The following is a 57,500-nucleotide window of genomic DNA, read 5'->3' as shown; positions in this document are numbered from 1 at the left end:
ATGTTACAATCACACAGTACAATAGTTAGCCAATTTTAACCAAGAGGAACTGAACGCGTAACGACCTAAAGTGACTACCAAGTAAGGTTACGCCAATGGTTACGCAAGAAATCATGAAATCAATATATAGAAATAAAGAAATAAGATTCATTTTCCATTCAATAAAATTCATACGCTAAAAATTAAGTAGTTTCAAGAACAGTATCATGTGAATAAGTAATAATTTTTCAGTATTTTTCCTTAGTGTGTGTGTGTGTGTGTGTGTGTGTGTGTGTGTGTGTGCGTGTGTGTGTAGAGAGATTCCCTGGGATATGAATAATTGCTTCCGGGGATCCTCAAAGGCGTAAAGGTTAGGAATCACTGACCTACGTGGCGCAGTGGTAGGGGTGGACGACTGCTGACCATGAGAGCCAGAGTTCAAATCCAGGGTTGGCCACGTAACGGGTCCCTGGCGGACACTGTGTGGGTGTTGGCCTGCGTGTGTACCATTATCACTACACTGCAGCCCTTCCTTTGTCTGTATATGTAAATGTTATAATAATAATAATAATAAAAAAAAATGCTTGCCCTTCCGTCACGTGAATCCCCCTACCCTAATCTACCCATATCATCTACCCACCTACCCTAATCTACTCACCTGCCCTAATCTACCTTTCCCTTCCAGCTTCTGCACCTACCCTAATCTACCCACCTATCCTAAGCTAATCTACCCACCTAATCTAATCTACCCACCTGCCCTAATCTACCTTGCCCTTCCAGCCTGTGCACCTACCCTAATCTACCCATATAATCTACCCACCTACCCTAATCTAATCTACCCTGCCCTTCCAGCCTATGCACCCATCTACCCTGCGTCTCCTCCTCGCCGATCAATTGGGACAAGATCAAGTTAAATGAGGAACAGGAGCTGACTGTACAACGAGTGGACGATCTGCTTAATGAGTTCTTGAAGCAGGTGAGAGAGAGAGAGAGAGAGAGAGAGAGAGAGAGAGAGTGTTTCTACCCGTCTTTATGCCATGTGTGTGTGTGTGTGTGTGTGTGTGTGTTTCTATCTGTCTGTATGCCAATTGTGTGTGTGTGTGTGTTGCTACCTATCTATGCCGTGTGTGCGTGTGTGTATGTGTGTGTGTGTGTGTGTGTGTTGCTACCTGTCTATGTCGTGTGTGTGTGTGTGTGTGTGTGTGTGTGTGTGTGTGTGTGTGTGTGTGTGTGTGTGTTTCTACCTATACGTATCTTTTCATCTACTTCCATCTACTTTATCTGTATGAGTCACTTGTTATCTGTATGACGTTCATCTTTTATCTCTCTGTATCTGCAACTTTATCTATCTTTAAAAAAAAATATTATCTAAATCCGGGTGTTATTTTATCTATCTACCTTTCTCTCTCTTTTATCAAACTATCTTTTTATTACCTTATTTATCTACATTAATTTTCTCTCTCCTTTATCAAACTATCTTTTTATTACCTTATTTATCTACATTAATTTTCTCTCTCCTTTATCAAACTATCTTCTATTACTTTATCTATCTATATTTCTCTCTCCTTTATCAAATTATCTTTTTATTACCTTATTTATCTATATTAATTTTCTCTCTCCTTTATCAAACTATCTTTTTATTACTTTATCTATCTATATTTCTCTCTCCTTTATTGAACTATCTTTTTACTGATGCGCAACCTCATCTATCCAACCCATCCGAAATTCTATCTATCTATCCATCTATCTATAGCCAGATGTCTTACTCACGGAAAGGGTGGCCACAAATAAATCGCCTCCACGTCACCCTGCTATCAAGGTGCCCTGCCTCATACTCATTATCCCTCTCTCTCATATACCTAACTACCCCATACGTTAATCTTCTCAGTCTAACCCTAACACCTAACCCCCCCTCTCCACCTCGCTCATGCACTCTCCCAGTCAGTCTCTCATCTCAAGACTTACAATTTAATCTAACTAAACATATTATTATTCCCTTCAGCTTAACCTAATCCACTCTCTCTCTCTCTCTCTCTCTCACACACACACACAGTCTACCTCTTGATGAAAATGTGCTGTGGTATGTTTCTAATGCATGACAGAGAGAGAGAGAGAGAGAGAGAGAGAGAGCATGGAATACCTCTCAACAAACTGCCACATGTTTATTCACTAATCATTCAAACTTTTAAAGTTCTCCACTCCATTCCACACAAAACCGATGATAATTTTACATGCAAAAAGGAATGAATTAAATCATAAATATTGTACATTAAAACAAAAAAAATCAGTTTCATAATTCTACAAGCCATTTAACATTTAACTCCATAATTTTAAGAGAAAAAGGCTAAATTTAGTTGAAAAAATAACTATACTGTATATACAAAAATAATATACACATCATGATTTCTCACGCTAAAGATTATTACCTACAATACCAGCTGGCTAAATAAATGAAAAAATACATCAATGAATCTGAAGAAATAATTACCTGTATATTATCTATCTATCTATAGCCCGACGCCCTAATCCCGCAGAGGGTGGCCGACCTATATATTAAATTCTGCTAAATAACGAAATTTAAAGACTAAATTCACTAAAGAACTAAATTTAAAATGATTAAATGCACCTGAAATGGACAAATACAGTAAGACCTCATTATAGTGGACTACCTGGGGCCCAAACCATTCTGAAAAACGCGACGTTCTGGTATAGCTACATCTGAACTTCCCCCTCCTAACCCGGACTATTTCCAACACATCAGACATTAGTCCAGATCGCATGAATGGTTTTTAAACTGTTTTGACTACCACTGTGATAGGAAGTGTTATGAGGAACACACTGAGGTGGTTTGGCCATGTGGAGAGGATGGAGGGTGAAAGACTGACGAAGAGAGTGTATGTGAGTGTGGTGGAGGGGGGAAGAGGGAGGGGGAGGCCGAGGATGAGATGGAGGGATGGGGTGGAGAGGTACGGTATATGAGACAGGGGGGTGTGAGTTGGGAGCAGGGCAGTGAAATGGCAGGGGACAGGGCGACTTGGAGGCGATTTGTTTGTGGCCACCCCAAACGGGATTGAGGCATCTGGCAATAGATAGATAGATAGACTACCATTGCGTTACTGTACTGCATTATAATTTCCACTACATTAATCAAATGGTAAAATATATATAATAATACTGTACTGTACGCTAATAAACAGGTCTTTTATTTACCTTATTGTGGTGAATACAGCTGAGGTGGTCAGGCAGTCCGGACTGCTTCCGGCTTTATTGGACTTTTTCCGATATATAGGTATTTAGTCCGGTAGCTTCTCAAGTCCGATAAAAGCGAATTCCGGTCTACTGAAGTCTGTTCTATCGAGGTTTTACTGTAAATTAATCAGACAATAACACATTTACTACAATAACAACTAACTGGCTAAAAAAAGGATAAGTTTGCTGGAAGGTACTTGATCCAAAGACATTAAATTTGGCTTGAAAAATATAGGTACCATAACTAAAATGCCAACGGCCATACCACGTTGAGTACACCGCTTCCCGTCCGATCAGCGAAGTTAAGCAACGTTGGGTCTGGTTAGTACTTGGATGGGTGACCGCCTGGGAACACCAGATGCTGTTGGCTCGTTCTCCCTACGTGTCAAGTGGGGTTGGTGGAGGATTAGTGCCCCTCCCTGTAAAACAATTAACTCTAAGCCCTTGGCCACCCCGTTTGGGATACATGGCGTCTGGCAATGAATGAATGGATGAATAACTAAAATGACGATATTCTTATCTCTTTGCTTTACAGTCAAAGAAATATGTCTACTAGATTAAAAATTCAGTGGCAAAGCAAAAATAAATTGGCAAATACATCTACCAAAATAACAACTCAGTAAAGAAAGATATATCTGCTTAACAAGACATCCTAAACAATATTAACTTAACTTTAAAGAAATAAGTGTAAGTTAAATGTCTAAATTCACACACAAAAGTTACCCTGATATAAACAAAATCAGTTGAATAATAATGTGAAAAATAAATTTGGGGGAATAAATTAACCAAAAGAATAAATAACCTAGCTAAAACTATAACTAAAAATCATAAAATATTTGAAAAAGTGGAACAGACTCACCTTTATAAAGAAGTGAAGGAATGTCGTGGGGTGGATGCGGCTGAGAAAATTAGGAGAAATCCACTGAGGTGGTTTGGACATGTGGAGAGAATGGAGAATGAAAGACTGACTAAGTGGGTGTATGTAGGTGAAGTGGAGGGAGGAAGAGGGAGGGGGAGGGCCGAGGATGGGGTAAAGGGATGGAGTTGAGAGGTGCATCAGGGAGGGGGGAGTTAGTTGGGGGGAGGGCAGTCAAATGGTGGGTGACAGAGCGATTTGGAGGCATTTTGTCTGAGGCCACCCCTTTGAGGGATTGGGGCGTCAGCTATAGATTGATAGATAGATAGATAAATTCATCTAAAAAACAACCTGGCCGCACTATGGGGTGGTACTACTACTCTGCGGCCAGGTTGTGTTAGGAAGAATACTGCCACCGTATTCCCTGCGTGTCGTAAAAGGCGACTAAAAGGGGCGGGGTGAGGGGACTAGGGACCCCCTCCTCTGTTTTTTAGTTCCTAAAAAGAGACAGGCCAGAGAAAGGGATGGGGGATGGAGTTATCCTCATACCCTGAAGATTGGGTCTATGAATGTGCGTGGATGTAGTACAATTGAGGCTAAAAGGGAGGAGATTGGGAGAATGTTTGCGAGAAGAAAGTTGGATGTGTTAGCTTTGAGTGAAACGAAGATGAAAGGGAAGGGGGAATCTATGTTTGGAAGTGTGAATGGAAGATTGTCAGGTGTTGATAGAGGAAGGGCAAGAGAAGGTGTGGCCTTGTTAGTGAGTCCGGAAGTACAGCAGTGTGTGATTGAATGGAAGGAGGTGTCATCAAGACTGATGTGGGTGAAAGCGAAATTTGAACGTGAGTTGTGGGTGTTTGTGAATGCATATGGGCCTGGTAGTGAAAGGGATGAACAAGAGAGGGAGTCTTTCTGGAATGATGTTGATGAGTGTCTGCAGAGTTTTGGAGCGAATGTGAATGTGGTAATGATGGGAGATCTGAATGCTAGAGTGGGAAATGTAGCAGTTGAAGGCGTAGTTGGTATGCATGGTGTGCCTGGAAGAAATGAAAATGGGGAACGAATGATAGCGATGTGTGTTGAGCGAGAGATGGTGATTGGGAATACGCTGTTTGAGAAGAAAGATATTTATAAGTATACATGGGTGAGACAGGAGGGTGGAAGGGTTGTTGATAGAGCCTTGATGGACTATGTGGTTGTGTCTAGGAATGTAATAGGAAGATTGTTGGATGTGAGAGTTCTGAGAGGGGAGGGTGGAGGTATGTCTGATCACTACTTGGTGGAGGGAAAGTTAAGAGTAGGTAAGAGATGGGTGAGAGCTAGGAGGGTTAGGTGTGGCAGGGAGGTTTTGAAAGTGAGTGAGTTGGATAAGAGAGAGAAAAAGATAGAGTATCAGGAGAAATTGAAAGATGAGTGGGAACGCAGTGAAAGATCGGGAAAATGGCAGCGTGGAGGAGGAATGGCAGTTGTTTAAGAGTGCTGTGGTGGGGCATGCAGAAGAGGTGTGTGGTGTGAGACGTGTGGGTGGTGGTGTAAGAAAAAGAAGTGAATGGTGGTGCGAGGAAGTAAGTATGGCCGTGGCTGAGAAGAGACGTGCATATGAAGTGTGGCTGCAGAGGAAGGATGAGATGTCATATGAAAGGTATAAGGAAAAGAGGAATAGAGCGAGAAGGGCTGTGCGTGATGCTAAAGTGGCAGCAGATGAGAGGTGGGGTAGGCAGCTGACAGAGAATTTTCAACAGAATAAGAAAATGTTTTGGAAGGAAGTGAAAAGGGTGCGAAAGGGAGAGTCTGGGAAGGAAGAACGAGTAAAAGCAGAGGATGGAAGGATGTTAATTGAGATGGATGCAGTAAGGAAGAGATGGGCAGAGTATTTTGAAAGATTGTTAAATGTAGAGGAGGAAAGGGTGGCTGAGATTGTGGCAGATAGAAGGGTGCAAGGAATAAATGTGTTGGGAGAGTTGAATGATTCTTTGATCACGAAGGAGGAAGTGGAGAAGGCAGTAAAGGAGATGAAAACAGGAAAGCTGCAGGTATGGATGGGTGTGCTGTGGAATGCCTGAAGGGTGGTGGAGTGACTATTGTTGACTGGTTAGTAAGATTATTGAATGTGTGCTTTGAGAAAGGTATGGTGCCAATTGACTGGGCAAGTGCTTGTGTGGTCCCGTTGTATAAAGGCAAGGGTGATAAGTATGAATGTACTAGCTTTTAGGGGTATAAGTCTGTTGAGTGTTGTAGGTAAAGTGTATGGTAGAGTGTTAATTATGAGAGTTAGAGAGGGTACAGAGGGAGTGATTAGTGATGAGCAGTGTGGCTTCAGGAGAGGGAGGGGATGCGTTGATCAGGTGTTTGCTGTGAGACAAGTGTGTGAAAAGTATTTAGCGAAAGGCAAGGATGTGTTTTGGGCATTTATGGATTTAGAGAAAGTGTATGATAGAATTGATAGGGAGGCTTTGTGGACTGTTTTAAGATTGTATGGACTTGATGGTAGGTTGCTAAAAGGGGTGAAAAGTTTTTATGTAAATAGTAGAGCGTGTGTAAGAGTGGGAAATTCTGTGAGTGATTGGTTTCCCGTGTTAGTGGGGCTGCGACAGGGATGTGTGATGTCGCCTTGGTTGTTTAATATTTACATGGATGGTGTTGTAAGGGAGGTGAATGCAAGAGTTTTAGGTGGTCTGAGTCTGGTAAATGTTGATGGAGGAGAGTGGAATCTGAAGCAGCTGCTGTTTGCAGATGATACTGCACTGGTGACTGATTCAGAGGAGAGATTGAGACAGTTGGTAGAGGAGTTTGGAAGGGTGTGTGAAAGGAGGAAATTGAAAGTAAATGAGAATAAGAGTAAAGTGATGAAGTGTACGAGGGTGATAGATGGTAGGGGGATGAATATAGTTTTGAATGGTGAGATGCTTGAGGAGGTAGATTGTTTTAAATATCTAGGGTCACATGTTGCTGTGGATGGAAGAATAGATGCAGAAGTGAAGTTTAGAATAAATGAAGTAGGAAAGGTGCTGGGAGGAATGATAAAAGTGTTTAAATGTCGTTCGCTTAGAATGGATGTAAAGAGAAGGCTGTATGAGGGTGTTGTGGTACCGACTGCGTTATATGGGGCTGAAACATGGAATATGAGTGTAGCAGAGAGGAAAAGTTTGAATGTAATGGAGATGAGATGTCTGAGGAGTATGTGTGGAGTGACGCGTATGGATCGAGTGCGAAATGATGAAGTGCGAAGGAGAACTGGAGTTGTTCGGGAGATGGCTGGTAGAGTTGAGCAGAGGGTGTTGCAATGGTTTGGGCATATGGAGAGAATGGATAATGAGCGATTGGTGAAAAAGATAACTAGATCTGATGTGAGAGGTGTAAGACTGAGAGGAAGACCACGAATAGGATGGATGGACAGTGTGAAGAGAGCGCTGGATGCGAGAGGGATGTCCGTTGAGCAAGGAAGAGTGGCTGTGCGTGACAGAAATAAATGGAGAGAAATTGTGAATGAATAAGTGATGACGCAGCCCTGAGGGGATATTCTCCCGCATTTGGTCTGATCAGCTAGTCAGGTCAGGTGCGGGTAAGGGGATGGGTCTGTTATGATGTGGCAGGGGTAAACCAGTTCAGCTGTCGGGCCCTGCTGTGGATGTCACTGCTTGCATTGCGCAGTTGACCCTTGTGCGGTGTGATGCGGTGAGGATCTGTCCGTTCTCCCCTTTGGGGCTAAGATGCGAATGAATGTGTTTGAATGGATGAGTAAATGGAGAGTGAGTCGTCCTGTCTCGGCTACCTCCCTTTCCTTGGGGGAAGCAGCCTAGGTATATAGATAGATAGATCTATCTATTGCCAGACGCCTCAGTCCCGTTTGGGGTGGCCACAAACAAATCGCCTCCAAGTCGCCCTGTCCCCCGCCATTTCATTGCCCTGCTCCCAACTCACACACCCCTCTCTCATATACCTCTCCACCACCATCCCTCCATCTCATCCTCGGCCTCCCCCTCCCTCTTCCCCCCTCCACTTCACTCACATACACTCTCTTCGTCAAATTAGATGAACAATAATTCTAACAATAAAAAATTTTTCCCTGAAAATAAATCTGAAATAACAAAAAAGCTCAAAAAATGGGTGAAAAATACTTACTGCTGAAAAATAAAAAAATATAGTTTAATAATGAAGTTGATAGGCAAAAAGTGACCAAATTAGTTCACAATTATTCAAACAATGCAGCTTTTTCAAACAGATACACACACACACACAATTTAAGTGGTGTGAGAAATTAGCAAGAGATTCACACACAAACAATTTAATGTGGTGAAAAATTAACCTAAAACTCATATTAAATTTTAACTTTCCTCACTTGAAGGATACCAAAGAGCAAGATAAAATTTAGCATCTCAAAAACTGTTACTCTAAGAAATTAAGAAATGGTCATGGGAGGCATACTCTAAAAAAACAATGCAATTTCTTCTGTTCTGGGACATGAATCAAAGGAGAAAATAGGACTCTTGGTATAATCTCCCCCTCTTGTGCCACAGGTGATGCTAGATTACAAGCAACTCTAGTGCTAGGCAGAGGGGTTGGCAATCAAATCATCCCCATGTCATTTTCTCCTCCACCATACCACACATTACTACTTCTGAAAATAGATGCAAACTGGCAAATAAGTTTTTAAAAGTAACCTCTGCTACATACTGATTCTGTCCCAGGTAGCCTACACTTAACAACCTTGACATAATTGCTAATGGCACCGACATGAATGAACGAGGTCATGTACAGGCAGGTCGTTATTCAAGCATCTGCTATACAGAAATCCGATACGTCAATGTGAAAATTAGACCCGTAATCAATGACGTGGACAGGGTCAGTTAACCGAACGCTATTTTCCCCACAAGTTATGTACTGTACTGTCATACGAATTTCATTAACCATTTTTTCCAATCTGATATATGAGTATCCACTATCCGACCAGTCCACCATTAACACATTCCACTCGTATAATGGGACCTGCCTGCATTACGATAGTTGAAATGGCCACGTAATAGTGATGCATGAACATTTGAAATTTTTGTTAGACCTCCCCTTCACACAGACACTGTCCCAGGTGCACGTGTGGCCAACTGTACATCAAAAACAGGAGCAAGGAATTTCAGCTCCTCGCCCCCGTCCCTTTTAGTCGCCTCTTACGACACGCAGGGAATACGTGGATAGTATTCTTTCTCCCCTAGCCCCAGGGATAACTAAAACGGCTAGAGTTGGTTAGCTTTCACCTGACAAAACTGAAACACGACAACTAGAACTGCAGAATCAATAGATGTTGGTCATGTGATAGGTGGTGAAGAGGGATGCCTTCATGTACCACTAAAATATTCTCACCTAACAAGTACCCAGGCCTTGTAAGTCTTTATACTTGTGGGTTTAATAATTTCAATATAATTTCAGCTGGAGAAGATGTTCCGGGAGAAACACCCAGACTTTCCAGGATTTAATATGACTGAGTACAATTCCACTGATGACTTACAGCAAGACCTCTACTCCACCTACCACAGCCTCAGCCAGAGACCAAACGCTGCCACAGACGTCACAGAATATGGTACTGCAAGTCGTTCCTCATTTTTCTTTTCTTTCTATAGCCTAAATCCACGGCCTTGTCTTATTATTAACCCAAACAGAGTAGCTTCAAACAAATCGCCTCCTTCTCTCCCTGTCCTCTGCAATCAGGCTACCCTCTCTCCAATTCGTCCCTTCATTTATACACTGCTTTTTATTTCCTGGTGCTACATACATATAGCTCCAATATCAATTAAGCTGATTTTCCAGTTACTCAGGTCCTCCTTGCCTTCACCTTTTTTCAACAAACTTCTTCAGTAGTCAGTCCATATTAAAGCTGAGGAAAATTCTATCTATCTATTGCCAGACGCCTCAATCCCCTTCGGGGTGGCCGCAAACAAATCGCCTCCACGTCGCCCTGTCCCCCAACATTTCACTGTCCTGCTCCCAACTCACACCCCCCTCTCTCATATACCTCTCCACCCCGTCCCTCCATCTCATCCTCGGCCTTCCCCTCCCTCTGAGGAAAACTGCTTATTTAAATTCAATTGCTTTCTGTTAAAAGACAGTATGTAATTTTCCTCCAAGTTTACAGTATCAGCTGACTGGAGAAAGACAAGAAAAAAATCCTACACATTGTAACTGCTTACTGAGAGGCTTCTACAAGTTTGCATCAACCTGGTATGGAGTGTGTGCATTTTATATCTATCTACACACACACACACACACACAAATTTTCTGTCCATACTTCAATAATAGACCAAAACTTGTATCATCATCATCATCATCATCAAATTTTGAAATAAATATGCTTTCACCCTGTGAGTATAATTCTTCCATTTAAAAAGCTCGAGTATAATTCTTCCATTTAAAAAGATCACAACACCCCAGTAATACAGCTAGAGAAAGATACTGTAATTGATATTTTGTAGCACATAACTACATTATACTACTTTAAAGATACAAAAAGTGTGTAAATTATAGTCAAATAATTCCCAATATGGTCAAAAATGCATTCATGGATTAACTGGCCAATACGTTTTTAATCTGACTTGGCCCAAAATTGCTCTCTCCCCTTGTTCTGAAACTGCCATCTCTCAATTTTGAAATTTGAACTGCGACATCTGATTGACACTATGGTTACTGAGAGGCACTTGTTGCAAAAAATAGTGCCAAGGAAAGGATGTTTCTTTTTTGGTAACTTGACCTAAAACTGCCATCTCTCCATCTTAAATTTGAAGTGTTGTGAAAAAGTGCCATGGAAAGAATGCAAAGCTGTAGGAATATCTTTTTTTCTGCCAGTGACCTATGTGAAGCAAGTTGAAAAAGAGCAAAAATTTGAAGTTAGACTAAAAACAGCATAATAATGAGGATTTCTTGTTCACAGATGAGGCAACAGAGAGTAATGGTGTAGGTGGGATAACAGGGGAGGCAACAGTGGACAACAGTAAGGGAAGGGAGGAAGGCACAACATACAACAGTGAAGACGGGACACCGGTGGGAACAGGAGAAAAACATCCAGGATACAACAGTGAAAGTGGACAGGCACAAGGAAATCCAATATACAGCAGTGGAAATCAAGCAACTGGACAGACAGGGAAGAACAGCGACGGCATAACATTGGAGGAAACAATGAAGAACGGTGAACCAGTGCTGAAGGACACTAACAGTAATGGTGGTTATGGGGGTGGTGGCTATCAAGGAGCTATCGTGTTCCCCGATTCCTAAACACAAAAAGCACTGTATCCTCTTTGCTTCAACTTGACCTAAAACTGCCATCTCTTTATTTTGACTGCTGAGTTTTAGGAATAGTGTACTGTATATTGATGGTACAATATGATACTTGTAACAAAGAAACCGTATGGAAAGAATGTAGAGCCACAGCAATGTTCTTTCTGACAAAGGGCTGTGTGAAATTAGCTGCAAAAGGATGAAATTTGGGCCAAGTTAAAATAAAAGAGGATTTGGACAGGTGCGGAAACTTCACACCCCTACTGGGATTTCACCGGTCAATGAGAGAGAGAGAGAGAGAGAGGGAATCCTTATGCTGACCCAAATTCATCTCAACACTGGAATACTTCAGTTCTCATGCTGACCCCGATTCACTATGTAATGCATATATATCTTTTTCAAATAAATTCATCTGTTCCTACTTTTTTATATTTTTCAAACTTATTCCTACTTTTATGTATTATTTCTTACAAGTTATAGATTAGGGAAACTATACTGTATTAGTGTTACTGAAGGCCATACCTCACCCCACCAATGCAAAGTTTAAAGCTGGTACTTGCCATGTGGAGAGGATGAAGAGTGAGAGACTAATGAGGAAAGTGTATGTAAGTGAGGTGGAGGGGAGGAGAGGGAGGGGGAGGCCAAGGATGAGATGAAGGGATGGAGTGGAGAGGTATATGAGAGGGGGGATGTGAGCTGGGAGCAGGGCAGTGAAATGGCAGGGGACAGGGCAACATGGAGGATATTTGTCTGTGGCCACCCCTTACTGGATTAAGGCCCCTGGCAATAGATAGATAAATTTGGTAGTTGCAAAATAAAAATAAAGGCATTTCCATACTCAACAGGCTAAACTATTCCTACACAAGTCACTGTTTTATCATTCTTTCATCCATTCAGGCTTAAGTATTTAACTATACATTTCCCTAAGGTACATGAAACTGAAAATATAAGCACATAATTGTACTTAAGTGGTTAATGGATAGTTTCTAAGTTCACACACACACACACACACACAAATCTAGGCTCTTCACAAATCAAAAAAATCTAGGCTCTTCACACACACACTCACACAAGTCTGACAGTACCAATAACCATGTCTCTGTCCTGAACTGGTTAACATACACCCACTACACAATTATTCAATACTTGTGGTGTAGTGACACAATATGACACATGGACCAAGGATCCTGAACTACCAACAGTACCAAATGAACATGGTTTCCCTTTTAAAAACCATATCAAAGCTCAACACACTCAGGGGTAACAAATAATTTTCATAAGAGGGTAGAAACTGCTTCTGATTTTCATGTTATGAGATGTGCCCTAAGTTGAATAAAATTATCTGTGATCATCTGCCTTTCATTTCGTTTTGTATGTGAAAGGCCACTGAAACACTACTACCATTGCCAAATAAGGGTATAATGAATACTGCAGAGTGCAGTATTCAAGTGATAATTTTTGTGTGATATTCTGAAACATGTGACTTGGAAATCATGTCTGGCAAGGATGCTACACTGTACTCCTAGTGGAAAGATTGGAAAGTGCTACTGAAAGGTGCAGGGGCAAGCCTGACAGGGTAAGGTTTTTAACATTTATCCGTAAAACAAATAACTCAAAGACAAATGGCCACCCCTTACCAGATTATGGCGTCTGGCAATAGATAGATAGACAGATAGATATGTGGTCAAGGACACCCCCCCCCTCAACCCCACTGAAACCGTGTTACAGGATATCGACCTCACTATATAATAAATCATTATGCAATAATTTTCACTTAACCCTATTGTACAGTGAGTCATGATTGTATTTCTAACTCTTTCACTACCAAGACTTCTCCCCTAATCAAACTAAAATCATTTTGAGGGCAGCAAGAATGCACCACACTTGAGAGACTAATGGAGATTCTAACCCCTTAAATTAATGGTAGGTGGGGATGCCTATCAGCCAATTACTAGATGCAGTGCTGCCTTCTTCTTCTTTCATAACTACCATTCTTTTTCCACGTCTATCCTCCTCTTCCTATTTCTCCCATCCTTCTGGTTACTATTACAGTAACCCCTTAACTATGAAAAGGTCCCATAAACTGAGCAAGTCACAGGAACCGGAAAGTAAATACAGGTACAGTACCATTAATTTCCTCATAGTGTGACAATGCTATACTGCTTTTATTTTAACCTGGCCTAAAATTGCCATCTCTCCATCCTGAATGAGTTATAAAAACGTGTTAACAGTAAAATATGATGCTAGTAATGGAGTGCTATGGAAAGGATTCAGAGCCTAGTATTGTTTTTTTTCCTCCATTAACATACTGGAGAGGTATATGAGAGACGGGGGTGTGAGTTGGGAGCAGGGCAGTGAAATGGCGGGGGACAGGGCGACTTGGAGGCGATTTGTTTGCGGCCACCCCAAACGGGATTGAGGCGTCTGGCAATAGATAGACAGATAGAACATACTGTACATGAAATATGCTCCAAAGGGATGAAAATCTGGGCTACGTTAAGGTAAAAAGAGTACATTTTGTTATATTCCACAGAGGGAGCCACAGACACCAAGAATATCTTATTAAAAGTGAGAGTAAGATGTGTAGATGGATACAAGTAGACTCAATGTAAAAGGGTGAAATTCTGGGCCAAGTTAGTGTCAAACAGCTAGAGTTTTCATTTACAGTACTAGACTATACTGTATTCATATTCTGTCAATCATGTATTTGAACACCCAGCTGGAGGTAACCTTTAGATTTATCAGACTTTCGGCTTTATCGAACCCAGCTTTCCCTCGGTTAGTTCGATATAAACAGGGATTACTGCATGGTATTTTGACCTGATGCCACAGTTTCAATAGTCCCACATTTATTTATCTATAGCCAGATGCTGTCTTCCATCATCAGTCTGCCCACTCTTCACTTCACAACCCCTCATTTGTATACCTCTCCACCCCATCCTTCTCGCTTCCTCTAGTATTAGTTTTTCACTAACATTTCTCCAGGGGCTTGAATGTTTCAGGCTGGGTGTATTTTAGTTTCTCCTACTAACAGGCTTTTTCTTCCTCTTTGAACCCCCTCATGTAGGAAATTGGGTTTGGGTGATCATATTGTTTAAAAAGGCTCCAACATGCTTGTACATTGTTTGCCTTGGTCACCTAATGCCAGCTCTCCATGTTGCACAGTCTCTGGCAGCCTCCATATTCAGTCCCATATCTCCAGTGTCACTCTTTATGACCTTCCCAGGTAGTCTTCGGTCTGCCTTTCACAAACCTACTCCGAGCATTCACACTTCCCACCTTCCACATCCAACTCCCATGTTATAAAAACCAAACAAAAATCTTATTCCACCTAACTTGTAGTAAGTTTAACCTCTTATGCTACACTGACAATTCTATTCAACTTAGGAAAGGGTATCTGGTAATTGAGGGGATTAATTTATGCACTAGGCAACCTGTGTAATGTGACAAGTCTTTAGCACAGTGATACCTAAAGTGAAGAATTACCTCAATGATGCCTGAAGCTTCTAATTTACCTTAAAAAAAAAAAAAAAAAAAAAAAAAAAAAATGGACTACCATTTTTATCAGCCTCTTCTAACTCCATTCAGAATGTCCTGTTTCCTCCTCCTACCTCTATTACTAGCTAACAACTGACCCATCATTCTTCCTATCAACACATCACTACCTACATTCACTTTAAAACAGTTCGCTGAACTTCCAGTCATCCACTCACTTTCAGCAGGCAGCACAGCATCATTTCCATACAATAACAACTCCACCCATAACCAGTCATCACCAGTTCTACGCCACTCTCCAACTCCTGTACTTTTTTGACCCCATAATTCCACTTTTTTTTTTTTTTTCCTTCCTAATCTGCATATGACTACCATGTCCTAGGATAAGGTCACTGTGTGACCTCAGGGTCAAAGGACTTATTAGGGAAGCTGCCAGAGATCAAGCAGTACAGAGAAACCATTAGATGACCAAGGCAGATGCACTTATGTTTGTGAGCCATTATAAATGCTATGAAAATCTGCAAAGGATCCATTATACAGTGTAGTAGTTAGGGTAACTTTGAATTGCATGACGTGAACCAGCCGAGACTCTTAATAACTCTTAAAATCACTTAATCAGGGCAGTCATTTCAGAGAGCCTCAGAGGGCCCAATACCTGCCCAGGGCCCCAACCAAATGGGCAGATTCACATGGCCATGTGGAATGTGAGAAGTGTGAAAAAGGAGAGCAAGAGAGTGGAAGTGGTGAATGTGTTCAAGACTGCAAGATATACCATGATGGCATTGTGTGAACGATGAAAGGGCGTGAAGTGAGGCTAGGGGACTGACAAGATACCGAGCTGGCTGAATGATATTGTGAGAAGCGCATGAGCTGGGATTTGGCACCCCTTTTTGACGTGACAGAGTCCGGATTGACTATGTTGGATACGAGTATGTGAAGCTACAAAACGTGGTGAATTTTTTTTGCGTATCAGATGAGTGAATGGAAGCATGGCCCATTGGACTACGCAAATTTGGGCTGTCTGGACATTGTTACTCCTCACCCTGCCCTACGGTGTGAAATGTCCATTTTTTTTTTCCCCATACAATAAAACTGGCACTGATGTGGAGCTACTGTTAAACCAGGTACAAAGAATGGAAAATAAAGTTCTTTCACCTTAACATGGCTTAAATTCTTGTTCTTTTGCACCTTGTTTCATGTAGCTCAGTTCCAGAAACACTGTTCTACATCCTTCCCATAACACTTCTTCACAACTAGCAGTTTTCATGTGTTAATCTATTGATACAACTCTGTACTCAATATTGTGATGTCACTTCTAGCCATAGTGTGTTTTACCAAAAGTAAGGGGGTGAGAAAAGATGAGATGGAGGGATGGCGTGGAAAGGAAGAGGCTTATGAGGAGAGGGGGCAACCTAACAGAAGAGGACAGGATCATATGGAGATTTGTGACCACCCCTTCTCAGACAATGGCATCAGGTGGCAGATTAATTAACTACTGGTACTGTTAACCTGGGAATTAGCCCCATCTGTTTTATAGACAGCAATGGTATTAACCCTTTCTATCCAAGAAATCAGAGAAAAACAAAGACATGCTGTAAATGAAGTGGAACTAACCCCATCAAAGCAAGAAATTTTAGTGAAAGTAGAAAATGAAGGACAAAAATAAGCACAGAATCAACTAAGCTAACTTATAAACTGACTGGAAGAAATGTAAGTACTTTCTCAAAAAGAGAATGGTTATAAAAAAACAAAGTGCTAGTGGAAAAAAAAAAAAAAAATAAATTATCTACAAATATTACCTCAAATTGGTAAATCTCAAAAATACAAAATACCAATTTGATTTGAAAGAATACATGACCCTGTAAAACTAAACAAACAGGAAAAGCATACGGTAATGTGGGGGAAAATTAGGTAAAACTGTGTGTATGATTAATTAAAGGTTGGTACAAATATTCCCCAAGTACTACCAAAACTATAAATGTAATAAAAGTACTACTGTATAATAGGACCCGTTAATAAGACAAATATCAAGTAAATTAAGGCATAATACTGGTAATTTTTCAAGGCTGGTACTGAAATGCACTCATGTACTAAAAAAGCTACCATTGTGATAACACTAAGCTATATTGCAAACCATTGAAAACCCCGTATTTATTAATGTAAAACATGGCATATTAAATTCACTTAAAATATTATATACTACCAAAACTACAATACTGTACTAATAAGCGTACTACTGTATATTAGGAACAGTTAATAACCTCTTAAGTAACAGTAAAAATTCATTGCAGTTGACTAAGCTACAGATCTGGAAGAGAGATTCATTTTTCGAATATTTATTTCCCTGCACATGCAATTATACCACAATTATCTCAGGATATATCTAGTCAGCTGCCTGAAATTAATAAAAAAAACCCTGCATGTACTATCATTCAATTCTACGCACTAAAATATTTTCATCAGGTGCACGAAGTTACGATACTGACGGCCATTTCTTCCTGCACTCCAGGTCTGACTGCATAAATGAATAAATAAATAAACCTACATCTATCATTCAGTTCTACACATTAAAATATTTTCACCCTGTACCGGACACCTAAGCCTGCAATGAATAAAGAGCATAAACAATGGAAGAAATAATACGAACAACAGAACAATCAATTTTATTCTACTACACTGCAAAAACGAAAGCACTGCAGCACGTCAACCACCACCAACCGGACCTGAAAATACACAAAATTACTGTAATAATATGTAAGCAGCAGTTTCTATATATTACCAAGATCTATCCACCACTGAAGCCTTTACTGCCCCATCACAAATATTTTTAAGGGCAAAATGCTTTCTTTCTTTCTCTCTCTCTCTTTTTTTTAAGGAACAAAAAATGACTAAACAGTGAAGGATATACAGTATATAACCCCTTCAGCCTGAGAACATGCTGAATAATAATAAAGCATAATCAATAAATAGTAATAATAATTTTGGGGGTGACTCACAGAAGCCTTAGAATTTACAAACTCACTTCAAACCCTCGACTTCTGAGGCCATCATGTCCTGGGTGGCAAGTCCTGGAAACGAGAAGCCTGTGGTTAGTAAGTAAACTCTTGGCTAAAACTACGCACACTAAGCATAATTATCAGAGAGGGCAAGATATTTAATCACAGAATCATTTGCTCTTAATCATCATATCCACACGGTATAGGCAGGACCCGTAATATGAGAGCATTTGCTATACGAGAAATCAATGATGCGAGGATGGGGAAATCAAACCCAAATTTGGTGATACCGGCAGTCAGTTAACCTAGCCCTGTTTTCCCATGTTAGGTACTCCATTATACAAGTTATGTGATCTTTTTTAAAACCATTATAAGACTATTCACTATCAATGCAATGCTCTACTAATAATTCAAACTCATATATTGGGACCTGCCTATAGTTAATACACCTGGTTCCCATATCAAGTTGTTTCACTAATTTCTCTAACATCTCATCATCCTAAAATTTCTCAGTCCATTATCAGACTGTTTCTACTGAAGTGAGGAGAGGTAATCAGTGTTTACCGTTGCACTATAATCACACTGCGACATGATCCAACACCTGGTCCACAACTGCATACTCTCACCACCACCACCTGGACACACCTGCCATCAAAAGAAACTCATTAAACAGCAATACACAATTGTTAAAAGCACTATCAATCTACTGAAATCAGGTGTCAATAAAAGAATCATTAGCACTCATAACCCAATGCTCTGATTAAAGGTTTCATCACTTCATACTTAACGTGTTGGGGGCACTATGTTCAATACCCTAGCACTACAGCAAATAAATAAAATATAAAATAAAAATAAACTAATAATAATAAAGCCACACAAAGTACTAAGAAATCTTGAGTATGTTAAAAAAAAAAAAAAAAAAAAAAAAAAAAAAAAATGCATTTCTCCCAACAGATTATTAAGGATGGTTTGCAAAAATGGTGTGGGGAAAAACACAAGACATTTTTCAAAACCTAGATAAAACAACTAAATGCTCAATACTTAAACTATATTATACAAGTGGACTTAAACTTACCAATTATCAGGGTTGCCCTTCAAGACACAGACAAGCTACACCACTCCCTGTAAAAGAAAACACTACTAAGAAACTAACATTTGTGTAATTCAGCTAGAAATCTACACACTGCTCCTCAGGCATCTTGAAGACTGAATCAATATCAATCATAAACACGGACCAAGACGAGAAATCATCATTTTTAACGGAAATACATGTCTCACAAATAAAGAGACTATTACGAGGAAGAACTGGTGCTTTTGAGAAACGAAAGACTATTATTATTATTACATGGCATTAAATTCTACTTATTTCCCCTTCAAACTCACCTGAAATCTACACAGAATGGCAGGTCGTCAAATGGAGCGATATGGTACACCAATTCAGTCAAGCAACAGAATGAACTGGTTGGGATGTCCTGGAAACAAGACACACCTATAATTGGGATGTGTGTACTGACAAACTGAGAACACATAAGTAAATCAATTATCAGTGAGGGCAAGTAATCTAATCAGAGAATCATTCCTCCTGAATCATCATACTGACAAAATACATTACTTCCTATACTCTTTTCACTTTCACTTGATCTGAATTTGTCCTCAAGCAGCTTCTCACCCCAATGGCAGAATAAGACCACATTAGCACTTGTAAATCCTATCACTTCTTTGTAACTGGCACCATATTCTAGTGCTAACCTATTCTTACAACTCTGTATTCATGATGGAAAGATAGCAAGTTTATGCCATGCTCTAGTAACGGTAGTAAAAAGTGCATCAAACAGGTTAATGGTCCAAAATCATATACCATTAATTACGATGGGAATCCCTACAGTATTATGGCAACTGTTAAAAGCTATCTGCAACTATCTCTCTATCTATAGCCCAACGCCCTAATCCCGCAAAGTGTGGCCACAGACAAAAACCCCCAAGTTGGTCACACCCACCATTTGACTGCCCTCCCCCCATGTCACTCCCCCCCTCCCTCCATCTCATCTGCAACTACTTTCCATTATAACGAACTAGAATGTAAAGACCAGAAATATTACAAGTTACTAATCTACCAGCACAATTGTTACGAGGAGATGGGAAAAACGTTTGGATGACAATGATGATAATGACAATGATGTAAACTAGTGGTCATTATTGCTTGCCTAGATCATGACAGTGACGATTATAATGACAATGATGTAAACTAGTGGTCATTATTACTTGCCTTGATCAACACCAGGATCACTGCTGCACACCCAACCCTTGCATCATGTGTCATCACCGAACTGTACAAAAAGAAATTCACTGTTAAAATCCACCATACATTAGTTCACATAACATCAATTCTTCTGAAATCAGGTGTCAATTAAAGAATCATTAGCACTCATAACCCAATGCTCTGATAAAGGTTTCATCACTTAATTATTTTCTACCACTTAATTCAAACTTTTTTTTTGTAGATAAACCTGTCTACTATCTAACACAAAAACACCAGATAAGCTATATTATATTAAAGTACAAGGGTAATTTCAGTTCACATACCAGTACCTTCAATCCACACACATGGCAAAACTATCATATTATCAACCTTAAATCAAAGTCAGACACTTATCCTAAACATATGTGAGAGAGAGAGAGAGAGAGAGAGAGAGAGAGAGAGAGAGAGAGAGAGAGAGAGAGAGAGAGAGAGAGAGAGAGAGAGAGAGAGAGAGAGAGAGAGAGAGAGAGGAACTGTCCAGGTTATTCTGCTATATTACTGAGCTGCTAATTACTGATGATGCCTGTATAGAACTTTTTAAAATGCGATATAAATTAAATTAAACTTTCAAGAAGCAGTACAGCACAATATTCATCAATCTACTACAGCTCATCATAATTCTGATTCCCATTTAAAAGACGGGGTTATGTAGAAATCAAGAAATATATCACACAGCAGAACCAAATGATCGAGTGTCTGAAATCTTGGCTTCACCTCAGAAATATACAGTACCAAGTCATACAATACCTAAATGCTTCAAAATTAATTTACAAACTACCAACACTGTACCTAAGATTACAAAATACACTATCTTCATTGTACTGCATAACCAAATTGAGTTTTCAACTTACCTACTGTTGTTCTCAGGCTGGCATCAATCGTCACTTCCTGCAAAAGAAACTACAATTCAAAAACTAAACATTGCATGACTTAATCAAAATTTTGTATGTTTCCTCAGGCATCTTGAAAACAGAATCAGTATCAATCATAAACACGGACCAAGATGATTAATCATCAGTTGTGCGCAGGTAATTCTTCTTTGTTTTATCCATTCATCATCCAGTCCTGTGTTGCCCCATGAGGAGCACAGGAGACCGGGGCTAGGCAGTTTGTACGATATATTTCAGTGCTTCCTTAACTATCTTATTATTATGAAGCAATTTTGAATTTACTCAGGCTACCAACATACCATTTTAAAGATAACTGTTAGGGCAGACTTGCTACTTCTATCACATTTTTCCTACTCTCTGGTCTACCACACTGCATACTTTGGTGGAAAAGGGTCTGAATGATGATGATGATGGAAGGATCTCAAACACTGAACATGTTACAGAGCTTGGGGGTCTACAACAGCCCTACCAGATCAGAAGGCCTATATGTACACGAAGGTCAATTAAAATCTATGTACTGTATAGCAGGAGTAAAGTCACTGGACCAAACAGGTAAAACTCACCAACAACACTGGGTTTAGTGGGTGGCACATCATAAAACGTAAGATGAAGGAAATATATGTTGGCAGGAAAGAAAAATTCAGCCGGAATACCCTGCAAGTAAAATGCCTGAAATTAGCAAACCAACTGACAAACCTCAGAACACTACCTTACAAAACTGTCAGAGAGGGCAAGATATTTAATCATGAAATCATTGCACTTAATCATCATGTATACATAATAAGCATTTTATAAACTTACTGGCAGTCCTTCAAATTCCTCAAGGATTAAACACCAATACCCGAATTCACATTAATGCTCCAAGATCACTTAGCAGGATTTAACAGTTGCCTATTCAAGATATGTCAACAGTATTAGACTTCATTTTAATTTGGCCTATACTTGCCGGCTCTCCAGCTTCACCACCAAATTCTACCAATAGGACACTAGAATATGAAACATGTCACAACTAGGTCGAGAGAGAGCAAGTAATCTAATCACAGAATCATGCATCTTAATCATCAAGTGTACCAAAGAGAAACATACTGAAATATTGGCTGCTGTGTTAAATAATTCAGAGGCCTAATCATTTAATTACTACAAAGATTCTTATTCAACACAGTCAACTCACCTGTGTCTGTTTCCCATCACCACCAGCTGCTCCACTTCGACCTGTAAAAATAAACTATGTAACCACTTGGCCACAAGGACACACACACACCACTAAACCACCCTTGTCTCAGAGAGCTGACTCGTGTTTTCATAGCTGTATCATAAAAAATTTACATCCTGTCATTTCATTGAGCTAAATTTTAGACCATCAGTGACAAATGATAGTTTAAGTAACTCCTACATAACCTACTAATCAAGGAAAGGTGTGTTATTAAATCTATCTATCTATCTATTGCCAGACGCCTCAATCCCGTTTGGGGTGGCCACAAATAAATCGCCTCCACGTCACCCTGTCTCCCGCCATTTCACTGCCCCGCTCCCAACTCTCACCCCCCTCTCTCATATCCAATTCTTTATTAAGCCTGAAACAGAACCTGATACATCTAAACAGTTCATTTATGGCAGACGTATAATCAAATAGACCAGTTCCTCCACCCCCCCACAAAAATCTAGTCTAATCTTTGCTATTAAGAGAGCTCACAAGTTATTAAAGATCTAAAGTACATCTACTAATTAAAAAACTATATATAAACTATTACTCTATGAAAATGGAGTCTAACTGTGGGTAAAGTAATGCACACACGTTAATTTCCCTGCTTTGTAACAACCTACAGAACAGAATGTCATCACTTACCCATCAATCACACTGCCATCACCTGCACCTCCACTCCACCCTGTCAAAACACAAGACTGTCACCACTGGGCCAGCAGTACACGCACTTACCACTAAACCACCCACCTTTCAGAGAGCTGGGTGATGATTTCATGGCCAAATCATACAAAATTTACATCATGTCATTTTGATAATCTCATTGTGGTGGTCTAATGAAAAATGTTTACCAAATTCCTAATAATTTTCACCAAAACTTAGTTTCTGAAACTGGACTGTGAAATGGAGGAGGTGCTACTATCAACACAAAGGCATCTATTGCACTACCACACCTTAACCAATCAGCACTGATACACAATCTGTCTGCGGGTTAACTACTATGCATTTTATGACATTAAAACTATTATATCATGCTCGACAAACATGCTGCACCAAAATTAATGGCTAAAAATTACGGGTGATGCATCAACCAAGAATATCGTCCTCCCCCTCAACTAAGGTAGCCTAGCCCCAGTTCCCCATGCTCTAGAGAGGACAATATTAGAGTGGATGGATGGATGGATGGATTTACTTCATTTCAATTTTCTCTAGACAATTTTGGTCAACTGGAAACTCAAGGTAGCCAAAGTATTGAGGCAATTAGAAGAAAGAAAATCATCTTCAACTTACTCACCACTTCTTACATTCCACTGGGTGTGATGAAGCAGGTTTCCAGCTTGTTACCACCACCACGCTACTTCTATACTTGTGCCAGGGAAGAGTCTCGCTGTTAGAGGATTACACACACTACCGAGGCCACAACAAGACCAGTACGTCCCTGGAAGATGAGTTAAACACTGTCGTTAATATGACCCTCATCTGCAACACCAAACTGCTTTACTGTTGCAACACTCAGACCTCTAAGCAGAATCAGCACAGTCATAAACACGGACCAAGAGGGTTGAATCATCATACTGTAACTGCCTCACTTCATTCACAAAACTTCAAACCCTGGCTAAACAAACTAGTACTCCAAAACACAAGAAAGTAACTTATATCAAATTAACAAAACAAATACTAGATAAAATAGTACTTCTGCTTTCATAAGTATTCCTTGGCCAACTTAAATACAGTATTTCTCACCTATTTAGTAACTACAGTCCAGTAAAATTTCAAAATGTGAAAGAGAAGTTAATCCCACTCACCCCCCAAAACGAGGAAATCTAACAAACTGCCACACATATCGGAGGAAACCTCAATGCATTGACTTAGTTGGCCTAGGAATATAAAGCGTCAGTTTTACCTAGTACTACATCAAAGGGAACACCATTGCTTTATGAGTTGGTCTTTGCATAATAAATTAAAAAATAGTAAAACCACACATTGGGATAACAGAGACAAAATCTATCTATCTCTATCTATCTATTGCCAGACGCCTCAATCCCGTTTGGGGTGGCCACAAACAAATCGCCTCCAAGTCGCCCTGTCCCCCGCCATTTCACTGCCCTGCTCCCAACTCACACCCCCCTCTCTCATATACCTCTCCACCCCATCCCTCCATCTCATCCTCGGCCTCCCCCTCCCTCTTCCCCCCTCCACCTCACTCACAAACACTCTCTTCGTCAGTCTTTCACCCTCCATCCTCTCCACATGGCCAAACCACCTCACCTATATAAAATTTGTCAGTTTCAATGTATAAAAAGAGGAATTTCTCTAGGCATTTCATGAAAACATTTCACTACTTACCCAGCACTGAGTCTGCCAGTACCACCGCTTTCACTTCAACCTGTCAAAATAAACTGTATAACCATTGGGCCAACAAAATCCACACTTAACCACTAAAGCACCCACTGTCTCAGAGAGCTGGGTGATGATTTCATAGCCAAATCATACAAAAGTTACATCATGTCACTTTTAGCAGTTCTATTCTGGTCAAAAACATGTTAATCTGTGCCAACCTATAATATAAAAGCCAACAGAAGGTAGTAACTGAAAAAATTGTACGTGGTATTAAACATCATACTAGGTGGCATCGTACTTGAAACCCTAATCAGCTTTGCTTTTTCATACCAGCTACCCTTTTTCAATGCCCTGAAAAATTCCTATCGTACCACCACAATTATTCTTTGCAACGTATCAACCCATCCTTAAATCCCATAACGAGATCGAGTGAGGCAGGATCCAGAAACTAAGGCATTTTCAACCAATCATTTCCCTCCTTAACACAAACAATAATATGTGGGGCTAAGCTACTTAATCCAGAAATTAAGCAAGTGATCTTTCATTCTTCCCAAGAGTTTAAATATGAACAATAAATCACACCCATCCATTCAATGTGTAGTAGTGGGCCACAAAAATAGTGTCTGTAAAAGCAATGATATAATAGTACAAACGATCAAAACTAGGCAGTCAGTAGAATGACCCTTAGGATTTTAATTTAGCAACACCTAAAATATTTCAACAAGGAGCTTACCTCATCCATATAACCAACAATCCTTCACAGCACAAGGTTACCATCTGAAGAAGAAACCAGAATTAGAACCCTTTTACACTAAATAAATCTAAGTTTATAACAGTATTCACATTTCAACTATGCCCATTCTACTCTAACTTAGCTTCACATTGCCTTCTCTCCACCTTGAATGCCGAGTTTTAAGACTGACACAAATATGTTAGTCAAAAAGGCATGTGGAAAGAATGTAGTTGTGGTATTGTCTATCCCTGAGCTATGCCAACTAAACTGTACAAGGAGAGACATCTGGACAAAGAGTAAAAGCATTATAAGTGAACAACTCACCTTTTCAAGGACTGTTTCCAAGGTTTTCACTTTACCCCTTCAGAAGGCTTAGCACAAAAAAATAAAACACTAATGAAGGTATGGCAAGAACCCTCCTTTGTGACCTACAATTAAAAGGTTAAATAACAGCTAAAACTACACAGAATCTCTTATGTGTAAAGTATGTAAAAAATTAAAGACCTTGCTAAACTAAATACAGCTATTCTCTCATCATAAGAATTATCAGCCAGATGAGGAAAGTGAAACGTAGATGCAATATTAAAATCATTTTTTCCCTTAACTACACATCACTATCACTACTACATTCAAATCCCACCTACCAAATATCTACCATTATCACTAATTCCTTTCTAATCCCACCTATCTTGTATCTATCACAACCACTACTACAGTACAACAAAATCCCATCTAACATCCCCTATCTGAACTGGTGATGGGGGATAGGTAAAAACCAAGCTTCATGTGGTTTTTATTAATTCAGCAGGCCAAAGAAGAGACATGGCATCTACTTCTTCGCCTTCCCTTTCTCCTTCTTCTTATCTTTCTTGCCTTTCTTCTCCTGCTTCACTCCCTGCAAGGAAAAGTGCAATGGACTTAGTTTAATATGTCCATCACGGATATTTATGCAAAAAATCAAAGCACTCAAACTCTCTGACTGAATAACATTTTCTCTGCTAAACAAGTATGCTATCTGCCTGAGTAAGATGGACTGGGAGACCATTAGCTACACAGCGACAATAAAATAACAGGTAGCCTCCAGTGGCTGATAATACAAACATCTCTTCACTCCCTCCCCCCCGAAAGGTGGATGGTTCTGTACGATGGCAATTACCTCAGCCATCCAGCAGTCCACCAGGTTCACATATGAGCCTGGTGATAAAACTGCTACCAGCTAAATAAGTTAGCTAAATTTATCTATGGTACAGCGGTGAAGAGGTTAACCGAGAACTTACAACACTAGGCAAAGGGGGTTTTCTCTGCTCAGTGTCTGGTGCCGCCCTGAAATCCAATATGCACGTGTTACAATAGAAGTAAAGAGGTTTGTCACTTCTACTTATGGGTGGCTTTCCATCTTCAGAGGATTACCAATCGTCTCTGGCAGCTCTTTCAGAATGGAAGGACCAGAAAAAAAAGACATTGACCAAAGTCCGCAGCTTGCAAAATGTTCTCCACACAAAAATTTTAAGGACAAGGTATAATTTTCAAGAAAATATCTATGACTAATGCTATCAACTTGCTAAAACAAAACATGAAAATCTACCATGTCAATAAACCTGTCATTCAAGCACCATGTAAACCTATCACTTTCACTAACAGCATTACCGTCCAATCTTTCAGCCTCGCTACACCTTAACAGGAGAGCCATTCCTACCTCAACTAATATCAAATCTCACACAACCACAACTGATTAATGAGTTACTGAGAGTGGTGGTCCAATTCTGTCACGTTAAAACTACGGCAAAATTCTTACGATTTTGAACCTACTACTTTCATCAGCAATCTTAATGTATCATCATCATCATTTGGACCTCCTTTCCCACCCCAGGGCAGGGTAAGGAATCTTAATGTACCATCAGTAAAATCACAAATTCCTACTAACCTTTGGCCAGACGGCTTTTTCACCTAATCCTATTACTTGCAAAGACCAACTTCTTGTACTCAGAATCCTACTAATTTAAGGATAATCTTTCTAATGCTGTAAAACCATAACATCGTACTAACCTTAGGCCTGGCAGCCTTTTCAGCCAACCTCTTAACCTTGTTTTTGGTGCGCTGCTGCTGTGTCTGAGCTGCATACTTCCTCTGCACCTTGGCGTATGGGTTCAGGCGGTTCATTGCCCCACGGTTGGTGAGCAGATTCAACTTGGTGACACGACGCAAAACAGTTTTGCTGAAAGTAAAGTGAAAATGGCTTAGTATCTTTTGTTATACTCACTAACATGAACCCTATACCGCAATCATCATCATCAGGGTACAATACGGCACAGGGTTGGTACTTACTTGGGCTCCCTAATGACAGACTGGATTTCACTGGATTTCAAGATACGTTGCAGGTCAGTGTTGGTCATCTTGGGTATGGGCAGGTTGTAGTTATGCTTCTTCTTGGGGCCCTTGCGGTAGGTGCCGTACAGGGAGTCCAGTTTACGGAATGCTGCGTGGGAGAACAAGTAGTATAATCAGGTGTAAATTGCTACAACCTCGCAGGTACTAAACATGTAATCTTTTCTTTATGCTGCTTAAGAACAATTTAATTAATGCCCCCCCCCCCCCCAATGACTTCCTGAAGGCTGACACTTCCAGATGGTCTATCCCAAGCTGAAAAAAAATCAGGACAGTGACAAAAATAAAATGAAAGACAACCCCTGGCTTTGTCCTTATCTAAAGAAGTGCTTTACTGTAGTTAAGTTGAACTGATATCTTTTCTTAAATTAAGGTGGTTTGCGATTCATTATCAAGTTAAATTAGTGTCTGTGCTTCACTCATTCCTGAACCAGAAAAATGTCTTTAAAAAGTCTTGCTTAACAGCACTATAGCAAACTTTCAGGATATTTAGATAACAGAAGTATACATCACTAAACACCAAAGCACGCTACTAATACCTAATATATTGATGCCAATTACAACAGAATAACAATGGAAGAATATCATCTGGACCTCCTTTCCCACCCTAGGGCAGGGTGAGTAGTAGCAACGTCCTGACAATATGAAACATCATGTCGTCTGCATCTCTAGATGGGTTATGGGTTAACTTATAAACACTGAAAATTTTATACCTGATTCCGTCCAGATGCAGAACCTTCCAACATGGCCGCCAGGAGCCAGCCTAAGCAGGTTCAGCTTGTCAACACAGATGGTGTCCACACCGGGGATGTTGCGGAAGGCACGAGTCAGGCCCTGCAGGCACAGAAAAAGTCCTTGTTTGATGTTGCTATTCTTACTCCCCCACCCCAAAATTAGATGTCCTGAAGACTAAAGTTCTACCCGTTTGTCTACTGCCAGACACCTTAATCCTAAAATGGGTGGGAACAGTCTCCATGCCCTGTCCCGAATGCTTATATTCAGATTAAGAGTAATGGGGTAGTCTATCTATCTATCTATCTATTGCCAGACGCCTCAATCCCGTTTGGGGTGGCCACAAACAAATCGCCTCCAAGTCGCCCTGTCCCCCGCCATCTCACTGCCCTGCTCCCAACTCACACCCCCCTCTCTCATATACCTCTCATTCAATCTCTCCATGAATAAAATCAATTGGTTATACCAAGAAAATTGAAAATGCATCCTTGGATTTGTGAATACAGTACCTGGTCCTTGTTGTAGATGATGAGGGGGCCGCGACGCTGGATGCGACGGCGGTTACGCATCTTACCCTTGCCGGCACGGAACCTCTTGCTCTTGTATACCTGTAAATAAAAAGTGAAATACGAACTGTAAGCCTTCTGTTACCCTTCCCTGACATTGCTAAAAAGTGCACTATAATTTACAGAACAATTCCCTACTAAACTGATGGTTACGAAGGTCATTTGCTGATTTTCCCATTTCGACGGTAATAATCAAATGATGCCCTGCCTCCTCTTGAAGTAATCCCCATACAGAAGTTAGCTAGTTTCCCCCCCCCCCTCTAGACTGCAACCAAAATCAAAGGCCAAATCATTTCATTACTTCCCCAGAAGTTCTTGGAAACTGCCCCCCACCCCCCAAAAAAGTAGTTCTACAAGCTGCCTGTATTTTCAGTGAGCTGACATTACATAGCTACCAGAGAAGCCTTTCAACAATCAAAAGTTACAGTGAGGGAAGAATCAGCACCTTGAGCACATCAGTCCATGCACGGTGCTTCTTCAGCATGAGGACAGCTTCCTTGGTCTTGGTCAGCTCCTGCACCTTGTCAGACACCACCAGAGGCACCTCAGGGATTTCCTGGATCATGTGACCTGAAAACACCATATCATTTCAGCATTAAATTATGGTATCATTACCTCCCGCTCACAGGAACTGCCAAGCACAAACCATTGATCCTCCTGCAATTATCTTTATACTCTCATGAAAACTTCGATTAGCAAATATCCACTCTATACTATTCCACTTTTCTTCCATAAATTCTCACTCCTCCCCGTTTTTATCCGAACGCCTTGACATAATCAGTCCAGAGCTGAATTGGCAGCAATGGCAGACACTACACCATAGCAATCTTAAACAAGCCCTCTCTCTCTAGCCTCACCCTTGGACATAACCAGCGCGGGGCTGGATGTAGCAGCAATGGCGGACACCATGGCATAGCGCTTCTGGTTGAGTCCAATCTTGCGGTGCCAGCGACGCCAGGTCTTGGTTGGGGCAAACATGCGACCCCCTCGGCACATGTTACCAAAGGCACCCTGGCCTGAGCGATGGGTGCCACCGCCTCGCACACGTGGGATACGAGCCACAGCCCGACCAGTACCCCAGGACTCGGCAGACGTCTGGTGACCTGGAAGAGTACATCATCATCCTGACATCTTTTTCACACATACAAATGCTGCAACATATGATCTAGAAAGCATGGAAATGGGAGAAATGGAGTTCCCCCGAGCTAAGCCCTGTATTGGACTATATAGCCCCGCTAGGGTTACAGGAGCGAGCTACCACTCCCAGCACGGCAGCCCGGGCGAGGCTCGAACTCGCAATTCCCCGATTACGAGTCCAGCGCGCTACCACTGTGCTACCGTGCCCCCCGAAAGCAAGGAAAGAAAAATTTGAGCAATTCGCATCATAACCTCCTTCTCCCACCCATGGACAGTGAGGTATGCTCCAGAAAGCAGAATAGAAAAACACTAGACCCGGGGAAGTGAATTACATCATCCCAACCTATTCCCCCTCCCCCCCACGTAGGGCTGGGTTGAGGCAGGGTCTAGAATGCAAAGACGGAGATAATCGAAACAGAACAAACCAAAAGCATGCCCAATGATGTAAGTCACACTCATTCACACGTACAAAGTTCTGCCTTATCACAAACCATCCACACACTTCACAAACAAAAACCATTACAAAACTACCAAGAAGACCTAGAACACAAAGGCTGCTACAAAACAACCCCCTAGAAAAAGTAAAACAAAATGGTACTTTTACAGTGCAACTTTTACGTCAGGAAAATTAACCTACTCAAAAATAAATCTACTGCCAGTGCTGCTACAGTATATACAGCCATACGTCAATGTGGCCACAAACCAAACACTGTCCTCCATTTTCTGGTTGCCCTTCCATCAGCTCACACCACCTTAACTATAACCAGATGCCTTAAAATTAGACGGGAAGACCACAATGCAAAATATTCCAAGCTTAATGGGTAATACATACAATATCCCACTTGTTTCTGTGCACAACTCATATGAAGCTGCACACCTATCATAAGTGGTGTTTAATCTATGCAGTACGAGATATTAACACAAGGCACAGGCTGGTCTGTACCATGAGTCCTTCCCTGCAATAACCGGTTACCGTAATCCTGTAGTTCTTTCACCCTAATTTGGACCTGATTTCCAGTCTTTTGCAGCTTATTTCACAGCACTCAAGTGTCAGAAAAAAGAAATGATCAAGGCTGTAATTTTCTCCACAGCACTTCACAAGAAATCAATCTAGTTTTAACCTCTACTCATTAGTCAAGATGGAGAGAGAGGGACGTTTTAGGCCAGACAGTAATGGGGGCACAGCTGATAATTTTAATCCAGTAATGTATGATTTTATTTTTGATGCTTCCAAATGATTCCCCCCCCCCCAAACTTAAAACTGCCTCATTCACAAAGATAATCATGGCAATATTCTGACCCCTCTATCCCTCCAAACCTGTTCTTTCATCTTTTTCCGCCCTCACTCTTTCCTCTGTGGGAGATAACGACAACACTACAGCTGTGCATTCTTTCCATAACAACTGTCACTCCATATCCGAGTGTTACTCTCTTGCTATAGATTAGAAAAAGAGTATAATCTGAAACAACTACTGCCAGCAATAATAAAATGGAAAATATAATGAAAGGGTTAACACTGAATGCTAAGATTTCTTGACTGCAAAAGTCTGGTGTTGGCCTCTTACGAACTTCCTCTTTAAGTAACAGCAGGAACAAACTTTTATGTACTTATCTATGCTCCTCGTGGGGCAACATAGGATTGGACGATGGATGGATGGATGGAGGAACTCCCAACTAATCAACACAATTCTTGCCATCACACCATTTACTGTTTATATATGGAGTAAAATAAATCCCTGGCAGTACTCACCAGCATACTTATTCACAGCATAGGCCTGCCTGGTGTTCTTGGCCATCTGATCATGGACGAAGTTGACCACATCAGGTCGGATGGGGGCACGAAACACGGCCGGCAGATGGATGGTCACACCAGACGGCTTGCCATCAGTGTGCACCCCCACCAATGGGCGGGCGCAGTTTGTCGCCTGAAAATATGAATGACCCCATCAAATTTCTATTCATTTACCATTTATATAGAATACGTGACAAATCCCCTAGCTATTACCACAACCATAAGACAAGTGCTTACGTATAGTTGGCATCATAAGTCCTTTGAAAATCAGTGTGATGAACTGGCAACAACCAACACTGACGACATCACCTGGCCTGAGACTGTCATGTTTTCAGCAGGTTCACAACAATTCTAATGTCCACTGGAGGAAGAACAGACCTTTTGATGCTGACTACATTCAAGCTTAAGGTACTCACGTCATCAGTATTACGCTACCACAAAGCCTTTCAATGCAAGAGTTAATTCATCCCCCCCCCCCCAGCTTAGGAGAGGCTGCAATGTATGGGTTAATAAGGTAACATCTAACACCTTCAAAATAGGGCTTTCAGGTTTATAAAATCATCTGGTAGTGCCAAATATATCAACAGTACCCCAGACTGAAGAAGGTAATACTGCAAAATGACAATGCAGGCACCGTATATCAAGGATCTTACAGCCGTATTCTTAAACATTTCCTTCCCTTGTAGAGGCATGGGAAGGAAATCTTTAGCCGAATTGGTATTCTTAAAAAAATCCTTCCCTTCCTGGGTTGCGCGAAGGGAAAGATTTTTCCTCTGGGCAGCAGAAATTATTGGAACTTGAAGGAATTCCTTGACCCTTCTCTTCAAAAATTCCTTCATAAATTTTGTGCTTTCTGTTGTGGTTCATTGTCTTATATATATTTAAAATGTTGACAGAAGTTACTGTATAATTTTACTGATGCAGTTTACAACGCTGTACTAATGTTTAAGCGCTATTTGTGTCTCTTTAAAAGTGTTACCGATGTCGGCTGAGACAATAAGCCAGACATAAACAGAGCAGACGACGCACTACCACCGATATTCATCCAGTCTTTTATGATCTGACACTGACAAATCTTAAACATTATGGCCAGGGTTAAACAAGGATTCATTTCAAGAAACATTTTGGTTGTTAATCTGCCTGAAAAAGGAAAATCTGCCGTCAAGGTCACACGTGTAGTTCGGCTCGTGTCTTCCAGCTGGAAAAAAACAAGTGAGCGCCGCCATGCGAGTACACGAGAGACGTTAACAAGTGATTCTTACACTTACTAATAACAACATTAGGCGTAATAATATTCCTCAAATATAATTTATTATCAAAATATTGTTTTGAGGAGTGAACACGCTGTGGTGTTGGCCAGAATGGCATTTATGGCTGAATACAAACCAACAGTATAGATGTGGTGGCACCTCCCACGTCTCAAATGTGTTGCGCTTTCATTATCCAGCACGAGATATGCGTGTTTTGATGTATTAATTTATATATTTAACGCTCCATCACACCAAATATCAGCAGGATGGGTCATTTTAGTTTAACAGGGCTACCAACCTGAACATTTTTCCTTCCCTTCCAAGGAAATCTTTACGCATACTGAAGGGAAAGAAAAATCCTTCGAAGGGAAGGAAAAGTTTAGGGAAGGAATTATTTTTAAGAATATGGCCGTTAGTGCACTGACCCGAAGAATTGAGTTTGGCACAAAAGACAGGCTACTATGATACAGTACGGTATACAAGTACTGTAGAACCACTAAAATAATTATCGGCACCCCTTACTTTGATACCCTTCGCAACCATCACTGGCAAAAGCCGTGAATACACTTTGAGGGTTGGTACACCTGATCCTCCCTGGCCCCCCCCCCCAATCTCTCCATCCCAAACTCACTCACTCTGTCTCTCCAGATATAGTATAACTCCTGCAGCTTCATATGTATAACAAATCATTCATATCAACAGACATAATGCTTGAAGGAAGGTCTCCAAACATTATGTACTAGATAATTGAGAAATCAAAGTGCTAATTGTCTGCATGAAACCCATTGTATCTGAGGTTACCATCTTAGTATTTTCTTACACTGTGATACAATGACAACCATTAGCATTTTAAGAACGAGTTTAATGGCAAACCTCTGAGGCCAAACTGTCTAGTACATAAAACAACCACTGAACAACATATGCAGCGTATACACAGCAAGTATCGTAGTAGTTATAATATCACCACATTAGTGACACATGAATGTAGCAGTGCATGGATTATGAAACGAAATGGTGCATCACTGTTTGACGAAGATAACATCGTGGATGGGGTGATCAGTGGGCGTGTTCGTTTACTTTGGGATAGGCCTTTACCTCACATGGTTCGCCATTTGCATATAATGTGGGGAATGTGTTGCTTACAAAACTGTTTCAGCTTGAACAGTTTTTGCATCGAACGAGATGTGCTCATTCAAAGCGGCTTCTGGTTCTTTCGTAACACGTCCTAGATAGTGATTCATTTTGTTCATTACATATCAACATCCTCGTTTATAATCTTTATGAAAACAGCTGATACTCACTCTTTAAATAATGTAAAAGTCAGTGATGATAAAAACTGCTTTGTAAGCGGTGTTATGAATCCTCCACGACGCCACTATGAATACGGACCTAAGGCTGGTAACTGGCCTAATAGCTGTATTCTGGTGCTAGTCCACTAAGTACGGTGCCCAGTTTAACATAGGTTCAAACAAAAATGCAATTCTTTAGTGAAACAATTATAAGTGAGATATTATAAACTCATCTACCTTCACAACAACTTAGCGTGAAGGAACTCAAAGAGAAACTATTAATTCATCTCCTACACTGATGAAACCCTATGAAAAAGCAAAGACCAACTATCGCACTTCAATATCCCACTTGTTTCTGTGGACAACTCATAATGAAGCTGCACACCTATCATAAGTGGCGTTTAATCTATGCAGTACAATATATTAACACAAGGCACAGGCTGGTCTGTACCACGAGTCCTTCCCTGCAATAACCTCAGGACACGTACATCATCATCCCACTATTACCGAAAGTGATACACCAGTAAAGTTCAATTAACCCGTGGATAGCACAATTACCTTTTTTTCCCCCCACCCTGTGATGCACATTTTTTCCCCTTTTAATTAACTTGAAGATAAACATCAAAGGCATCATCTGGTGAAAAAATTCCCTCTCTCTCTCTCTCTCCCCATCTTTGTGTAGCACCATGTGTAAGTTTGCATTGGAGCGTAATGAAAAAATGAATAATTTTTTTTAGTTTTTGTGTACTATAAACTTGAAGATAAACATCCAAGACATCATCTGGTAAAAAATAAATAAATAAATAAAAACTTGCATAGCACCATGCATAAGTTTGCACAGGGGTGGAGTAGTTAGTGGTGATGCACGGCCAGCACAGCCTGAGCTGTGGCTCGCAATCCACGGGTTAATATGCACACACACAATCATGAGGCTTAAACCAAGAACGTCAACTGAATGGTTAACTTTCATTATTCAAGGTGCTTGGGTGGGATGCCTTGAAGTGGTGTCAGTGACATAAGACAATATTCCCGTAATACTACAGACCCTCAATTCCCTCCCTAGCCCCGCACGAGGAAGGTGGACTAAAGAACGACACTGCCTATGATCTCCAGTCTTTCAAACGCAGTGTGTCCAGGCATCTCAAAATGATCGGATCTTGAATTTGGCTCTCTGTTGTGTTTTGTTTTTCTCTTGGAGTGAACTGTTACTGCGGGCTCGTGGCCTTTGGTTCCTTCTTCCTCGCATTTAAAAAATCACATCAAATGAACCCGGAGCTAAAACAACTATTACTACAAGCCCAATCAATCTAGTTCAGCTATAACTGCTGAAATAACTGCAACTTGGATTTTACATCTTTGTGCCTAACTCCATGAAAATAAGATGACTGGTTGGCAACCCCATTACAAATTAGTGCAGCCCATACCTGCCAGCACGCCACCCTATTTCCTATACACATCATCATCAGAGCAGGCACGCCACCCTATTTCCTATACACATCATCATCAGAGCAGACAACAGAGTAGGGGCTGTGTTTTTTGCCATAAGCAGAGTAGTTACACTCTATCTATCTATTGCCAGACGCCTCAATCCCGTTTGGGGTGGCCACAAACAAATCGCCTCCAAGTCGCCCTGTCCCCAGCCATTCCACTGCCCTGCTCCCAACTCACATCCCCTTCTCTCATATACCTCTCCACCCCATCCCTCCATCTCATCCTCGGCCTCCTCCTCCCTCTTCCCCCCTCCACCTCACTCACATACACTCTCTTCGTCAGTCTTTCACCCTCCATCCTCTCCACATGGCCAAACCACCTCAGTGTGTTCCTCATAACGCTTCCTATCACATCCACACCACAACGCTCCTTTATTGGATGTAGTTACACTGCTAGGACATATTATGAATCGTACTTATTCAAGTCAAGAGTGAGAGCAGTGGAAATGAGTTATTTAAGAGGAGCCTGTGGAGTCACATGGAGAGAGAGGCTGACGAATGAGGATATAAAGGAGCGTTGCGGTGTGGATGTGATAGGAAGTGTTATGAGGAACACACTGAGGTGGTTTGGCCATGTGGAGAGGATAGAGAGTGAAAGACTGACGAAGAGAGTGTATGTGAGTGAGGTGGAGAGGGGAAGAGAGAAAGGGAGGCCAAGGATGAGATGGAGAGGTATATGAGAGGGGGGTGTGAGTTGGGAGCAGGGCAGCAAAATGGCGGGGGACAGGACGACGTGGAGGCGATTTGTTTGTGGCCACCCCACATGGGATTGAGGCGTCTGGCAATAGATAGATAGATAGAAGCATTTCTGCAAGTTTTAAAATAATAGCATGTCCAAAGCTACATATTTCCACAACTAAAGTTCATACTTGGATATAAGAACAAGAGAGGGTAACTGCAGTGGGCCAGTTGGAACAAGCTAGGCAGCTCCTAGAAGAGTAATTGAACAACTAGAATAAGGATAGCAAAGAAGAAGGCAACTTTTTAATAAATTCAAAGTAATACATTTCTGCAACTTTTTGAAGCTATCATTAATAATTTGGCTAATTAAAAAAAAAAAAAAAAAAATACAGGCTGCTCTTTTTTGGCAATCTTCCTCTTTGCCAAAATTGTGGGGCAATCAGAATATTAACCAAACTGACAATTATAGGTACATAAGGGAGCTCCTCTTTCACTCCCAATTACAATGATAGGTTTCAAGTAACTGACAATAAAATAATTTTCATGACATCTGAATATTCCTGGGTCACATTGGCAAATCATAATTACAAATACATGAGCTGGGTAATAATTGACGTCCAAACTTACCATCATCTCTCAAAACCAGTCACCCGTCCACATGGTCACACCAAACATACAAATTTTGGTACACATATATACCGTTATACATACACAATAATATATGAAAGTCGACTACAAATATAAGCAAAGCGTAAGTAATCATGCGTTAAAAGAATAAACATTTAGGTCCAAAGAAACTGACCATTTTAACATCTGCCTCGTGTCCACATGGTCACTTACTAAACCATCAATTTTACCATTGTTCTATTAAAACTACATAAATTTCAGTATCACAATAATACATATAAGCTAAAGATAATATTCACAAGTCAAAATCCATCAAAACGTACCATTTTCCCGTAAAATCCGTCAGCAGAGCCAAGTCTACGACCGTCTCCGTCCGCTCTTCCTTTCTAAAGACCGACAACATGGCCGCCAGTGTCACTCTACACGCGCCACGAGATCCACTTCAATTAATAATGCTCAAGCGTAAATTAAGCGGATGGCTGAGTGTGCTTAAAGTTCATAATTGTGAACTGATTTTTCTGCAAAGATTTAAGGCTAAGATATCTCGCCTGGCTCGAAGTATACCTTAACTAGAAACTCGATATTTTTAGCGCGAGGTTTAAAATGTTGCTCGTCCTATTTTGGAAACTTTCTGGAATGATGTTGATGAGTGTCTGCAGAGTTTTGAAGCGAATGTGAATGTGGTAATGATGGGAGATCTGAATGCTAGAGTGGGAAATGTAGCAGTTGAAGGCGTAGTTGGTATGCATGGTGTGCCTGGAAGAAATGAAAATGGGGAACGAATGATAGCGATGTGTGTTGAGCGAGAGATGGTGATTGGGAATACGCTGTTTGAGAAGAAAGATATTTATAAGTATACATGGGTGAGACAGGAGGGTGGAAGGGTTGTTGATAGAGCCTTGATGGACTATGTCGTTGTGTCTAGGAATGTAATAGGAAGATTGTTGGATGTGAGAGTTCTGAGAGGGGAGGGTGGAGGTATGTCTGACCACTACCTGGTGGAGGGAAAGTTAAGAGTAGGTAAGAGATGGATGAGAGCTAGGAGGGTTAGGTGTGGCAGGGAGGTTTTGAAAGTGAGTGAGTTCGATAAAAGAGAGAAAAAAGATAGAGTATCAGGAGAAATTGAAAGATGAGTGGAACGCAGTGAAAGATCGGGAAAATGGCAGCGTGGAGGAGGAATGGCAGTTGTTTAAGAGTGCTGTGGTGGGGCATGCAGAAGAGGTGTGTGGTGTGAGACGTGTGGGTGGTGGTGTAAGAAAAGGAAGTGAATGGTGGTGCGAGGAAGTGCAAGATGGCTGTCGCTGAGAAGAGACGTGCATATGAAGTGTGGCTGCAGAGGAAGGATGAGATGTCATATGAAAGGTATAAGGAGAAGAGGAATAGAGCGAGAAGGGCTGTGCGTGATGCTAAAGTGGCAGCAGATGAGAGGTGGGGTAGGCGGCTGACAGAGAATTTTCAGCAGAATAAGAAAATGTTTTGGAAGGAGGTGAAAAGGGTGCGAAAGGGAGAGTCTGGGAAGGAAGAACGAGTAAAAGCAGAGGATGGAAGGATGTTAATTGAGATGGATGCAGTAAGGAAGAGATGGGCAGAGTATTTTGAAAGATTGTTAAATGTAGAGGAGGAAAGGGTGGCTGAGATTGTGGCGGATGGAAGGGTGCAAGGAATAAATGTGTTGGGAGAGTTGAATGATTCTTTGATCACGAAGGAGGAAGTGGAGAAGGCAGTAAAGGAGATGAAAGCAGGGAAAGCTGCAGGTATGGATGGGTGTGCTGTGGAATGCCTGAAGGGTGGTGGAGTGACTATTGTTGACTGGTTAGTAAGATTGTTGAATGTGTGCTTTGAGAAAGGTATGGTGCCAATTGACTGGGCAAGTGCTTGTGTGGTCCTTTTTGTATAAAGGCAAGGGTGATAAGTATGAATGTACTAGCTTTAGGGGTATAAGTCTGTTGAGTGTTGTAGGTAAGGTGTATGGTAGAGTGTTAATTATGAGAGTTAGAGAGGGTACAGAGGGAGTAATTAGTGATGAGCAGTGTGGCTTTAGGAGAGGGAGGGGATGCGATGATCAGGTGTTTGCTGTGAGACAAGTGTGTGAAAAGTATTTAGCGAAAGGCAAGGATGTGTTTTGGGCATTTATGGATTTAGAGAAAGCGTATGATAGAATTGATAGGGAGGCTTTGTGGACTGTTTTAAGATTGTATGGACTTGATGGTAGGTTACTAAAAGGGGTGAAAAGTTTTTATGTAAATAGTAGAGCGTGTGTAAGAGTGGGAAATGCTGTGAGTGATTGGTTTCCCGTGAGAGTGGGGCTGCGACAGGGATGTGTGATGTCGCCTTGGTTGTTTAATATTTACATGGATGGTGTTGTAAGGGGAGGTGAATGCAAGAGTTTTAGGTGGTCTGAGTCTGGTAAATGTTGATGGAGGAGAGTGGAATCTGAAGCAGCTGCTGTTTGCAGATGATACTGCACTGGTGACTGATTCAGAGGAGAGATTGAGAGAGTTGGTAGAGGAGTTTGGAAGGGTGTGTGAGAGGAGGAAATTGAAAGTAAATGAGAATAAGAGTAAAGTGATGAAGTGTACGAGGTTGATAGATGGTAGGGGGATGAATATAGTTTTGAATGGTGAGTTGCTTGAGGAGGTAGATTGTTTTAAATATCTAGGGTCACATGTTGCTGTGGATGGAAGAATAGATGCAGAAGTGAAGTTTAGAATAAATGAAGTAGGAAAGGTGCTGAGGAATGAAAAAGTGTTTAAATGTCGTTCGCTTAGAATGGATGTAAAGAGAAGGCTGTATGAGGGTGTTGTGGTACCGACTGCATTATATGGGTCTGAAACATGGAATATGGGTGTAGCAGAGAGGAAAAGTTTGAATGTAATGGAGATGAGATGTCTGAGGAGTATGTGTGGAGGACGCGTATGGATCGGGTGCGAAATGATGAAGTGCGAAGGAGAACTGGAGTTGTTCGGGAGATGGCTGGTAGAGTTGAGCAGAGGGTGTTGCAATGGTTTGGGCATATGGAGAGAATGGATAATGAGCGATTGGTGAAAAAGATAACTAGATCTGATGTGAGAGGTGTAAGGCTGATAGGAAGACCACGAATAGGATGGATGGACAGTGTGAAGAGAGCGCTGGATGCGAGAGGGATGTCTGTTGAGCAAGGAAGAGTGGCTGTGCGTGACAGAAATAAATGGAGAGAAATTGTGAATGAATAAGTGATGACGCAGCCCTGAGGGGATATTCTCCCGCATTTGGTCTGATCAGCTAGTCAGGTCAGGTGCGGGTAAGGGGATGGGTCTGTTATGATGTGGCAGGGGTAAACCAGTTCTGCTGTCGGGCCCTGCTGCGGATGTCACTGATTGCATTGCCCAGTTGACCCTTGTGCGGTGTGGTGCGGTGAGGATCTGTCCGTTCTCCCCTTTGGGGCTAAGATGCGAATGAATGTGTTTGAATGGATGAGTAAATGGAGAGTGAGTCGTCCTGTCTCGGCTACCTCCCTTTCCTTGGGGGAAGCAGCCTAGGTATATAGATAGAGAGATAGATAAAATTTGCCATTAGATGATAAGATGGACCTATTATGTCAGTAACGATCCAGAAAGCTGAATAAAATATTAAGTTACTTGAGGACATAAAAGGGAGTTTTGGGTAGGAGATTAATAAGGAGAGAACATAAAATGAATATCAAGTATTTAGGAACAGAGGTAGAAAATAACAAATTCATTTAGAGGGCACAACAGACATGCTACAAAAAGAACAAAAACAGCAAATATGATACACCCACCTATGAAGAAAGCTGCAGAGTCAGTAGCCAAAACGTAATGGAAAATATACTTTTACCATCGATCTTGCATGACATAAATGTAATAATTCATGGAGGATGAGATAAGGGCATTACAAAAAGTAGAAAATGGGGTATGTAGAGAACTATCAGGTGCACCAAAATATTCGACAAACTAAGCAATGCGAGGCAATGAAGACAAGAATAACAGTTGGGAAGCTACAGCACAGTAATGACATCATGAAGGGAAATAAATTAGTTGTTGAAGGAAATACTAGGAAATATTAGGGAAGATGGAAAGAGTAAATGGTGAATGAAGGAAGAATGTTATGAATGAAAACTTTAATGATGCATGTGCGGGGAATAAACCGGATATTAAAGGATCACTGAGGAAATGGGATTCAAGGAGATGAAAAGAATTATACTGTACAAGATTTATACTGTATAACAACAGTGTAGCATGATAAGGAGGAAAGGGGAGAGAATGGAGGTTATAGCTGTTGCCAGTCAGATTTATCTTGTTTATAAAAAATGCAGCGCTTAGTAACACTGCTTTAGATGGGATATTACACGCTATAAGGATATGGTTGACCGCAAATGTATCAGTTATTTAAATTAACATGTATTCCACACCGAATAATATAGTGAATGACTTAGAATGTGCATTTCGGCTTCTTTTATACTACACAATTTATCAGTGAAGCCAAATACTTAATAAGGACGTTAATGCAAGATACAGCGATGATTTTGCATACCCATAGGAAAATCCAACGCTCAATATTGTACTTAAAATAATAATGATTAAACCGGAAGCCCACTGATCCGAACTAGTGCCCCTCTGCATTGTTGCACCGGCAGGTCAGCAAACAAGGTCGTGTTGAAGGTCAATCTGCAAGCAAGGAGGGTTAAAACATGGCCAACAAGACAGCTTTGTTAATTCTGGCAGAGGGAGCAGAGGAAATGGAGGCTGTCATCTCAGTGGACACATTGAGGAGGGGAGGAGTAAGTGTGGCTGTCAATAATGTGTCATCGTGATGTGACCTCCGTGGACTGCAGGCTGAACTCACCCTCCTGCAGTCCACCATCCTCCTTTTGGGGGTTAGGGAGGGTGTTCTGGGGCGTTTGTATAACCAGGCAGCACCACCACCCGGTTATATGGGTGCCACCACATGAAGGGTCCCCTCATCAACTGTCAGTTCAATAACGATGAAATTCTCAGATTAAACTCTAACTTATTACTTTTGTGGATAATTTTCTTTCTAATAAATCTCAAATGGAAAAAAAATGCAGGTCAATACATAAAATGAAGGGTCACTTTGGATTGTGACAATGATGACACTAATATTGATGTTTAGGAGAAAAATAATAATAATGATGATGTTTAAAATAATAATGATGATAACAGCCCATAATAATAATAATAATGATGACTGCTGGTGTTTAGGTAGAGGAAAATAATATAATCCATAATGATGCTTATAATGATAATACTATTGATGTTTAGGTAGAGGAGGAGGAGGAAGAGGAAAATAATAATGATGTTAAATATAATTAAGATAATAATAACCCATAATGATAATGATGACAATGTTGTTTAGGTAAAGGGAGAGGAAGGAAGTAATGATAATAATACCAGTAATAATAATAATAATAATTAGATAGAGGAGGAGGAGGAAGGAAATAATACTAATACTAATTACTGTATGTTAAAATATAATACCTGTACTGTATATGAGGGAGGGGGGAGTGAGCTGGGGGGAGGGCAGTCAAATGGTGGGTGACAGAGTGACTTGGAGGTGTTTTGTCTGTGGCCACCCTTTGCGGGATTAGGGCATTGGACTATAGATAAATAGACTGTAATTCTGGCGCTGCTACTAACCTCTACAGATAACGGTGACGGTGGCAGGCCTGTCAGGTACTGGGCCGGTGAAGTGCAGCCGCGATGTGATGATCCAGCCAGACATGTCCCTGGAGGCGGCCATGGCTAAGGGACCATACGATGTTGTGGTCCTCCCTGGCGGTCTCAAAGGATCGGAAAGCCTCGGACAGGTATAGACGTGTGTCAGCCAGAAAATCAGGAAACGGCAACTACCATACGGGTCAACCTCATTATAAAATCAAGGGATATTTAGCGGAAGCCACAACTGGAATTCAAGCATTTTACAGTGTTTTCTTTCTATATCTCATCATTTTCTAACACTTTTTTTCATGACACTTCCAGTCAAGAGTGAGAGCAGTGGAAATGAGTTACTTGAGAGGAGCATGAGGAGTGACGTGGAGGGACAGGTTGACGAATGAAGAAGTGAAGGAACGTTGTGGGGTAGATGTGGATGTGGTTGAAAAGATTAGGAGAAATACACTGAGGTGGTTTGGACATGTGGAGAGAATGGAGAATGAAAGACTGACTAAGAGGGTGTATGTAGGTGAGGTGGAGGGAGGAAGAGGGAGGGGTAGACCGAGGATGAGGTGGAGGGATGGAGTTGAGAGGTATATGAGAGAGGGGGGGTGAGTTGGGGGGAGGGGAGTCAAATGGTGGGTGACAGAGTGACTTGGAGGCGTTTTGTCTGCGGCCACCCTTTGCGGGATTAGGGCGTCGGGCTATAGATAGATAGATAGATAGAGACTTCCATTGCAAATTATCCCTTGGGTTATTAATGACCCCCAGGAAGGGTTAATGACCTCAAAGGGGGGAAGGAGTTAATTTGTGATGGAAGTGTCATAGAAGAACAGCGTCAGTAAATATTGAGAATTAAACGGAAAACACTTCAAACTTCCGTACTGTACTTGATTTCTAGTTGTGGCTTCTGCTATAACATTTCCTCAATCAGGTTATGTTCATGGAAAACTAATCAGGTATATAAGTCAACTATACGCCAAACATAGGGATCATAGCGACTGTATATTGGAAAATTGTACTTCGTAGGGGACTGTATGGGCAAAAATGGTGCTTATGTCAAAAAAGGGTGCTAAAATGTTTAGTGATCTTACTTTCCTGTAACTTGGCCTGAAACTGTCGTCGGTCCATCTTGAAATCTGAGTTGTAACGAAAGATTAACCTTACAATATGATGCTAGTTACAAAGTAGTGTTATGGAAAGGATATAGAGCCAGAGTATTGCCTTCTTCTGCCACTGAGGTACATAACTTGCAGAAGGACTAAAATATGGGCCATGTTAGAGTAAAAGAAAATATATAGTTACCAAGTTCGTGTCCATACTTCACTTTCATGGCAGTACTTCCCAGGGTCGATGGCAGCCTTGTGTCCTGTAATACATAGCAGTGTGTCATGGTATGTATCTATATTTCACTCTCATGGCAGTACTTCCCAGGGTCGATGGCAGCCTTGTGTCCTGTAATACATAGCAGTGTGTCATGGTATGTATCTATATTTCACTCTCATGGCAGTACTTCCCAGGGTCGATGGCAGCCTTGTGTCCTGTAATACATAGCAGTGTGTCATGGTATGTATCTATATTTCACTCTCATGGCAGTACTTCCCAGGGTTGATGGCAGCCTTGTGTCCTGTAATACATAGCAGTGTGTCATGGTATGTAACTGAAGGGAGTGTTTGTGATGTGATGCATTAGGGAAGATTGAGATGGTTTGGATATCCAGAGAGAATGGTGGGTTAAAATCATGTTAAAAGATGAATGACTGAATGTGCAAAAAAGAGCAACAAGAAACAGACCAAAGAAGACTTGGGATGAGGTCCTAGAAAATGACCTCCAGGATAAGGTGCTGAAGAGAAATGCTGTCAAAACACTTGAATTCAGATGCATAATTTACCTGGGATGAGTTCATAGACTGTGACTTCAGAGATAAGGGACTGAACTGAGAGGCTGCCAAAGATCAAGCAGTGTGGAGAGCCATTATTAGGTGACAAAGGCCATCGCACGCACACATGTTAGAACCTTTATAAATGAAACAATAAGAATAGTAAGACAAAATCGTTAACTTGTCTAATGTGTGCTGTGTATTTCAGAGTCCGGTGGTGAAGTCCGTGCTTAGTGAACAAGAGAAGGCCGGCAGGGTCATAGCAGCCATATGTGCTGGTAAGGGGCACTTTGGACATGTCACCACTACAGCACTAATACCTTCAATCCATACTGAATTCACGCTAGGGCTGTTTCATTCTGGACTATTAGCAAGCAGCCTATCAGAGCACACATAGTCATCCCCATCCCTCTCCACGCTATATGCATTTGTACGTTTACAGTAATTCCTCATTTAACACGCTACCACGTAACATTTTTCCTCTATAAAGCTGTTAATCAGTATAGGAACTCTTTTCACTTAAGATGCAGTAATGTAATATTTATTGGTTGGGATGTGGAGTGAAAGGTCAAGGTTGATGTAAGTCACAAGACAGATTTCACACCGTCATAATTTCTGTACCATGCTTATGAACTTTTAACATTTAGTACATACTGATGCATACACTCACAACATTACATTGGGCTTGATAATTATTTGTAGTCTTGATTTTTTTCTTTCTTTTTAATACCAGGCTCCTACGCTTCTCATGGGGCAATGTGGGATTGGATGATGATGATGACAATGCATCCAGTCAACATTAAAATTGATCTTGATAATTATTTGCAACTAGAATGTTAATTTTATAGTACAAACTGATTCTGATAATTATGTGCAGCCTTGAATGTAATTTTTAGTACATGAAAATATAATCAATCTTGCTGGATCAGTCCTCACTTAATATGGCCGGCCCATACTCTCGTCAGCTGAGGAAGCTCCCAACATCTCTTCCTAAGATATTTATTTTGCTTATTACTCCTTACTACTCCCTCCTGTGTCATTTAAATCACTTTAATACCACCATACTTTGCATAAATAACATACAAAAAATATTAACCAGCAGTATCTAAAAATAAACCCCTAAGGAAAAGGTGTTAGGGAGCCTCCTTAAGCAGTGAGAATACAGGCCTTTGACTTAACACAGTAATTTTAAGGACCAGACTCAACACAGTAATTTAAGGACCACATGTGTATTGTTAAGTTGAGATTTACTGCTTACTTGTGGCCACAGCTCCAGCAGTTGCCCTAACGGCTCACGGTGTTGGTGAGGGCAAGAGGATGACCTGCTACCCATCACTCAAGGACCGACTCACCGCCTCGGGAAAGTACACCCACGAAGACAGCCGTGTTGTGGTTGACGGTATGTTGTTGTGTTTGTACATACGGTATGGTAGTGTTGTTGTTTCTGTTGAGTAGACCCATCAACCGCAGGAAAGCAACTGCCCGTACAGGGTTGTTTTCTTCTGTCGACAGTGAGTAATAAACAAACTTCCCTCTACTTCCTGTCATGTATTTCCAGGGCAGTTTGATAGATTTTTTTTTAGAAAGGCACAGTTCTTGGCTATGAATGGTGAATTAAAAGTAATGCTGATATCTGACTTTAAAATAACATGTCAAGTGGGGTTGGTGGAGGATTAGTGCCCCTCCCTGTAAAACAATTAACTCTAAGCCCTTGGCCACCCCGTTTGGGATACGTGGCGTCTGGCAATGAATGAATGAATAAATAATTTTCTTCTATCAACAGTGATAGTAAACCAGCTTTCCTCTAATTCCTGTTATGCATTTACAGGGCAGTTTGTGACCTCTCAGGGGCCAGGCACTGCTTTTGACTTCGCCCTGGCAGTTGTGGAGAAGCTGATGGGCACCGAGAAGAGAAACGCAACCGCCAAGCCCATGCTGTTGGAATAAGCCTGACATTTACCTCCTCACCATCCTCATTCTTGGATCCTGCCTCACCCAGTCTCTTTAGGTGGGAGTAAGGATGAGAAGAGTGGCACAGGGGAGAGAGGGGTGTAAGCTGGGGGGAGGGCAGCGAAATGGCAGGGGACAGGGCGACATGGAGGCGATTTGCTTGTGGCCACCTCTTACAGGATTAAGGCATCTGGCTATAGATAGATAAACAGACGTGGTGGCAGTGGCAGTGACGATGATTGTGATGATGATGATGTACACCTTTCACACCGTGCATTTCGTATCATCCCTGAGTTTACCACTGACCCTCGGAAAGGTGAATTACTGTACCACCACCAATCCAAAGTTGCTCATTCATTTTCTTCTCCTTTAATAACCTCTTGAACCTTCTTATCCTCCTCTTTATCCCTGAGTCTGCTCTAAAGGATATAATTACATTTACATTTCAGTTTGTTGTATAATAAATGCTTTTATTATTTTTTTTCTGAGTACAGTATTTTCTTTTTTTTTAAGCAAGTGAATTCCTTAACAAGAATTAGCCCTTTTGAGAAATAAGAAACCTGATTATTATTATTTATTATTATTATTATTATTATTATTATTATTATTATTATTTTTACCACCATACTCTGCTTGGATCCATTGGAGTTCGTAATTGTGTTTTACGAGCTGCCTTTAACAACAACATGCTTTCAGTGACCAGTTAGTCCATTATGTGTAACTACAACATGCTGCTTTCAGTCCTGCACTTGTAATAATGCACTGGTGTACTGTCATTTATCTCCAGACTGTCTTATTCAGCTTAGGAAAGATGCCGTATTGGAGTTAATAAAGCAAATATTAAACCCCTCCACTTTGAAAAAAAAAAAATCTCTCTCTAAACAAAATACAGCCATCTGCAGAAAAAAAAAAAAAGAAAAAAAAAAAGCATAAGACTCAATGGGGTAAGAGCTAACCATTACAAAGTCCCCCCCCATCTTTTGTGTGTGTTTTGGGATACGCAGGACTTACGTTTGCAAAATGGGGTTCCAGTTTGCCTTGTAATATTCCTTGGGACTTTTGGGATACTATTTTCTTCAAGTTTGTGTTATCTCATTTATTTTCTTCAAGTTTGTGTTATGTCATTTATTTTCTTCAAGTTTGTTTTATCTCATTTATTTCCTGTGTTTGGCTAAGTCTTTGAAAAATGGACTTCTGAGCCAACATTACTCTTTAAATCAGTACACAGTAAGTCCTTGTTATATGTTGCCATTATTTATTATCTTTTATACATTTCAGTCAACAGTAACCACAGTACAGTAAAATTACCTTATTAAGTTCCATTGCTATCTGTTAAAGTGATCTGCCATTTTTGTTTGTGGCCACCCCTTTCGGGATTAAGGCGTCTGGCAGCAGATAGATGGATAGATTTGCCATTTTCCCCCAATTTGATATCAACAGTTTGATGGAAAATTACTGTTACCATGGAACTCAGCAATGATATATAATGAGGGCTTGCTATACAATACTCTGTTATGTTGATGTAAAATTTGATATGTTCTGAAAGGTGATGTACGATGTAAGGAGCATAGCATCATTAAGAATACCAGGTAGGCCTATAGACTTGAGTCAGATTTTGAGGAATAATATCAAATGAATACCTACAGTAAATAATTTTCTTGCATCCCTTTAACTGCTGTAACTCTTAATCGTAATGCCAGTCGATGTATCTTGTAAAACTGGAGGACATTCATGTGATGTGAGAGCACTGCATGTGATGAAAGATGTACTGTACACATTAAATGTTTTTTTTCCATACTTTTCTGTTTTATTGAAGTCTTTGAATACTGGGATTTCTCTTGACTGAACTGAAATATCTGGTGTTAGGCTCAGCAAAATTCCTAAGTGTGCCAACAGAAGAGAAAGGGTTGCTTGAGACAGATTTTGAAGCCTCTGACTGCTTAGATTTTTTTCTGATTAACAAAGTGTTCTAGTGTTGGCATTTACAGAACCGCTATGTGTCTGAAGGTCATGGCCATGGATCATTTTGTATGAGCCTTTTTTTCACCTGTCAGTGGCAATTAACAGTGGGAGTCACGCAGCTCCAGCACCACTGATGTGCCACCAGCAAGTAACTTTGACACTTTTTTATGGAAATATGCCCAAACTTGCCAACCCTACCTATGGTCTCAGGTTTGCATTCAGAATTCTCCTCCTACACGAGCTGCCACTCAAGACTGCGTCCACTTACCACAGGGAACTAATCAACTGCACTTACCACAGGGAACTTATTAATGTCATATAGGAAAGAGGTATATGAGAGAGGGGGGTGTGAGTTGGGAGCAGGGCAGTGAAATGGCAGGGGACAGGCCAACTTGGAGGCGATTTGTTTGTGGCCACCCCAAACGGGAGTGAGGTGTCTGGCAATAGATAGATAGATAGAAAGATACATCTGTGTGGTAGTCCCAGCCCAGAGTCTGAGTGTGTAATTGTGGCAGAGTCCTCACCCTATGTGATGTACAAGGCCAGATACCCGCTATTGGCTCTACACTACTCTCATGGTAGTGCCTCCCTGAGACCACAGTAACCATACACTTACCACAACATGACGGTTAATGGTTGTACATCTTAAACGCGGAATTCCTTACCCTTGTGTACAGCGTATATCTTACCTGTGTTGTACTGTAACTTAGTACACATGTAAAGCAGGGTTACCAACACACTCAGTCTTCAGGCATGGTTTATTGCGATACACATGGCACAGATTGGTGGGGCAGAACTTGGCAACGCTGGGCCATACTCTTGGGTCGATATTCTCATCAGTTCAGGAAGCTCCCCAACACCTCTCCCTAAGTGATTTATTTTGCTTATTACTCCTTACTTAAATGTCAGAACCAACTTGCCTAGCCCCGGGTTCCTATGCTCCTCCGTGGGGTGACACAGGATTGGATGATGGATGGATGGATGGATTACTCCTTACCATCCACCCCTTTGTCATTTAAACTCTTTCAATACCACCATACTCGGCATAAATAACACACATATTGATATTAACCAGCTGTACCCAGAAATAAACCACTCAGGAAAAGGTGCTAGGGAGCTTCCTTACCCAATGAGCATAGGGATCTTGGGTTCATATTGTCACCACAGCCTCCCTGTCACCTCTTCCTTACCAATTTATATCTACCTGTGTCACATTAGTATTATCTTCCATATTACTGTTAGTCTTTTTAGTTGGTAGTTTTACAGGCAGGGGTATTAGAAGAGTGTATGCGAGTGGAGAAGGGGAGAGGGAAGGGGAGACCGAGGATGAGATGGAAGGATGGAGTAGAGAGGTATATGAGGGAGGGGAGTGTAAGCTGGGGGGAGGGGCAGCAAGGAGGCGATTTGTTTGTGGCCACCTCATACAGGATTAAGGCGTCTGGCTATAGATAGATAGATAGGTGGTGTTATTGCTGTAATCTAAATCACACAAAAGAATGCAGTAAGATGTGTTAAGCAAAACTCACTATGGAAGAGGTATAAAAAAATAAAAAAATCAATAATAATACAGGTCTGGGCAGCACTGGAGTGTTCAAAGCATCAGTTAGTCTTTATTTTTGCATATTATACCTTATCACAGATCGACAGATTGATAGACGCCCACCATTTTCTTGTGTTACTTATGCCATTTTACAAGTGTGTAACGATAACATGGTAGCCAGAATAAATCACCATGGAACAGGTGTTGGGAATCCCCCAGACCTTCAGAATATGACCCATTGTCCTAAAAAGTTGGGCACCAAAAAGCAGACAAAAATGGCGGGAAATACGAACTGCTTAAGCAAGACATCTTTTTAAAAAAATTTGAATATCTTGAGTGGAAGATGAATAACCTTACAAAATTATAAGTGACAATTGAAAAAAAAAAATCCTGACCTCCTTCATGCAAACTCACTGAAATTACAGGGAAAAAAAAAAAAAAAAAAAAACATCACTATCTTCATCATCACCATAAACATCATAAAATTATCAATATTTAAACTGGGCCAAAAATAGAGGTAACACCAAATTATATATTGCAGTGTAGTTAGGTGAGTTATTATCAATTATCGCATACGTAATAATTATCGCATATTAAGGCAGGAATTACAGGTTTAAAAAGGCAGCCGAGTTGGAAGGTGGTACCGAAAGCACGACTCTTTCAGTATGGTGGTTTTATTTTCCTATTTTATTCCTGCTGGAGAGGGGAGGCCTTCACGTGGTGGCACTGATATAACAGGTGGCTCCACTGCCTGGTTATAAAAAAAAAATCCCTCAACTAATAACTTCTCTAGCCCCCAAAAGGAGGATGGTGGATTGCAAAAGGTCAACTTCAGCCTGTAGTCCACTAGGGTCACATTTCAGATGAACCTAAGGCTACTACTACGAAAGTCTTGCTAACGTTAGATGATTTTACTCAGCTTAGGACAGGCTGCTAGTAGTGTAGGAGTTACTGATGCGTATATCTAACCCATCAAGTTCAAAAACTCAGTCTGATGCTGAGTAAAATCGTGTGGCACAAGGAAGCCATTGTTGCTGCTGTGATCCTAGCCTCATCTGAAACGTGATCCCAGTGGACTGCAGGCTAAGGAACTGTGCTCCTGTATCCATCCTCCATTTGGCTCTCTATTATCTATCTATAGCCCAACACCCTAATCCCGCATAGGATGGCCGCAGACAAAACGCCTCCAAGTCACTCTGTCACCCAGCATTTGACTGCCCTCCCCCCAACTCACTCCCCCCTCCCTCATAGATCTCCCGACTCCTTCTATTATCTTCTGTTTTTTCTTGGAACAAAATGGGGGCTTCTAGCTAATGGTTCCTTCTTCTTTGCATTAAAAAAGAAAAACGTATACCCAGGCAGTGGATCCACCTGGTTATATCAGTGCCATCACGTGAAGGCCTCCCTCTCCACCACCACTAGCAAGAATAAAACACAATACACCATCGGACTGAAGGTTAATAAATGTGTTTCATGATTTTTTTCTTAATTTTTCTTAGTTTGCATTCTTGTTTTGTGATACTGTATTTAAAATTCAAATAATTTTTACTTTTCAATTATAAATAATCTTGCAGTTAGGCATTATGTACCGAAATTATACGTATAATTTTACATTTTATTTCCTCTTAACTATATATATATATATATTTTTTTTTATGTATACCAGTATATATTGTATGAAGTAATGTTTGTTCAGTTACTCATTGGTTTTTCAGTTATTATTCGCTTTTGTTTTTAGTTATTCTTTGCGTTTTCAGTTATTCTTTATCTTTTTTTTTAGCTATTCTTTGTGTTCTTAAGTTATTCTTTGCTTTTTCAGTTATTCTTTCCTTTATTTCATTACCGAAACACTTGTTATTTAACTCCTTCACACCAATGGCACTTTGATCTCACTACATCATACGGTTTTATTCAGTTCTGGAAAGATCTCTCGTATTGGAGGGGTTAGTGAAGGCTGTAACTAACCCCTCCAGTTTGAAAAGTGTCTCCAAAGCTGAATGAAATCGTTGAGAGAGAGAGAGAGAGAGAGAGAGAGAGAGAGAGAGAGAGAGAGAGAGAGAGAGAGAGAGAGACAGACAGACAGACAGAAAACCAGAGGCAGATGTAAAGAGAGGGAAAAAACGAGAGAGAGAGAGAGAGAGAGAGAGAGAGAGAGAGAGAGAGAGAGAGAGAGAGAGAGAGAATCACTGAAGTAGTATCCACTTCATCTACATGTGAACCCAGTCGACTGCAGGATGAAATTACTCTTAGACAATCCACCAACCTCCTTTCTTGGGACAGGGAGGGGGATGAGGGGCATTTATATAGCCAGGCAGTTCCTCCGCCCGCTTATATCAGTGCCACCACGTGAAGGCACCCCTCTCTAGCACCCATATTTTAAGTGAGGAGTTACAGCATCCATTTGAGGAATAGAGAGAGGGAAGAGGGACCTTTATATAACCAGGCAGTTGCTCCGTCCAGTTATATCAGTGCCACAGCGTGAAGGCACCCCTGTCCATCCCACGTCATTGGAGTGAGGAGGTTAATTACAGTTCAAAGCCTTAATTAATTATCTATCCGAGTTAATGAGTTCAAAGCAGGTAATTACGCTAAAAATATCACTCTTAACCCCTGTACTTTATCGAGAACATATTAATTTAACCTTATATTCTCCAGACAAAGTAATTTTATAGAAGGACTTATAGTAAAGGTAGGTTAATTAGACTACACCTGTAAATGACCTCTGTTTTTGAAAAGTGCCTGATGTTTAAAGTTACACAGTCCAATATAGGTTTTTGCTGGAGCTATACCGCCCATTGAGGAGCTGGAGGGGTGGTACTGCATTATCAAAACATAAATAAATAAATAAAACTGCATTATCCGACGTGACTTGGTTTGAATAGTGACGGATAATCGTTTTTCTTTTGTTTACCGATTCCGTACATGGGTTGAAAGCTTCCGTACTGATTATTAAGGCAGGATGTGTTTGATATGTGCGGGATGTGGCTGATATGTTGCGGATATGTTCGGTTCCTATTTTTTTTCGTGTTTTTTTTATCTTTTTTTAACGTTCAGCATAATGATTCAGGCATTACTAAGCTGAGAGAGAAGAATTTCCAGAGTTTTGGCAACTTGTAAGCTGATACGTGCGTAAAACGGAAATGATTTGATAGACAGGGAATATGTATGTGCCTTCTGAGCCTGTGTGTGTGTAAGTAAGCGTGTGTAAGTGTGCCCATGTCTTCTGTGTACATGTAATATATATGTATGTATGTACAGCATGGATGTAACAAAGCTGTACATGTAGGTGTGCACATGGGCCGAGCTAGACCGCGGAATATACACAACATTACTTATGCATATATATGGTAGTGATTCTGACATGCATATTTAATAATAATAATAATAAAAATAATAATAATAATAATAATAATAAACAATTAATTAGTATTTGTGGTAGTTGGTCTAAAAACTTCATAGCAAGCGGAATAAGCCATTGTCTAATGTTATTTACAATTTTCATTTACTGAAAAAAAAAAAACTTTAAAAAATCACAATAGCTAAGTTATAAGCTAATGAGTATTCAGCCTACTTAAGCTAAAGCCAAGCCATTTTGATACGTATGAAAAATTTGGCGGTTTGAAACTGCTCTAGGAAGATACGTAAATTTGAAAAAAGAAAACGAGAATCTAGCATTGTTTTCCTTTCGTTACTCCTCCTTCGTCTCGTCTTCTTTCGGCTCTCCCGCCACGCCATCCTCGCTCCCTGCAGGCTCCTCCTCTTTACTCGCCTCCTCCTCTCCTCCCTCCTTCTCTCCCTCCTCCTTCTCCTCCTCCGCTGGCTTCTCTTCACCTGTCTCCTTTTCCTCCTCCGCCGACTCTTCCTTCGCGCTTCCCTCTTCCTGGGTGCCATCTTGAACCGTTTCCTCTTCCTTTCCTCCTCCCTCCTCCTTCGCGTCCTCGGTGCTCTCCCCTTCTCCTCCAGCTTCCTCTCCCTTTTTACTCTCCTCCTCGGCCTTAGCTTCCTCGCCAGCTATAATGGGAAGCACAGCTAAAACAAAGTTAATATAAGCGGCTATCTAACGGTTCAATTTGACGGGCCGAAAAATTGTATCAAATTCGAAAAGGTGGTTTGATGGATTGAATTTCGGTATACATAATTTTTGATATTCCACCAGGTGTAAAAAAAAATACCACTGCTAATACCATCACACCAGTTCTGAACAAGACTGCCCTGGTATTTCAATATGGATGGTGGATGTCTGTGCCGAAGTGGTGGCATGTGGAGGTGCCTGACCGGGGGGCTACTGGGAGCCTTGGGAAACGGGTATCAAGTCTATGTCCAGAGTCTCACACACACACAAAATCTCACCCTCTAGCACACAAAATCTCTCTCGCTCTCATCTCTATCACACACACACACACACAAAATCTCACCCTCTAGCACACACAAAATCTCTCTCTCTCTCTCTCTCTCTGCCGAAAATGGGGGCGCGCACCCTCCAAGCCCCCCCCCTCCCTATATCCGTACCTAGACTGCCCTAACTATTCCACCACCGACTCCCCCTACCATCCAAAATTCCAAATAACACTATCTATACACTAATAATTAAGAAAATACAATAGTTACACATTCAATTGTCTCACCCTCGTTAGTCTCCCCTTCCGCGCTGGCCTCCCCATCTGAAACATAGAAAACGGGGGTGAGAGAGAGAGAGAGAGAGAGAGAGAGAGAGAGAGAGAGAGAGAGAGAGAGAGAGAGAGAGAGAGAGAGAAAAAAAATTCCCTGATTAAATTGGTTTGGAAGCAGTTAAATAAAAAAATAATGTGTCTAAATAAGTGAGTGGAGAAAGAGAGAGAGAGAGACAGACAGACAGACAGACAGACGGAGTAGCAGCAGCAGTAGTAAATATCATCGTAATAATAATAATAATAATAATAATAATAACAACAATACGGTACTACTACTACTACTACTAATAATAATAATAATACGGTAATAATAATAATAATAATAATAATAATAATAATAATAATCTATCTATCTATTGCCAGACGCCATAATCCCACAAGGGGTGGCCATTTGACTTCGAGTTAGTTGTTTTACGGGGAGGGGCACTAACCCTCCACCAACCCACTTGTTGACACGTAGGGAACACGTATGGTTATATGGTTACCACCCAGCGTTGTAAATGGTTTCCTGGCTTACAGGAAACCATTTGGCTTGTCACTCAATGTAAAGCCACCTGTAAAGGAAAGAAAAGCAATAAGAAGTGACAGGAAAGATGGGAGAAATAGGAAGAGAGGAGGACAGGCACAGAAAAAGAATGATAAAGGCTAAGGAAGAAGTAGGCAGCACTACATCAAGTGAGTGGATGATGGCCGCCACCAATAACAATAACTGCAGAACCACCATAAAAAAATATATATATAGAAACTACAGAAGGAAATTTTATAGGAAAGTTCAAAGCCAGAAAAATCTTACCTCCACCTTCTTCCTTGGCCTCCTCCTCTTCCTTGGTCTCCTCCTCCCCCTTCTCTCCTCCCTCTTCCTTTGCCTCCTCCTCTTCCTCCTTCGCTGGCTCCTCCTCCTCCTCCTTCTTCGCTACTTCCTCCTCCGGGTGGGTCTTCGTATCTGAGGAGGGATTTTCTTGGATATTATTATTATTATTATTATTATTATTACTAATACTACTACTACTACTACTACTATTATTATTATTATTATTATTATTATTATTTATATTATTATTACTACTACTACTACTATTATTATTATTATTATTATTTATATTATTATTATTATTATTATTATTACTAATACTACTACTACTACTACTATTATTATTATTATTATTATCATTTATGCTGGGAAAAGTGGAAAAGATTCATTAATAATAATAATAATAATAATTAATAATAATAATAAAATAATAATAATAATAATAATAATAATGAGACGGAGAAGCAGGGGAAAGATGGGGGGTCAGGCAAGGGGGGGGGAGGTGAACGTGCTTGGAGGGATTCTGTTTGCATTAGGAGGTTACTGGGGTCTCTCTCTCTCTCTCTCTCTCTCTCTCTCTCTCTCCCTAATTTCCTTTCAATCAGTGGTTTATTTATCTATGACTCACTTTCCCCCTCATCTCTCTCTCTCTCTCTCTCTCTCTCTCAATTTATCTCCATGACCACTCCCCTCTCCCTCCCTCCCTCCCCTCTCCCCTCACTCTTTCCTCCATTTCTCTTCATTCCTCCTTCCTTCTCTTCCTCAAATATCTTCCCTCCCTCCTTCACTCTTTCCTCCTCCTTCCTTCCTTCCTTCCAATTTATTAGTTTCCCTCCCTCCCTCCCTTCCTTCCCTCCCTCCCTCCCTCCTTCTTTCCTTCCATCCCTCCATCCATCCTTCCATCTATCCATCCTTCCCTTCCTCCCTCCCTCCCTCTCTCCATCTATCTATCTATCTATCCTTCTATCTATCTATCTGTACTTGTTACCTAAGTATATCTATCTGTCTGTCTATCTATCGGCAACTCTCTCCCTCTCTCTCTCTCTCTCTCTCTAAATGAGATGAGGGCGGGTTAATGAGTGGAGGGGACGGTGATAAGGGTCATTTGTTAGCTTAATTGCCCTTTAATTGGAACTTATGAGATGGTGTGTGTGTGTGTGTGTGTGTGTGTGTGTGTGTGTGTGAGAGAGAGAGAGAGAGAGAGAGAGAGAGAGAGAGAGAGAGAGAGAGAGAGAGAGAGAGAGAGAGAGAGAGAGAGAGAGAGAGAGAGAGAGAGAGTTATAACTCATGAAACAGGGAGGAAATGGAGGAAGGGAGGAGAGGAAGAGGGAGAGAAAGTGGAAGAAAATGAGAGGGAGAGAAGGAGGGATGGAGGAAAAATGAAGGAAGGAAAGATAAAGAGGAAAATATGGAAGAAAAATGAAGAGAAGGAGGGAAGGAAGGAAAGAAGGAAGAAGAAGGAATGGAAGGAAAGAAGAAGGGAGAAGGAAGGAGGGATGGAAGGAGGGAGAGAAGGAATGGAAGGAAAGAAGGAAGAAGGGAAGGAATGGAAGGAGAGAAGGAAGGAGGGAAAGAATGGAAGGAAAGAAAGAGGGAGAGAAGGAAGGAGGGAAGGAATGGAAGGAAAGAAGGAAGGAGGGAAGGAATGGAAGGAGAGAAGGAGGGAGAGAAGGAGAGAGAGATGGAAGGAAAGAAGAAGGAATTGGAAAAAAAGAGAAGGAGGGATGGAAGGAGAAGGAATGACTGGAGAGAAGGAGGGAGAGAAGGAAGAA

At 41.0% G+C, this 57,500-nt stretch overlaps 3 protein-coding genes, 1 long non-coding RNA gene and 1 other non-coding gene across 5 annotated transcripts in view; 3 read left to right on the top strand and 2 right to left on the bottom strand.

Moving 5' to 3' along the window:
• LOC145391174 (uncharacterized) overlaps window positions 1-11,705 on the top strand; it is an 11,977-nt gene extending 272 nt beyond the window's left edge. Inside the window, exons 2-4 of the mRNA XM_080265854.1 lie at window positions 832-955; window positions 9,506-9,656; window positions 11,001-11,705. Coding sequence (XP_080121980.1) covers window positions 832-955; window positions 9,506-9,656; window positions 11,001-11,341 — 616 coding nt within the window. The 3' untranslated portion in view covers window positions 11,342-11,705. The remainder of the gene's footprint in view (window positions 1-831; window positions 956-9,505; window positions 9,657-11,000) is intronic.
• On the top strand, window positions 3,480-3,598 carry LOC145391263 (5S ribosomal RNA). Its single transcript, XR_013895797.1, has one exon. It is a non-coding gene; the product is annotated as a 5S ribosomal RNA (ribosomal RNA).
• A 5,718-nt stretch (window positions 11,706-17,423) lies between the features above and the next one.
• LOC145391253 (uncharacterized) lies at window positions 17,424-19,312 on the bottom strand. Its single transcript, XR_013895796.1, has 5 exons — window positions 19,219-19,312; window positions 18,911-18,957; window positions 18,400-18,480; window positions 17,862-17,907; window positions 17,424-17,562 (listed from the first exon to the last, which is right to left on the bottom strand). It is a non-coding gene; the product is annotated as an uncharacterized LOC145391253 (long non-coding RNA).
• Window positions 19,313-26,079: 6,767 nt separating this feature from the next.
• On the bottom strand, window positions 26,080-37,629 carry RpL4 (ribosomal protein L4). The gene is made up of 9 exons (XM_080265924.1): window positions 37,571-37,629; window positions 31,869-32,043; window positions 29,839-30,084; window positions 29,427-29,551; window positions 28,925-29,023; window positions 28,397-28,517; window positions 27,624-27,774; window positions 27,345-27,513; window positions 26,080-26,193 (listed from the first exon to the last, which is right to left on the bottom strand). The coding sequence occupies exons 1-9, from the start codon at window positions 37,571-37,573 to the stop codon at window positions 26,128-26,130; spliced, it is 1,155 nt and encodes a 384-aa protein (XP_080122050.1). The 5' UTR covers window positions 37,574-37,629; the 3' UTR covers window positions 26,080-26,127.
• A 4,225-nt stretch (window positions 37,630-41,854) lies between these two features.
• LOC145391173 (Parkinson disease protein 7 homolog) lies at window positions 41,855-48,543 on the top strand. The gene is made up of 5 exons (XM_080265853.1): window positions 41,855-42,024; window positions 42,910-43,071; window positions 45,004-45,073; window positions 46,066-46,194; window positions 46,624-48,543. Exons 1-5 carry the CDS (start codon window positions 41,935-41,937, stop codon window positions 46,740-46,742), a joined length of 570 nt encoding a protein of 189 aa, XP_080121979.1. The 5' UTR covers window positions 41,855-41,934; the 3' UTR covers window positions 46,743-48,543.
• The last annotated feature ends 8,957 nt before the right edge of the window (window positions 48,544-57,500 follow it).

Source organism: Coenobita brevimanus, chromosome 17 (genome assembly GCF_032717465.1).
Source record: "Coenobita brevimanus isolate Jiangsu-jjx chromosome 17, ASM3271746v2, whole genome shotgun sequence".
NCBI classification, from domain to species: Eukaryota; Metazoa; Arthropoda; class Malacostraca; order Decapoda; family Coenobitidae; genus Coenobita; species Coenobita brevimanus.
Note: the sequence above shows the minus strand (reverse complement) of the source record. Positions and strands in the feature narration are given on the sequence as shown.

Coding starts and splice junctions, on each gene's coding strand:
- LOC145391173 (XM_080265853.1), top strand. CDS start 41,935: ATGGCCAACAAGACAGCTTTGTTAATTCTGGCAGAGGGAGCAGAGGAA. Junction 42,025..42,909: donor ACACATTGAGGAGGGGAGGA/GTAAGTGTGGCT, acceptor TAACCTCTACAG/ATAACGGTGACGGTGGCAGG. Junction 43,072..45,003: donor GATCGGAAAGCCTCGGACAG/GTATAGACGTGT, acceptor TGTGTATTTCAG/AGTCCGGTGGTGAAGTCCGT.
- RpL4 (XM_080265924.1), bottom strand. Junction 27,775..28,396: donor CTGCATCTGGACGGAATCAG/GTATAAAATTTT, acceptor TCTCCCACGCAG/CATTCCGTAAACTGGACTCC. Junction 27,514..27,623: donor TCTGTCATTAGGGAGCCCAA/GTAAGTACCAAC, acceptor CTTTACTTTCAG/CAAAACTGTTTTGCGTCGTG.